Here is a 72,089-nt window from a genome sequence, read left to right as displayed (position 1 = left end):
TTTTGAAGAAAAAAATTTAAGAATAGGAAATATTGGGCCCATTTTAAAATTCTGTTTGATTCAGTTTTTTAAAAATGGTTATTTGAAAACTTAGTTATAAAAAGGATATATTTTCAATGAAAACAGTTTTATATTCTCTTAATTCTTGAGAACGGTTTTTAGAGTTACTAAATAGTGACTATAAAATTGTAAAAAATTCCACTTAGATGTTATTTTTCATAAATTTTCTTATTTATTTTTTTTAGCGGTGTCTTTTTCGTGAGGAGGAGCCGTACTTGTATTCGTGTAGGACACTCACAATCATGAATACTGACACTCCTCGGTCATGTGTTCGACACTTCATATACGTGTCTATGTAACGACCCGAACCCGTAGGTTCAAACCGTTAACCGGGTTCTTACCCGAACCCGAGGTCAATTATAAAAAATAAAAAAAAAAATTTGGTATGACCCCTGCTAAAAAGGAACCTACAACAATCTGTTTAAATGCATAAAAATGCAATGGCCTCTCTTGGACCTTCAAAACTTATCTAACATGTCCCAAAACACTTTGAAATGCATCATATTACTTTCATGGATGAAAAACATCATTAATTATTTACAATCACAACTTCATTAACCCCATTCACATCAAAAATATATATGATCTTTACACTTGTCCAATTTACATCATAATAGAGTCAAGCTCAAAGTTACACTACAAAGCCATGCCAAACAAGTTTAATACATTTTTGTCATTGATGCCCTACAAAAGAATGACTCTAAAACACTAAAGGTTGCAAAACATCCCTTCTATTCCCATCATGTTTGTGGTGGATTGCCATCCGCCATTTCTTTGCCGTGTCCTGAAAAATGTTAATAAAGGGGTGAGCAAATGCTCAGTAGGAAGTGCCTAAGGCACACCTCTTGGGACCCCGTGAATCCAAACAATGAATAGAAACAAAGGCAACAGGATCATGCAATGCCAAGAAAAAATACAATGCAAGTTCAAGTCATAATGAAATAAATTCATGCCATGAGATGCAATGCCATGAATGTCGCTCCCCATTTTTATTTTTTTTCAAAATCCAATCCATCACTTTTCACTGTTAACATAACCCGTCCCTCGATGAATTTTTGGCGACACGAGGGAAGGATTGGCTACTGTCCCTGACCCTTAGTAACCCCGCGACGTCATTTGGGGCCCAGAAGCTCAACCACGCTAGGGTAATTTCCCTAGTTCCCTCTAGGTTACACTAACGTCACGGACCCTCGTTACCTCCTCGACGTCCGGGTTTTTCACAAAAACCTTTCCAAAACTTATTTTCCCAAAAACAACATTTTCCATTTCCTTCAAAACAATTTCCCATTTCTTTCCCAATGCTTATGCATGGATGCCTCATGCTTTACAATCTCATAAATGAATGAACCGTGCCAATGCTCATCATTATACAACTACTTCAAGCTTAAAACACAGAGCATGCTTTACGAGAACTTCAAAATAAATAAAACATACTTACATTTAACAATAATTTGGCAAAGCAAACATGTAAGACATGAATTCTACTTCATACAAGCATACTAGTCCATGTAAAATCAACTAAAACACATAGTCACATACTTTATTTGCAACAATTTCATCATTTTAGAGGAAAATCAATACAATTAGTATACTAAACCAAAAATTAATTGACAAAAATTCAAAAGACTGTAAATTAAACCCCCATACCTCACTTAGATGCAAAAACCCCTAAATGGGTCCAAAAATTCGAAATCCCTAAAGTGCACCAAACAAGGAATTGCTTATATCAACGCGTATATCTCGCTGGGCCGCCACAAACTGCATCCAAAAATTCCAAAAAATGAGGAAGAAATTTGAGATTGAAGTTTTGATTGAAAAAAAAAAAGAAAAAATGAAGAAATGTGAGGGAGAGAGAGATATTACGGGGAGAGAGAAAGGGAGTGAGGCCAAATGGCCTCTTGGCCACTAATTCATTTAGTGGAAAGTAGGTTCCATCACAAAATTTTAAATTTCTATTTTTGATTTTTCTTTTGCACCATTTAAATATATATACACAAACTATATAAAACCCACATAAGACACATTAAATAAAATGCATGAGATGCAAATGGACCCGACTAAAATTCCCGTATGCAACAATTCCGGTAACGGGTCCCACACGGACCGTCCAGCCCGAAAAATGAAAAAATATGCAAAAATGACCACAATTGCATATCTAAGAGTCCTGAACTCAAATAAATGCCCCAACCAACTCTCGGACATAACTGGCACACCCCACGGTATCCAACATGCAAAACGAAAAAAGACGAAAATGCCTTTGCAAAAATAGAAAATTTCAGAAAATGAAAAAATGGTAAAAATTGGAAACATTACAATCTACACTCTTGAAAGAGATTTCGTCCTCGAAATCTACCCTACTTATAGAGAAGGCCTACAGCCACACACTTTCCGAAAACACCTCACAAAACCCCAAAACTATGAACTCACTGACATTATTGCCTTTGTCATCGGACATCACTAGGCAATCACACGCCACTACCACCAAAACCCAATGAGGTTACCCATCTTTCCCTTCATCATAACACAGATTAACTAGACCTTACGCCTGACTTAAAACCGACATCAGTCTACTCTACACTGTCACAAAAGGCTCCAAAGCCCGAGAAAAGAACAGTTACCAGACCACCGAAAAAGACAACATCTAACCTCAACACATCCTTCAAAGGACACACTAAACCCCAAACAAGGAATCATTTCCATTTCTTAATCAATCTCAACTTTAATCTACATATCCCTGACAGACCAAACACTTACTATCTAGTATATAGCTACACCACCATATAATCGTACCAACGACTACTAATCACACTATATGACAATCATTACACTAAACAACTTCAATATGATTAAACAATGAGTCTCCCAATTATTGCATAAACATTAGTCGCCAAATTAGTATATCCTGTACCCAGGGCACAAATCCTCAAAATAAGATCTTTAATAATCAAACGGATTGGACATTTGGTCCCACCTAACACACCTCGTCACTCGAGATAAACCACCTGAATCTACTCCACCACACTGACACACCCAATACCATACTCTCATTATTCGTGTCAACTTAAAACAATCATTGACCTTTGACCCGACATCGTACTAAAGAGGGATTGATTCAGGAGAAATGATTGGCCAGGCCATCCTCATCCTCAATTTGGTCTCAGCACAGACGTCGTTCTTGTTCTCAGGTCCATACCTTAATTACAATCTCACACAGTCCACAAAATAACAATGAGATCCATTCACTATCAATCCATCACTTTACGTAACATCAACAAATATACTGTCATATATCTATTCTCAGAATCCCAATTATATCTCAATCGCATAACCATAACAAACAAAAATGACAAAGCACCAAATGTCTCAATCATCGATCAGCATCAAAGCTTTCTAATCTTCTAATGTAATAACCCGGTCATTTTCCTTCCTTTCATTTTTCCTCAAATTTTACGGATAATTTTTTTTCTGTTATCTTTTCTTTTCTGTGTTTGGTTTCTCGTTACTTAGTGTCATCTCGAGTACTCGGAAATAGTTTCTGAGACTCTTTCCTTTGGATTGACAACTTCCTTTAAAGATTGACTCATTTCCACATCTTTCGTTTTTTGACACTATTCACTTTTCGTCCTTTTCCCTATTTTGTCTTTTCCCTGTTTGTCACTTTTTGGCATAATCTCACCTTTTGTGTTCGGAGTTGGTTTTTGACTTCATGTATCTTCATTCTAAGTGGTTTCTAAGAAATACGTATTTTTACTTTTGTAATAAAGTACTCTGGTTGCTCCCGGTGTCCATAGGGGCATGGATGCATAGTTCTTTGAAATTTTTTTCTTTTCTTGGGATGTTTTTTGTAAATATATTTTGATGATATTTTATTTCAGGGGTTTTTAAGAAAATATTTTTGGAAGATATTTTCATTCTGGGTCATTAGTGCAGTTATTACTTTTTGAAGGGGCCATTGTGCAATTAATGAAAGTTATTGCAAAATGCCTTGTTTTGAGCCTAGATCCTCGTACGGGATTCATTTTCTCTTTTTATCGAGTTGTGTACTCATAGAATTTCCTTCTGGTCGTTTTCCCTCAGTTTCAGGCTTTTTGACCCAGTTACCGCCAAACTTGTTTGGGGCATATCTTTCTACTCGGGATTCAGTTTTTGACGCTGTTTCTTCCATTATTTATATTTTCTCATTTTAGATCTTTTTTGTTCATGGAGTTTTTCCGTTTGAGCGCGTCTGCGCGAATTCCACTTTTTCGGACCCGATTGGGCCTGTTCGGGATACTTTTAGGGTTTTACTATAAATAGAATGTTTTAAAGTGAAAAATCACTTTTTCTCTTCTTCCTCTCTTTGGTCGGCAGCTATGGAAGCCCATGGGACTGCTACATTCTCTATCTTCTTTTGAGCTCCTTCCCTTGGTTAAAACGTTGTAGTGTTTTTGTGTTTTGTGTTTGTCTTGACGACGCGCATCTTTCCCCCTTATTAGAATCCATTTTTGACCATTTTTGAGTTCGGGTTTGAGGTCAAGTTTGGATTTTGGTATGTCCTCTTTGGAGTTTAATGTTCACTGTGTTGTCCCCGACATAACCTAGGAGTATCGTCGAATTCGGAGTATTTTTCTTTCAGTGGGGATTTAAGATTTCATCTCAAATGGAGGTAGGGGATGTTATAGTTTATATTTTTGTTATCCTGCATGCTATTGATGCTTATACAACTTGTATGCATGCTTTTGTTCATAATCTAGAATTTAATTTAATTATTTTATATGTTTAAGATTTAATTCTTATGATGATATTCAACTTAGAATTTAATTGTGGCATGCTAGAAATTTAGGCCTTGGTATGGTTGTTGACATATATTAAATTGGGATTATTTAAATAAGAAGTGCAACTTTTATTTAATATTTTTCTTTTGTAAAAGATTAATTTCCATGGTCGTACCTTGCCTGAAATTAACTTGTGATATGCTTTGAAATTAAATCTTGGCATGTTCTTTAACATACTTTAGTTTGTGAGCATTTAGATGAGTTTAAAAATTTAGAGATTTTAATTAAAAGAATTAATTAAAATCTACTTAATGGTTCCATTGCTTTAATTAAGTTGTTTACTTGATATTTGTAACGACCATGCTATATTGTTTAACATATATTGATTAGGATTTGATTGAGATTTGAAACCTAGGGAAATTAATTAGTTTATTTAATAAATTTTCGTTTCTATTACATTAATGACTTAATCATGTATTTGACGTTGGTTGTATGTTTAAATCATGATTTTGGACTTGCATTAGATTCACGAGTTTACGTTCTCAATATTGAATGCTATTGCCATAGCGTGTAACGAATTGCACACTGAAGACTCGACATTTGTCATGGCATAGTAGTTGTGGACTTAGAGCATATATTGTGTGAGTTTCCAAATTTGGTTGTATGTGGTAGATAATTGATTATCTTGTATATACATGCTGATATATATACGTTGTTGCACAACTTGTTGATTTTGAAAACTTGGGGATGTCGTTGTTTGACTATGACTAGGACATGGTTCTAGTTGGGGGATTATCCCTCTATAGTCTAGTGCGCACATAGGGAAGTTACCCATGGGCTAGTAACCCTAAAGTAACTATGGTGTCGATCTAATTCGGCGTGATGTCCAAGTATCCACCTTGTTTGATTTCGCATTTCATTTCAATTAAGTTGATAATTAGATGCTATCGTAACTTGTTGTTTCTTAATTGATTTCCTATTTTGAGTTTCAAGATGTTAACTTTGAGAAATCATGCTTTATGAATTGTATTGAAAGTTCCAATATTGGTTAAATTGCATCGATATTGTGATTTGTGTTTTGATGTTCAAATGTAGCTTAGGAACGATCCCATAGATTCATTTAGAATATAGACGTTAGGTGCCATGATCCATTTTAGTTGTTTTCATGTTTTAGATTTCAAGTTAAGGACTTTGAGAATCACTATCTTGTTGCTTTGTATAACATGATTCCATGTTGTTAAATTGCATGAATGATGTGATTTATGCTAGAAATGATTTAAGGTAGTTTAGGATGCTCTCCGAGTCTCATCTTGACATAGACGTTAGGTGGCATGAGCCCCTTTAACTTGTTTCACCTTAAGGTGATAATTTTGTAAAATGCTAAGTCAATGCATGCTCATTTCCTACGAGTAGCTTTATATTACTCACCCCGAAGTTACTGGGGATTTGTTTCAGGTATGAAGACTTGGTTCGTGATGCTCATCATACTTTGGATGACTTGTAGCTTTTAAGTTTCCATTTCCTGCAAATGTTAGTATGAAATGTCATTTTTGTAACCTTGTATATCAAAACTTGTATCTTTGATTCCATATATGTAAAGTGTACATAAGTACACTCTTTTCAACGTATTTGACATGTATGAGATGAGGCCATAGGTCAATAACATCAAATTTGTATTCTATGCATTTTCACTTTTAAGGTTTATTATGAAAATATTGAAAAATCGCAAGTCATTACTTCACCATGTTTGCATCGGATGTGAGAATTCCATTTTTATTCTTTTATAGGGTCTCATTAATCATGCATGAAGTGTGGCAAAGGGCCAAACAGTAATTTGAAACCATTTCATAATTTTGAGTTCCAAGTTTTCATTCCAAGGTTCATTTTCGCCTTTTTGGCTGTCCGGGGGGGGGGGGGGGGGGGGTTCGAATTTTGCATCGACGGTATTTTTAAGCCATGGATCATTGTAGCATGTCCTAATAGATAAGTTATGTTTGCGTGCATGATAATTTTCAAGAAAAAACCTCATCCTTGGTGATTTGAGCCTCCTATGGACTCATTTTGCATTTTTATTGCATAATCTGATTTAAGGGCATTTTGGAATTTTCCTTCGAGAAATAAATTCCGGTCTTCACATGGTCACTTAAAAAACGTGATTTTAGGGGGGATTTCTTCTTTGTGTTTTTCTAGATAATGTCATCTTGGTACTGGAAATCCCTTACAAAGTTTAGCTTTCAGTTTTGCATTTTAGCAGCTTTTTAACCCTTATGACCTGATTTCATGGAGGGACATTTTGGGCATTTTACAGCGAGTTTTTTTTTTTTTTTTTGTTCACGTTGTCGAGTAGAAAACTTGATTTTTGGGGGGGGGGAGGGTTCTTCTTTGTGTTTTTCCAAAAAAGTCATCTTGGCCCTCAAAAACCCAGTTTTTTTTTTTTTTTTTTTTTTTTCCAAAAAAACCCCTGCTATTAGCTTTTTGCTAACTTTTAGTTCAAGTGTGCGAGTGGTAGATTCTCGTAATCGGTTACAAGTGTTTGGGCAGAATGCGTGACCTCTGTTTTTGCCTCCTAACCGGTTGGTTAGGAAGGTCTCCTAACCGGTTAGATGTTCTTGGGTTGTCTCTTTTTGACCTTTTTGCCCTTTTTTTTTTCGTTAGCCATATCTTCTTCGACCAGACTCCGATCAAGCAATTTCTGAGTCTAAGTTCATTAATTTTTCGTAGTCTTTCCAATGGTGTGCTCGGTAGCACTCATTTTCATTTTGGAAATTATGATACCCCTCGTTTCTAGAGCCATGGGTGATCAAGTCTGAGCACAGATTTGAGAGATACCAAACAATTAATATGTAATCAAGCAGGAATATAAAATGAAATAAGAATAAACTAATAAGCTGAAAAGAATTCTACATATGAAAATCCTCTAAATAAAAATTTAATAAATTTTAAACCTTCAAATCCGTACAACTCGAGAATCCTTCTAGTGGACCCCTATAAATCCAAAACGATAAATAAATTTACAGAATCAAAATCCAAAACTAAAATAAGAAAGAAAATCCTATATAATCGGAAGAGTGAGTGTCTGTATCTGCATCATCACGATCAAGCTCTAAGCCTGGTACCGACGAAACCTGAAAAATAAGAGTGGGTCAGGCCCACATGCAAGTTCCATCCTACTACAATCCATACATAAACCCGATACGCAGTTACATCCTAGATAGCTCGGCAATATCTAAAATAATTTATAAATATATAGATACACACTATAGGATGCTCATTAGCCTACAATGTAGTTCAGCCTGCATAAAAGGAAACATGTAAACCACACTTTCCAGTGGCCATGTACATCTCCGGTTAGGGAACATCAGTTATATCTAGTTACTCAACCTTTGCGATATACGCACCCTAACCACAGTCCTGAGACTCAAGCTCATATCACGGTACCATAAGTATATATATAATACCCTTCCTAATACAGAAAAATAAAGCAACCATCCATTATGTTGTTCAACTGTTTTAGTTGACAGGACATGCATCCATGTAAGATTTAACTGTTTTAGTTAATCAATTTCATATGTATGAAGAGGTAGGATTTAGCTTTTTGATCTAATCCATCTCTAATATGCCACCGTCCCATACCGGTGCATATAATGCATATGATCCATAAATGATACACACTCAAACCGAATATCAAGTATATCCAGAAACCAGCATAATAGAAATTAGATATAGATAAGCTCCTATCATGCATCCAGTATATGATTATAATCATAAATCCTCCTTTTAAATTGTTAAAGTAGTGATAAACAACTTAAATTATCCACATCCATATAATTGATCGAACATAAGTTATAACAGTTCATCAATTAACATCCATTACACAATATAATGATAATCAGAAGTATACACCGAGCACATTATATGAAATTCCAAAAAATATTCTCATACCATTCCAGTTCATTTAAATTACTACGACAAAACCTAGTAAATTAATCCTCCTCCATCCTTGACAACATGCGAATTAATACTTACATCACATGTCATCTATTTAATCCTCCATCTTATAACCTGTGCATGATATAATGACACTTAGAAGTCCAATGTGCACAGTTTATGAAACCCCAATAGTGTTTTATATTAATCCATTTAAGTTGATTAAAACACAACCCGCAATTAAACCTTATTGACTCCTGACAACATGCAACCTCGTATTTAAAGCTCATGATGTCTATAACTGTAACCTAAACCAATCTTTCTAGCCTTCATTAAATTATATATATCATTCATATAACATCCCATGAATAATTTAATATCAGTCCCTTTAAGTTGCTAACACAAACTTAGCAAAATAAATCTTTCTCCTTCCTTGACAGCATGCCCATTATACATTTGTATTTTATGATGTCTCCGACAAACAGCACCCCAACCTATACTAACTATTTTAAGGGTCTAGCATGTTAATTTTAAACATTTCCAACCTCCCATAACTTTCCAGAAACTCCATTGGAGCCCCTGGAATCAGAAAATTACCCGAAAACACCCCGAAAGGGTTTTTATTCAGGGGAGCCGGCTCTCCCCCCTGAGAGCCCCTCTCTGCTTCACTGCTTCGTCTTTGCTTCGTCCGATTGTTGTCTGCGCTTTCGGCGAAGTTCAACCCTCTGTCCCAAGTCTTTTTAACATTCCTAAGGTTCAATTTTAGTTCATATAGTCCTAGAAACTCCTCATATTCCAGTGTGAATTAATTGACAAAAAACTTAAATCACAACCGAATAATTTATGCAAAAACAACAGTTTAAGTTGCAAGAACGTAAAACAGATTACCGCCTAATTTAACATGCATAAATGTTCGTGTTAAAAGTTTAATTAGATTCTTGGAGTCTATTTAGAATGCACAAAACATAAGTTTACAGGAAGGAGAAAGAATGAAACTTACCTTTAGGTTTCGGTTTGAAACCTAAACCACTGTCTCTGAGTTCTGGCAACCCCAAGACTGTTTCCCTTTCTCTGACCATTGTTCTCTTCCTGTGTTACTTCTTGGTTCAACCAATGAGCAACTCCCCTTTACAAATCCCTTGCCCCTCTGTTTAACTCTCAAGGCAATCTCTGTTTTGCCTCCCAAAACCTTCTGTTTCTCTTTCTGTGTTTTCCCCTCAACCCTCTCTGTGTTACGGGAAAAAAGGGTTCTAAAACCCTTGCAGACATATAGCTTATATATATATAGGCTCCTATAAAACCATAGTCCTAATTCCAGCCTAAGTATATGTCGGCTACTTCATAACCTAACGTGATTACAAAAACATAAAACCCTAACATCATTAATAATAAAGCATATTATAATACACGTCATTTAATACCAATAAATCAAATCATTAAATTAAATCACAATTAAAAAATTAAAGTAACACAAATAAATAAATACAATTAATCACTTAAGTTAAACAACTACACAAATACAATTTAACAATAAATTTCATTGAACACAATTAATCAATTAAGAAAAACACATAAGTCACGTAAGTCACATAATTAAATAAAAATGCAATAAAAATCAAGATTTAAATTCCCATTTTATCCTTTTGAAAACTAGGGGTATTACAGAAATGACCATTTTGACCCTAGGTTCATTCTTGTCCGTTTTTAAAACGTCGTTTCTGTATTTATTTTCCTTGGGTTCCGTGACCTCATTGAGAATCACATTGGTGTCTTAGAGATATGTTGTGTCTCTAAAGACAGTCATTTTTATCGTTTGCTTCCGCATTCTAGATTCGTTATCGGATCTACGTTTGGTTCATCACAGGATGCACTGGTCTAAAAATCAAGGCCATCACATCTCATAATACCCATACCAGGTAAACAACTTCATAACATCATTCGATTCAATTATGACCTCGTCAAAACACATTATACGATAATCTCATGTCTAAAACCTCGAAACCAAAGTCAATCATTCCCATTATTCTTCAATGAAATCCCACATTCACTCTCTAGTTGCATAATGTTCAAATAACACCAACACTTGTCCTCAAGACACTACTCAAATCAAACATCGGTAAAAACACCCGAGTACATGACTCACATTACATCACCTAATCATCCTCGAACGTACAGTTCACGACACATCCCCTAACCATCGCCGCTAGTACCAAATATCAGAAACACAACCCCTATTCGGCAACCCGTCCTTCGCATTCTACCGGTCAAAATCACTCTCAGAATAAACACTACAAAGACCCAAGACTCCACCTCCCTCTGTGGAAGTGAGTCAACCCATTCAACCAAGTCCTCCACTGATAAACTTTAACAACACAACAAACCACACACAGGTCCGTCCAACCACGGACGTGCACAACTCCTAAATAGAGAACAAGACTTATGACAAATGATGCCTTTGCCAGGATTAGAACAAACGGAGAGGGTAACGAACCCGACTTTCACAAGAGACTGACGACTCGCACCTGAATGCCCCTGACACCCCACACACTACTCACCAATCGTCCAACCATGGACACCCGATCTCACCTGAGATGAAATGAACTCATTACACACAAGGAGGAAAACCAACTGGAAACACATACGGGACTACGAACACAAATCTAGGTGACTTCGCCACTAACGAACCGTCAAATACTACTAACACGGAACCTCGCATACGCTACACCGCGATACTCATGCCAACCAAAACCAACCAGACAAGAGTACCAATGCTCACAACACACAAACACTAGAAATAATCAAAGCCCTTCAGACACCGCGTCCCAATCCATTTGGAAACCATCACTCCCAAATGACAACCTCTAAGCCGTAAAATGACACTTTATCACCCATTCCACTTTCACCTTTTAAGGCGACACTACCTCAAACACCGTGCACATAAGACCTTACTCATAACAACTTACTACTCGCCACAAAAAAAGGTGCCTATATGGCAACATCGTCCTTACCGACTCTAAAGATTAAGCCGACCACAATCGTCTCAACTGACATGCAACCCCATCACCTACCTGATAACATACAACAAACAATTCATAATCCCCAAACCACATTTAGGTCATACCTTAAACCGTCCTGCTCATCAACACTAAACATCTCACTATAACACCTCTATTACCATTCTTCCTGAAAGATAACTCGTACCTCTCATCTCACCAGACCATCAAGTAACTACCAAGTGGTTCTAGTTTCCTCAAACATTCTTAGGATAACACCATCGTAACAAGAAAATAAGCATTACTTTCGATACTTCCCATAACGACCACTATTTACCATTAGAAAAGAACCTCCATACGGTAATGTTATGCACACAAACCCTCAAAACAAAATGAGCGCAAATCTCAAAATGCTCAACACCCGATAGTCACCTTAATACCATCAACGATGCCATCAATCATTAACGCTTAACCAATAACATCAAACCACACTTTTTAAGCTATCTATGCATCCAAACAAGAAAACTTCATACCCAAAGTTCAACATCGTTACTTTTCCTCATTTCCGTTCCTTAAAACATCTTTAGCCCAACCAAAAATCAAATGGGGCTGCCAACTAACCTACGAGATCAACCTGGTCCTAATCACTCCAATCATTAGTTTATCTCTTCGAATTCTCAAACAACAAGCACTATCTCCTGATACTCCAGATGCAATCTGAAATACAACCCTAATCCACAGCTTTCAAATTCTAAAACACAATTAATTTGAAAACACAATATTCACTAGCTATCACTTCATCCGCAAACAACCAAACACTCTAATGACCCCATACTACCTGCCTTATTGTGCAATCCTACACTACACAGCTAAAACTAACCACTATACAGCACCTCAAGACTCTCTAGATAGCCGTGCCAATCCAGAACCCCGCTCATTGACCGAGCCATGCAACCGACTCACTGAGAGTAGATTACCCATAGCACACTCCTGTAACTCTTTGAAATGAGAATCACTCCTCGACAATCCAGTCTTTAAAACAAACTCCTACAAGACCATAAAATGATCTACATCCAGCAACCAGTCCTAAATCACCATAGACCTATAGAATCCAACAAGTTTCCACGACAATCAAAACCAACACACTTTCTTAAGCCGTTCCAAAATGCTCAAAATACACATTTATAATCCAAAGACTACATTCGTGACTCAAACAACCCCCGTCACACCTACTACGACCGGTTTGAAAAGAACCTCCACACCAAATCGTGACCTAAGTCATAAACACTGACCTCCTAAGGTCATACCGAAACCCTCACTCATACACTTGACCTCTATAATCAGCAGAACCCATACACCAATACATGAAACTCACACATAACAAGGGCACCTTGCCATGAAATATGAACCCGTTCTAAAGTCGTGTTCTAAGCACTGCATAAAATGCAACTAAGAAGATCAGGATGACTACACGCTAAACAGCTCAATCCATGAGCTAGAAGCCCAAGCCATTAGTTCGACAAGAACTGGCACCCAAACAACCCTGGAGCAACCGAGCTCCTCGCGTTCTCAAGTCAAAACTTATATAACTCTCAATGCCGCGACAAGTACCCCAACATAGTGGCAACCATCCCAATGTTTAACAGTATAACTATATAAGGATATAGACATATACGTATATAAAATAAATGAAGCCCACAATACTTTACGAAACATGTTTGCATATACCATGCTCATTACTTGTCATATTAGCATTTAAATTAAAACTGCACACACTATGCCTACCACTTCTCGTCACCATACTCCTCATGCACAATTAATATGCTTTTCTTTTCTTTCACATTTCACTTACACGGTTAGATCATCTAACTATTCCTCGTACATGGCCATATAACAAAAACTTTAGCATATAAACATATAAATTTGCAAACACATAGCAAGGAAGAATGTCTTTCAAAACCGTAAGCACATAAACATGTAAACAAGTACACAGTTAAACATTCTTTTCAAATAACAAAACGCTTTAGCAAATAGTCACATAAATAATGCAAATGACTTCCCACACAACCCTAGGTAGGCCTCTACCCGTCGTCCTAATGGTTTTCGAACCATTACTCTGATACCAAATTTGTAACGACCTGAACCTGTGAGTCCAAACTGTTAACCGGGTCCTTACCCGAACCCGAGGTTAATTATAAAAAAATAATAATAATTTTGGGACCTGGTCCTTACCCGAACTCGAGGTCAATTATAAAAAAATAATAATAATTTTGGCATGACCCCTGCTAAAAAGGAATCTACAACAACCTGCTTAAATGCATAAAAATGCAATGGCCTTTGAACCTTCAAAACTTATCTAACATGTCCCAAAATACTTTGAAATGCATCATACTACTTTCATGGATGAAAAACATCATTAATTATTTACAATTATAACTTTATTAACCCCATTCACATCTAAATATATATGATCTTTACAATTGTCCAATTTACATCATAATAGAGTCAAGCTCAAAGTTACACTACAAGGCCATGCCAAACAAGTTTAATACATTTTGTCATTGATGCTCTACAAAAGAATGACTCTAAAACACTAAAGGTTGCAAAACATCCCTTCTAGTCCTATCATACTTGTGGTGGATTGTCATCTACCACTTCTTTGCCGTGTCCTGAAAAATGTTAATAAAAGGGTGAACAAAAGCTCAGTAGGAAGTGCCTAAGGCACACCTCTTGAAACTCCGTGAGTCCAAACAATGAATAGAAACAAAGGCAACGGGATCATACTATGCCAGGAAAAAATACAGTACAAGTTCAAGTCATAATGAAATAAATTCATGCCATAAGATGTAAAACCATGTATGTCGCTCCCCATTTTTTTTTTTTCAAAATCCAATCTATCACTTTTCAAACCGTTAACATAACCCGTCCCTCGGTGACTCCTCGGCGACACGAGAGAAGGATTGACTACTATTCCTGACCCTTGGTAACCCCGCGGCTTCATTTGGGGCCAGATAGCTTAACCACGCTAGGGTGATTTCCCTAGTTCTCTCTAGGTTACACTAACGCCACGGACCCTCGGTATTTCCTCGGCGTCCGGTTTTTCACAAAAGCCTTTCCAAAACTTATTTTATCAAAAACCCCATATTCTATTTCTTTCAAAACAACTTCACATTTCTTTCCCAATGTTCATGCATGGATGCCTCATGCTTCACAATCTCATACATAAATGAACCATGTCAATGCTCATCATTATACAACTACTTCAAGCTTAAAACACATAGCATGCTTTACAAGAACTTTAAAGTAAATAAAACATACTTACATTCAACAATAATTTGGCAAAGCAAGCATATAAGGCATGAATTCTACTTCATACAAGCATACTAGTCCATATAAAATCAACTAAAGCACATAGTCACAAACTTTATTTGTAACAATTTCATCATTTTAGAGGAAATTCAATACAATTAGCATGCTAAACCACAAATTAAGGGAAATAATTCACAAAAATTCAAGAGATTGTAAATTAAACACCTCTACCTCACTTAATTAGATGCAAAAACCCCCAAATGGGTCCAAAAATTTGAAATCTCTAGAGTGCACCAAATAAGGAATTGCTTATATCAACGTGTAGATCTCACCAGACTCTTCGATTTGCCGCAAATGACATCCAAAAATTCCAAGACATGAGGAAGAAATTTGAGATTGAAGTTTTGATTGAAAAGAAAAAGAAAAAAATGAAGAAATGTGAGGGAGAGAGAGATATTACCGGGAGAGAGAAAGGGAGTGAGGCCAAATGGCCTCTTGGCCACTAATTCATTTAGTGGAAAGTGGGTCCTATCACAAAATTTTAAATTTCTATTTTTGATTTTTCTTTTGCACCACATAAATATATATACACAAAATATATAAAACCCACATAAGACACATTAAGTAAAATGCATGAGATGCAAATGGATTCAATTACAATTTCCGTATTCAACAATTCCTGTAGCGGGTCCCACAGGGGACCGTCCGACCTGAAAAACGAAAAAAAATGCAAAAATGACCACCATTGCATTTTTAAGAGTTCTGAACTCAAAGAAATGCCCCAACCAACTCTTGGGCATAACTGGCATACCCCACGGTGTCTAACACGCAAAACGAGAAAATAAGAAAATGTCCTCGCAAAAACAGAAAATTTCAGAAAATGAAAAATTGGTAAAAATTGAAAACATTACAGTCTACAAATAAAATTTTAATTTTATTATTTTACACACTTAGTTGACACTTTCTAACATTTCTAATATAAGTTTACTCAGTAATATTGCAAATAATATGAACGCATTTTAAATTATACGAAGACAAATATACATATTCATTTAAAATTAAAACACCACACAAACTAGTAGAATATCTTTATATATAATATAATATAAAAATCTTTACCATAATGAAATAAGCAGAGTTTGGCATGTTTTAATCATTTTTTTCATTACTTAGAAAAAGTGAGTTATCCATTCAGACACAAGATTCTATCATTACAGTGTGAACAATTAGACATCCAATCTGTAACCCCTACAACCTAATTGCAAGACCGGAGCTCTACCAAATATCTTTTAAATCATTTTAGAACGAAACTTAGTATAAAAATTATAAATAAATAGAAATTTTATAATACTATTACATAATATATATATATATATATATATATATATAAAATTAATATTTATACTCGTATATAATAGTGTCATAGTGTGTATTCTATTTTTAAATTTTTTTTATATACTCGCCCGTGGGTCCATGCCACTTAACCTAAACCTATAATCCCAAGACATCACCAGCTGCAAATGATACATACAGATATGGAGGAAGAAACAATATTTTTATAAGATTGATGAGAGCAAGCAAAGTAAAGAATGTTTGCTCTTGCTTCATACAGTACCTGAGAGCAAAGTCAAGAATGATTCCTCCTTCATCACTCAGATATTAATAAATATACTCCGTAATTAATTGTTTTGGCAAAAGTAGAGATTAATTCATTCACACAAACACGCCTCTTCAGTTCCAAGTAATTGCTACCATCTCCTTAAATTGGAGAAACCCAGAGGAGAAAGATGAGTTTTGGAATTACTGGTAAACGAAATTTGGAGTTTTACAGAGGAAAGAGTATATATATTATACATTTCAGATATTGTAGAGAGAGAAAGAGGGAGGAGAGAGTGATAGATGGGAATGTGCTTTTCGTACCTAAGAGGAGGGCAACAAGCAGTGGGCGGAGGGGCCGTACTGAAGATGAACGATGTTGGTGGTGGAGCAGCCCACAACGACGCTGTTGACAAATTCTTTAGAACAAAGGGTCCTCAAGCTCTCTTTACACAAATCGAGGTATATGCACATATATATTATACAAACACTCCTAATGTAGTACTTGTGTTTACCTTTATATCATCCCAAAAAACCCTAGTTCTCTGCTGTCAATGATGGGTCAATTTCATCCCATGTGGTCAATGTTCTGTTGAATTATTGTTGTTGAACGTGCTTTGCATCATTTTTGCTTCCTTTTGTCATTAGAATGGGAGAATTTCTTGGATTTACATAAAGAAAATAAAAAATTAAGGGCTCGTTTGGTAACCATTGTTGTTATGCGTTTTTGTTTTCGTCCGAAACAGAAACAATGTTTTTGTTATGGTATGTGTTCATTTGTGATTGGAAGCATGCACATTTGGGGTGCATTTAGTAAAATTTTTTGCAAGATTTTTTGAAGTGAAAATATGAGAACATGTTTGGTAGCGTCAAAGTGTTGCATAATTGAGAAACAAAATGGCTAGTTAAAGGGGGCATGCTACAATTTTTTTATTTTTTATGTGGTACTGTTCACTGCAATGCCACCATGCGAAAACATTAGGAAACACCGATTCCTATATGGGCCTCTTTTCAGCAACAAATTGGGTACTATTCAAATGGCAACCGGTTACCAAATGTGTTGTGATGTATTACGCCACCCACAACATGAAACATGCAACAAAAACACTTGTGAAACAGAAAGTATGAAAATAATACTTTCCTTTTCTTCACAAAATGAAAAACATTTTCAACTTTAGAAAAGCAAAAACGTATTACTAGAACATGATTTCGCTTTTTGTTTTTCTTTTTAAGGGTTGACAACAAAAAACAGGAAATATTTTTAGTCATTGAACGCCCCATGGAACTATAGAAGTGCAAGAGATAGTGAATTTGGTGGATGTAAAATGTTTGATTTTTAAACTCAATGACATTGTCAGTTGACGGTGTGACTGAATTTGATCTTTGTCAAGGTCTATCAATTGATATTACCACACTATTATATGGTTTTTTATTTGGGAGAAAAATCCTCTGATTGCATTGGGCTTTCTAAGGCACCGGGGAAGGTGTTAACACCCCACTAGCAGGTTCAGGGGGTTAACTTATTTCACTACCAGTCATTATATCTAAGGTCAATTCACCAAGACATGTGATGCTATAGGAAATGCCAGTGGACCAAATTGCAGTATAGTGGGGTTCTTATTTATTTATTGTTGTGGAGGGAAGGAGAATAATAAATCATAAATTTTATCTAAGTATAGTTTCCTTGTTCTAAGCTTACCTATTTTATTTTCATGGTCTTCACACAATGTCTATTTGAATTCATTCTACATGATGCAATAATGTGTTTCAATTGAAATGCAGTTATCTCTATCAGCTTCAAAATTACGTGATCGTGACATCATTTCAAAGGTATGTTGTCAAATACATAATTTAATATTTTAGGATGCATGCAATAACTATATTTTCATTGAGATGGGTTCACATTGATTTTTATTGTTCCTAGAATCTTTTTATATGTTGCTATATTTGAATATTGTTTTGCCGCGCGTGGGTCTATTTTTGTTCTTGTTGTACAAGTCTTAGTATAAGCGGCTCAGTATGGTTTATCCGTGATCTTGATACCTGGGAAGGACTGCCTCAGCAACTGTTCACTGGTTCTGCTGTTTAATTTTCAGTGACTTCTCGGTATTTATTGACCGGCCTTGAGAATCTGATTTTTGGAGTGAAAGATATTTGTATTAAACAGAATTGTCTACACTAGAATTAAACCCAGAGATATTACAAGAATTAAGAAAATGTAGGTAGATGTACTTTAAGAAGGGTAACCAATAACTCATAAGAGGAGAATCACCTTGGTAAGACTCTTTAAACTACCCATATTGATTCTAAAAGCCTATGCTTGAAGTGCGTGTCACTTATATTGTCTAATTCTGGGTCGTGCATCATATTCCTATATTTGTGTGTTGCAATATGCTATACGTTTTAAATATTTGGAGAGGAGTCATTTTAAAAATAGAGCTTTTAGTGAAATGCTTAAGAAATTGAGAAAAGGAAAGAATAGTTTTTACAAAAAATTACAATTTGAGGAAAATTCCGCATGCGATATACTGACCTTTGCTCAATATATGATGATGATTCAGCTATAACAAACTACAACTGATCCACTGTGCAATTCCTAAATGCTATCTATCTCACTCAGTTATGATAAATTCATTTCAAAAGGCAGCATTGGGATGGCAACGGGGCGAATTTGGATTAGATGACCTCTGTGGCTCATCTTCAATCTAAGACAAAACATGATGAGGCGTGTGAGGAATGAAATGCCCCTAGGAGTGCTTGGGGAGAAGAGAAGGGATATGGGATTGAGGTTGGTAAAAATATAAACCATTTTCATCTGATTTTACAACCATGATGTGTTACAGTATGTGCTGCCTTTTTCACGATAATTAGTTTTTACAACCATCAACAGTACCACAGGGAAATTAATTTATGATGGATAGGCTCCCTATGTGGACCATGGTCCATGTACTATAGTAGCAGTTTCCATAATAACTTGGCAGTAGAAGTTGTGGCCTTTCTGGTGATATTGAATTTTTTAGATGTCATAATATATTAATCATAAAATGGGCAAGAATAATAACCCATGTGGTCTAATTTTCTTGTTTTATCCTTGACCCTGTACCGCTCTCTAGCGTACATCCTGTTATTATAGGACAGGGTGGCGTCGGTGGGGGTACTTGTTTAATGCTGCACATTGCCATCCTTGGGAAATATTACTAGGATGATTAGCAGTGACAATTTTCGTAACACAAGAACATAAGGGTAGGGAGGGATACAAATTAAATTAGTACCTTAAATGGTTCTTTTTTGGAAAGTAGTACGTTAAATGGTTCATTATTCGTCCCTTGCACATTTATATAAAATGATAATTATGTTTCATCTTCAATTTTAAAGTTGGTACAGTGAATCTCAATTTAGGAATGTTGAACAAGTCTATTATCATTCCACCATATTCATATCAGTTTGTGATAATGTATTTAAAAGCTTGTTATTATATTTTAGGAAAGTAAATCTCATACAAAAAGATAACGTCCTAATAAAATCCCGTGTCACTTGTAAAGGGTTTTTATTTTATTTATAAAGAAATGGTTGGTCGGTTAGGTGTTGCCTCCATTCTGCTCTCTCTTTAGAAATTTCATGTGTACTAAATGGACCATATTACATATGTGAATAGCCATTATCAACTCTCAGGAAATTTGAACCCGAAGGGTTGGTTCAAGTGGGTAAGTCACTTAGCCTTAGTGCCTCTGGAAGCATCAGGATTCAGGTCTAAAGTTTGATTGTTCTTGGGTGCAAACAATTTTTTTTTATACGACATATGAGTTAAACACATTAAAAGAAGAATTAAATGTAGTAGAACATAGAGAAGGAAAAGAACTAGAAAGATCCGTTTCTCAGTCAGTTGACCAAACGATGACTAACGCCACAGGTAGTACTAATACCATAAACGATGACTATACCACTGGACAACGGTTAAATCCCACACAAGAAACCTATGTAGAAAATAGAAATAAACCAGATATATATACATGGACACAAAATCGTAGACGTTATGATAATATACCATCACAACAAGCAGGAACAATATTAGACATATCACGACACAATCCCCAAGACTGGGCAAAAGTAATTAAAAATTGGGAACAGGACTGTATTAGGCAATCCATTCTAACCAATTTTGATAATAAAACACCAGCCCTAACTTATTGGGAAACTTTATTAAGGGGAACAATCCATGATTGGTGGCAGTCTTACAAGGTAACCTTTCCCAATGATTATGCCCTCTTATGTAATAATACAATTCAAGGTTTTACCAGCCGAATAGAAAAGGTGCTAGTTGGCGAAGATAGATTATTAGACGAAACCCTAATAAAGCAAAATGAAGTTTTACGAAATTTAGAATTATTACAGATTTGTGATTTTAGATATATAAGAGATTATACTAATAAATTTTTCGAGTATTTCGCAGCCACTAGTAAAACAGGAGACTGAACATTACTTGATAGGTATCTTTAGAAATTACCAAGAAGTGTAGGAACTAAGATATGGGAAAAATGGTTAGAAAATTACAGAAGAGATAGGTTAACCATATGAGACAGAGTAAATCATGTTTATAATATGTTAAAAGCAGAATGTAGGCAACGTAAAGAATCTAAACAAATCAAAAAAATAATTTTATTATACTTGTGGGCAAATAGACTTTCCACCACAGTATACTTGTATGCCTCAGAAAAATTATAATTATAAGCGTAATAAACCAAAAAAATATAATCTACATAAAAGTAAGACCTACAAAAATTACTGCAATAAAAAACCTTATTTCAAAAATAACCCTAGGCAATTCAGAAAGCGGCCTTGGTATAAAAGGCAAAAAATAAATAAAGATAATAATAAAAAGGAAAATAAAGATAACAAAGATAATAAAGTAAACACATTACCCATAAAAGAAAGAAATTGCAGATATTTTATTTGTGAAGATCTAGGTTATATAAGACCAAATTGTCCTTATAGATACAAACAAAATCCGATGAAAATGATACAAGAAAATATTAATATACTTGAAGATATTGAAGAACAGATAGAAGAATTATATGAATTAGAAAGTATTTATAATTCCGAAGATGACAATGAAAGTATATATAGTATCGAAAGCATGGATAGCGATTTCGATAATGATGAAGACTTTGAGCAAGGCCTTCATTCAATGGAAGATTTCGTTTACACTATAAGCAATCCATCATGCCAATATACTTTACTTAATTTTCATTTTTCATCTTACAATTGTAAACAGTATAATATATCTATTAAAGAAGGTCATTACTGTACAGACCACTGTAAAACTCTATTATGTCAAGACTGTTACTCAAAATATGAAGATGAGCAAGAAGATACTGTAGTTGAATCTATAAATTCAATATATAAACCATCTAGTCTAACAAAATTCCCGGTAACTTTAGAATTTAAAGAAAAAATAGTTCAAATCTCAGCTATGTTAGATATTGAAGCATCTAAAAGTATAATTCAAAAGCATTTAGTACCTGAAAAATCCTTGATAAAGTTAAATTATAATGTTAATATGAGTCAATATAATAATAAAAAATTCCCAATAACTCATTGTGTTCAAAATATTCCTATATTAATTAACAACGAAAAGTTTATTTTACCATAGATTTATGTAATTAATAATATTTCTAGTACTTATGATTTTATTTTAGGTTTAAATTTTATAAATTCACTCACTGGAGGATTTATATATACCCCTACGGGTTTACAGTTCTTTACAAAATGAACCTTTATTCCATCCAACCCTCCTTATATTCCTCAGAAAGAAAAATGAGCTATTACTTATGTCAATACTTTATCTATGACAGAGAAAACTACAGAAAACTTATTTGATGTAACCAAATTTTTAGAAAATGTCTCTAAAGCATTAATATTTCTTAGTCATCTAGGTGAACCAAAGATTTTCCTTAATAATAAAGTTATATTAAAAAATCCTAAATTAAACATAGATAATCTTTTAAAACTAGCTGAAACCACTGAGATTTTAGGAAAAGATTCCCAGAAACACTGGTATAAAAATAAAATCGAAACAAAATTGAATATGATCAATCCTTTCATAATTATAAAAAATCAAGATAATCCTCATACCCTAGATGATCAAGAAAAATTCCAAAAACAAATCAAAGAACTTCTATTACTAAAGGTAATACGAAAAAGTAATAATAGACATAGGAGTTGTGATACCCCTCAATTCTAGAGTCACGAGTGATTAAGTCCGAGCACAGAACCGAGGGATACCAAACAATTAATATATAAACAAGTAAGAGTACAAAAAGAATTAAGTATAAAAATAATAAGCTGAAAAGAATTCTAAATACGAAAATCCTCCAAGACAAAATATTATTTATTTAATTTAATTTTTTAATCCGTACAACTCGAGAATCCATCCAGTGGACCTCTAATAATCCCAAATGAACAATAATTACAAAACAAAAATTTCAAAACTAAAATAAGAAATGAAATCCTATGTAGTCGGAAGAGTGAGTGACTGTATCTGCTTTATCACGATCAAACTCTACGCCTGGTACTGACGGACACCTGAAAAATAAGAGTGGGTCAGGCCCATATGCAAGTTCCATTCTACTACAATCCATACATAAACCCGATACGCAGATACATCCTAGATAGCTCGGCAATATCTAAAATAGCCCATAAATATATAGATACACACTATAGGATGCTCACTAGCCTATAGTGTAGTTCAGACTGCATAGAAAGAAACATGTAAACCACACTTTCCAGTGGCCATGTACATCCCCGGTTAGGGAACATCAACTATATCTAGTTACTCAACCTTTGCGATATACGCACCCTAACCATGATCCTGAGACTTAAGCTCATATCACAGTACCATAAGTATATCTATAATATCCTTCCCAATACATAAAAATAAAGCAACCATCTGTTATGTCGTTCAACTGTTTTAGTTGACAGGACATGCATCCATCTAGGATTTAACTGTTTTAGTTAATCCATTCCGTATGTATGAAGAGGTATGATTTAGCTTTTTGATCTAATTCATCTCCAATATGCCATCGACCTTGTAACGACTCGGTCATTTACCTCCCTTTCATTTTTCCTGAAATTTTATGGATAAATTTTTTTCCGTTTAATTTTCTTTTTTGAGTTCTGTTTCTTGTCGCTTAGTGTCTTCTCGAGTGCTCGAAAATGGTTTTTGAGACTCTTTCATGCGGATTGACAACTTCCTTTGAGGACCAAGTCATTTTCGCATTTTCACTTTTCGAACACTATGCACTATTTCGTCCTTTTCCCTATTTTGTCTTATCTCCGTTTGTCATTTTTTGGCACAACCTCACTTTTCATGCTCGGAGTTAGTTTTTGACTTCATGTGCCTTCATCTTCAGTGGTTTTCTCAAAATACGTATCTTTACTTTTTCAAGAAAGTACTCTAGTTACTCCCGGTGTCCATAGTGGCATGAATGCACTAGGGGTGCACACGGTTCCTGTTCTAACGGTTCCGGTCGGAACTGAAACTGTTCACAACGGTTCCTAAAAAACGGAACCGGAATCGGAACTGTATAAATTAGAACCAAACCGGAACCGAACCGTAGAACCGGTACGGTTCCATGAGAATCGTTAAAGTGCTTAAGTATCATCACCTGTATTTAATTATTGTCACTGACAGTACCAAACAAAGGATAGGAAGTTTCGTGGAAATCGCAACATAAGCAAATTGCCCATCTATATGTATAGTGCCAGGAAATTGCTAAGAATTGAACAGCTATCTAATTATATTAGAATACATACACACTCTTGTTGCTCTCCAGATAAATCTCTAGCTCTTTCATAATTAAGCTAGGTTCCATGGTGGCTTCATCATTATCATCATCATCATCATCATCATCATCACTGCGTGGATTTGAACATGACGTGTTCTTAAGTTTTAGAGGGGAAGACACTCGCAAAACCATGGCTTTTTCATCAGCATCGTCGTCGTCATCATCACTGCTAACCCAAATTGGAACAGCAGGCGATGGAATGGGTTTTGATTTTTTGAACAATCTGAAATGGTATGCCGATATGGGTTTCGAACTTCTGATTCTTGTAGATTTTGTAGTTTGCAATTGCACAGAGAGAGAGAGAGAGGGGCAAATTCAGATCTGAGAACAGTAATAGAGAGAAGGCAAGTTCAGTGTCGAGAGAATAGAGATGGAGGCAATTGGTTTAGATGATTAGATGAGGACCTGAGGTTTCAGATTTGGGTTTTGTTTGTTGGAGACGTGGCTACTTGTAGGCCTGTAATTTAGACTAATTAAATATATATATATATATATATATATATATATATATATATATATATATATATATATATATACGGTTCCGGTTCTTACCGATTCCCACAGGCTGGAACCAGAACCGGAACCGTACACTCACGGTTCCGAAATTAAGAACCGAGACCTGGACCGGAACCGGAACCGTGAGAACCGGTAAAAACGGTTTCGGTTCTCACGGTTCCGGTTCTTTTGTGCACCCCTATGATGCACAGTTCTACAGAATCTTTTTCTTTTCTTGGGGTGTTTTTCATAAATATATTTTGAAGATATTTTATTTCAGGGGTATCTAAGAAAATATCTTTTGGAAGATATTTTCATTCTGGGGCAGTTTCGCAGTTAACCCTTTTTGTAGGGGCCATTGTGTAATTAACGAAAGTTATTGCAAAATGTCTCGTGTGGAGCCTGGATCCTCGTACAGGATTCATTTTCACATTTCGTCGAGTCATGGACTCTTAGAATTCCGTTCTGGTCATTTTTCTCCAGTTTTAGAGTTTGTAGACCCGGTTGCTGCTGAACTTGTTCGGAGCATATTTCTCTGCTCGGGACTTAGTTTTTTACGTCATTTCTTCTATTGTTCATATTTTCTTATTTTGAATATTTTTCGTTCACGGAGTTTTGCCGTTTGAGCACGTCTGCTCAAAATCCACTTTTCCGGACCTGGCAGGGCCCTTTCGGGGCACTTTTTGAGACTTACTATAAATAAGGGATTTAAGAACAAAAAATCACTTTTCCTCTCATCTCCCCCACTCCATGGCCGGCAGCCATGGCACCCCCTTGGGCTGCCACCTTCTCTCTCCTCCTTTGGTCCACTTTTCTTTGATGAAAAGTTTTCGGCCTTCACATTTATTGTTCGCCTTGACGCCGCGCACCTTTACCACTTATTAGAATTCATTTCTGACCATTTCTTGAGTTTGGGTTTGAAGTCAAGTTGTGATTTTCATGTGGCTTCTTTCGGATTCATGTAGATCGTGTTGTCCCCGACAAAACCCTTCGGTATCGTTGAATTCGGAGCACTTTTCTGTCGGTGGGTAAAACGACCCTGACCCGGAGGCCCGGACCGCTACAAGGGTCCTTACTTGAACCCGAGGTGATCTAGGTCCAACACGACATTTCCAAAGTCAAAGTACCATTATAACGCTTGAATAACACTCTCAGTACACCCCATGATCCAAACCGACATGAACCAAACAAACACCAGAAGAAAGAATGAAAGATGACCAAGCTGCCTCATTTCGGTCGACCGAAGTGGAGCTTCGGTGGTCCGAAATGGAGGTCCCGAGAGCAAGAGAGAGAAGAGAGAAGCTTGAACCTAAAGCTTCATTTCGGTCGACCGAAGTGGAGCTTTGGTCGTCCGAAATAAAGATCCCGAGAGTGAAGAGTCCTGTTTCGGTTGACCGATGCATCATTTCGGTCGACCGAAATGACAATCCCGAGCCTGAAAAACTTGCATCCCAGGAGCTGCACTTGTGAAATAATAAAAAGGCTTAAATGGAACTTTAAAATGGCTAATTTTGGTTAAAACTCTGCGAAAATGCATCGTACACTAATCATGGACGAAACACCAACTCTTGATCCCATAAACCAATATTTAATTACAATTCGTTTACAAGGAGATATATATCATAGTTGCATGTCCAAAAATCTATAAATCTACAAGAGAATGCCCTATTACAAAAGGAACAAAGGTAGTCTTCTAACAACTTTCAAGCTTGAGGTGGATTGTAGTCCACCGGATCCTTTCTAAAACCTGAAAAAAATAATATAAATAGTAGGGTGAGCATAAAGCTCAGCAGGTGACACTTAAGACACACATCTTGTGTCCTTATGAATCCAAACAAAGCATAGGCCAATGGGAAATAGGGATCATGCTATGTGAGGGTAAAACAACATACACTTCAACTCCAAGCAAAAACAATGCAATGCAATGTGATGCAATGCATGCCATGGTCACTCCCCATTTTCATTTCTCAAAACATCATTTCCAAACTGTTAATACAGCCCGCCCTTTGGTGACCCCGCCGCGGCACGAGAAGAGGATTGGTTAGTGTCCCGACCCTTGGTAACCCCGCAGCGTCATTATGGGGCCCAGCTAGCTCAACCAAGTTAGGGCGACTCCTAGTCCTCTTTAGGCTATATTAACCTTCGGCCCGTTGGTAACCCCGCAGCGACCGGGTTTTTCCAAAATCATTTCACAAAAACTTTTCTCCCAAAATTCCCCTTTTTGTTTTCGAAACAATTTCTCCCATTTCATACAAACCCAATGGTATGTGCATGAAACTATATGTGTCATACCTTCAATATCATGGCATTTAAAATTCTACACTATAAAATTAAACATACAACGTGTTCAACATCTTCAAAGTAATTATTCACACATTAAGATACAACAAAATACATTTAAGCATACTTTTCACATAAAACAACTCACATTCATACACATGGATTTCTCTAGACAACATTTAAAATAATCATTGATACAATTAACTTCTAATTAAGCATGGTTGGCACAACAAAGGAGTATAACTCACAATGGAACAAGAAAGAAGTGGATTAAGATGTCCCTACCTCAAGATTGCACCAAAACCCTTAAAATGGGTCTTGAAATTTCGAAAGCCAAGGGGTGACCAAAATTGAAATTGATGGTACTAATGCGTAGAGCTCGTCGTGCTCTTCGTTTTTCCTCAAACGGCACCCAAATCCGCCAAGTAACGAAGAAGAAATCAAGTCTCAAAGATTGGCTTGAAAAAAAGAAAAGAAAAAGCAAGATGAGAATTGAGAGAAAGAGAAATACGGGGAAAGAGAGAATGAGAGTGAAAATGTGGTCTCCTGACCACTTTGTGCATAGTGGTGGGTCCCACCACTCATTTTCTTTTTTTTTTCACTTGAAAATTCATCTCACACATATAAATGCACCACCAAGCATATACTACATGATTCCATGAATTAAAATGTACCAATTGCAAATGGACCCAACCACAATCCCGAACGCAACATGCGAAATGACCAAAATGCCCTTGCATCAACAAAATTCCGAAAAAATTAAGAAATGCTGAAATTTGGAAACATCATAGTGGGTATTTGAGATTTCCATCTCAAATTGAGGTAGGGGGTATTATAATTTATTTTCTTGCTATATTACATGCTTATGATGCTTATACAACTTGATTACATGCTTGGATATAAAATTTAGAGATTTTATTATTTATTTTTCTTGTGAAGGATTTAATTTTCCCGGTTGTCTATAACTTTGTTTAAACATGTGGCATGATAGAATATTACCCTTTGATATGTTGTTGACTATATTAAATCTAGATCATTTGGATAAGTAATGAAGTTTTTATTTAATATTTATCTTGAATAAAATATTTAATCATATGGCCTTAACTAGCTTGAAATCGATATGTGTTAGCATATTAAATTATACCCTAACATGCTCTTTAACATAGGTGAATTTGAGAGCAAACGGAGGTATTTTGAAATCTAGTAATATTTAATTAATTAGATTAATTAATTTGCTCCAAGTGCACTATTCATCTCGTTGGATTTCTAACTTGATATTCTTGATATGCATGTCATATAGTTTCACATATATTAAATCTAGAATATTTGATTAGGTTTTGAAACCTTTCAATTATTATTTTTCTAGTATTAGAGTTTAATACTCATGGCCGTACATTGCATGGAAATCACTTGTATCATGCTAGTAAATCAAGTCTTGACATGTTGCATAACATATATTAATTTGAGACCATTTGGGTGAGTTTCAAAATCTAGAGATTTTAATTAAATGAATTAATTAAAATCTATTCAATGGTTCCATGAGCTAGATTAAGTTTCTAACCTTGTATTCATGATTTCCTTAACATATTCCTTCACGTGTATTAAATTAAGAATAATCGGATAAGTTTGAGACTTACACTTACTTGTTTTCATAGTATGGAACTTAGTTTACTTAGTTGTAACTTGTATTCCATGGAGCTTTCAGCTTTTCATCTTGTAACTAAACCCCGTGTATCTTGGTTTCATTAATGTACTTAATTAACTTGCATCAATGTCTTGGGATGATTTAATTACTCATGTGTTGCTTAGTAAGTAATTAAATCATGTATCTTATACTTGTGGTATATTTACTTCAATGGATTTCTTGTACTATATATCTTGGTTCTAGTCTATAGATGCACACTATGATTTCTTGACATTTCACATGCCATTATAGTTGAGAACTTAGGGCATGCCTTGTGTGTTCCAAAATTTTGGTTGTGCATAAAATGTGGTTAATGCATTTCTTGTATTTTGATATAATCTTAACTTGCACAACTTGTTGATTTTGAGACTTGGGATATCAATCAAGAAATGACACGGTTAGGACTTGGTTCTAGTACGGGAGATAGAGAGCTCCCTATTAGTAGCCCTAAAGTGATCCCAAAAGAACGGTTTTTTATAGTGCGCAGTAGGGGAAGGTACCCATAGGTTAGTAGCCCTAAAGTGATCCCAAGAGTACGGTCTTAATCCGGGCGATATCCAAGTCTCTACATTGGTTGATTTCACTCTTTAAATTTCAAGTTGCCATTCCTTGAAGATTTAAACTTGTCGTGTATGTGAAATGTTCCAATCTTGTTTCATTGTATAGATTTTATGCTTCATTCGTGATTTCATTCCTTAAATTTCAAGTGTTGTATTCCTTGAAGATTTAAGACTCTTTTCGTGTTTTATGGAATTTTCCATCCTTGTCTAATTGCATTGATATTATGCCTTGTTCTTGATTTCAAGTATACTTCATGTCCTGTTTACTATCCTTGTTTAATTGTATAGATATTATGTCTTGTTCTTGATTTCGTGTGTTACTCTTATCATGTTAATTGGAATGCTCCAATCATGTTAACTGCATTGATAATGTAATTCTTGTTAACTTACATCCATGTATGCTCTTGTCTTGCTAATTGGAATGCTCCAATCTTGCTTACTTGCATAGATATTATACCTTGTTCTTGATTCCAAGTATGCTTCTTTTCATGTTAATTGGTATGTCCCAATCATGTAAATTGCATTGATAATATGATTCTTGTATGCTAGTACCTTCATATCGTGTTCTTTGGATTATCCCAACTTGACTTGTTTCATATATGTATATATCGTGATTCTTGTTATTAGTACTCCATGGTAGTTTAGGATGCTCCCTGAGTCTAACCTTTGACATAGATATTAGGTGGCATGACCCTTTTGAACTATTGCATGTCAGTGTAAAAATCTCTAAAGAAATCGAGTCGATGCATGCTCATTCTTTACGAGTAAACTTGTTTACTCACCCCGAACTTACTGGGGGTTTTGTCAGGTACGGATGCCTTGGCGTACGATGCACAATATCCCGGGATTGTTTCGATGGATTGGAATTCATTTGAATATATTCTTATTCACATGCAAGTGTTGGCATGCTTGAGTTCATTTTCTGAGTTGTATTATGTAATTAGGCCAAAATGTCATTTTTTGCCTTTGACTTGTAATATATGCTTAAGCACACTTTTTGATACTCATTTTATGTGTATGATATGTGGCCAAGAGCCAAACTTCATTTGTAATCCATGTATATTGAAAAATGTAGAATTTTTCTTTTAATGAGAAAAACATGAAAACTTGAGTTTCAATATGTCATTGTCGCACCGGTGTGTGCATTGTGTATGTAATTCATCCTTTAGCATTCATTCGCCATATGCGAGGTGTGGCCAAGGGCCAAACACCATTTGGTTTTCATTTTTACATTTTAGTTCACATATTTCATTTTTGGGCTAAAATAGTAGAAACTGAGCCTTTAAGGGTTCATTTTCAAATCGGGTGGTATAAAGTATGTTCTGGCACCTCTACTAAGTCTCACTAATCTTGTATGAAGTGTGGCCAAGGGCCAAACTATCATTTGAAAGCATTTTATAAATTTTAGTTTTCAAATTTCCCTTTTCTTGTTTATTTTTGCATTTTTTGGCCGTTGGGGGGTCGGATTTTGCATCGGCGGTATTTTTAAGCCATGGATCATTGTAGCGCATCCTAATAGGTAAGTTACGCCTGCGTGCATGATCGTTTTCAAGAAAAACCCTTTCGTTTGTATTTTGGGCCTTATATGGACTCATTTCACCTTTTTGTTGAAAAATCTTGCTTAAGGGCATTTTGGGAATTTTCTTTGGGAAATAAATTCCGTTCTCAACTCTGTCACATAGAAAATGTGATTTTGAGAGGAGTTTCTTCACGACATTTTTCTGAAAAATGTCGTCTTGGTGTTGGAAATCGCGTTGCAAACCCATTTTCTGTAATTTCTACTATTTTTACATTTTTATGAGGTTCCAGTCCATGCCATTGCCCCATTTGGCGGGCTCCCGTAGCCATGTGGCGGGCGCCCGCGGCTTTCTGCAGCATTTGGCGGTCCCTCGCAGGTTTTTGGCGGGCCCCCGAGGGAACAGTTCCTGCTCTAGACATCTTTCTTCAACGGGTCATATCTCACTCGTTTTAACTTCGAATTGGTCCGTTCTTGAGTCTAAACTAACCGCGTCGAAATAAGCTTTCCAATGGTACTAATTAGAGCTTTATATTCCATTTGTGACTCAAGTTATTCAGATTTTAGTAAGGTAGTGTTAGAATTTAGTTCGAACCGGGATAAGGTTTTCCTTCATTCGACTTCAAGACTTCATATCTTTGCCATTAGGACTCTGAATCATGCGATTCTTGAGTCCATCTTTGTTAATTTTTTATTCTCTATCCAATTGTGTACACGGGGGTACTCATTTTGGTTTGGAATTACCAATTTACCCCTTTAGCCTTAAGTGTTTGTTTTTTTTCGTCTTGTCGTTTCTCCTTCGTACGGACTCCAAATCATACGATTCTTGAGTCCATCTTGATTAATTTTTCATTGTCTTTCCAGCGGTGTGCTTGGTAGTACCCGAATCTATATTCTCAGAAATGACTATTTTGCCCCTGGGGGCTTAATTGTTATTTTTTCGATCTTTTGCTTCCGTACTTATTCCTTTGGGTTCCGTGACCTCATGGAAGGTCATCTTAGGGTCTTAAAGGTGTGTTGTGCCTTGGGAGACCGTTGTATTATTTCTAGCTTCCGCATCTTGGATCCAGTTCAGGTCATCACAGGACACTGGGTTGAAAAAAAATCCAAGGTCGTTACAAGTGGTATCATAGCGTTTGGGTTCGAATACCTTGGGCGATGGGTTTTGGGTGCATATCATGCTTGTGTTACCATACTCTAAGTGTTTAAATGCTTCTTGATAACATGTCTTGTATGATAACATGTTCACATGCTTAGGTGTTTTGAGATATCTATTATTTGTTAAGCATGCTTTATGTATATATATGCTTCTTGATAACATGGGACCTAGATCATGTCTGAGTTTCTATCATGTCTATGTGCTTATGTTAGCATGATTGTATGCGACGTATGTCGGCATACCTTACGTTTTTCATTCGCGTGTGTTATCAGACCATGCCTTACGTGCTTCTTGATAACATGCCTTGATCTGATAACATGTTTGTTTGCTTATGTGGCAATTTGTTTAGAAGCTTATCTTGACTGTCTGGTTTTGGCATTGTCACTTGGGGTTTGTCGTATCCCTTGGATGCGTTCTTGTTTTATGAGTTTCTTCCTTGTATAGGAGAAATTCATTCCGTAAGGACCCATGTAGGGAACCTTCTTATTTGTTCTGTCGATTGATGCGAGTAAGGCTCATGTGAGCGTAGAGGACTGCAATTCATTTCTTTTACTTGTGGTGGGTCGCGTTACCATAAGCTTAGAAGAATGCAATTTAGGTGAGGGCCAAATTTTACATTTATAAAAGCCACTACTACCATTCACTAGAAATATAATTAGGGTGAGTAGGGATCGTCCCAAGGGATTGGAGTCGAATTTGGTTGTGGAATCACTATTAGGGTTAGTAGGTTGAGTGATCAAACAAATAGTTGGTTGGTTGATTAAACTAGAGAATAATGAAAACTAAGTAAAACAATTGAATGCAATAAATAGTAAGTAAGAGAGAGAGATCTTGAAGTTTAGAGGTCACCACCAAACAATACTTTTCTACACCCTTAACAAGTGACTAATGAGGGAAATGTGTGTTGAAATATTGATGTGTGTGTGTGTTTAGTTGATTCAATTAGCAAGGATGACCAATTAAGTATACATTGTCTAAGCAACATGTGAAAAGCAGAATATATCTAACAATTAAGTATATATTGTCTAAGCAGCATGTGAAAAGCACAATATATCTAGCAAGTCAATAATCCCTTCATTAAGCTCACAAGTCAAATACACCACAAGATTAGAGACATATGCTACTTGTAGTCAAAAATATGGAACATCAAACAACAAGCATGGATTGTCCTCACATCTAACAACTATAGTACCACTATACTACAATTATGCTAATGACATGAAATTAAACTAATTAAACTAAGGGAGAGGCACAATCCATCAAGCAATGAGCATGAACCATCAAGAAAATTACAAGAACATTCCATTAAGCACTATGTTTTGACAATCTCTAGATCTATGGCATTAATACACATAGACATGCATCAATGAAACAAGAAATAGAGACAAACATATGAACATCTATTCTAGCATACATAGACATATGGATAGAATGAAATGATCAATTGGAAGCATTAAACCACATAAATCATTGAATAAACAAGATCTATATATATAAAAGTGCCAAAACATGTATTACAACGCTAATCCCTCAATAATACACAAAATCAAGATGTAGAAAACATGCTTGGGGCTACCTCTAGCCCCAAGAGGATGTCTAGCCACTCATGGTGATGCTTCTCCAACCCTCAACGGCAAACTCCATGAAAGAAATCTACTCCTTGGTTGATGAAGATTTCCCAAGCTTGTGTCTTTAGCCTTTTCCTCATTTCTTCCTCCCTAAGAATAGCCTCTCTTGTGATAGATGGTCATCCCCTTCAAAAAGTGTATTATATTCTATATATAGGTAGGTCAAGTGACACACAAAATGAGCTAGGGTCATACACAAAATATTCCCCAATGATTGGATAAGGACAGCTTTCAATGAACTGGAAATTTAACTTTTTCGCACTAGAGGAAGTTCGATCGATCGAACCTTGGACTTGGATCGATCAAACATAGTTGAGATCTATCGAATTGAAGTTGGATCGATCCTCAATGGCGGTGCCTTTTTCGATAAAAACAAATCTGAGATATTTTGAAGATATTTTTGGAAAAATGACAAAAGTGGTTAGTAGGGTGGTATAACTGGATAAGATCAATCATTTGGATAAGGATAAGGTAGTTCGATCGATCGAAGAATGATGTTGGATCGATCGAACTTTTGAGATCTCTAAAAATGACATCATGGCTCAGATCCATCTTGAAGTGCTGAGATCGATCATGTTGGATTGATCGAACTTTGATCTGAGATCGATCGAAGATGTTAAATTCCACCTTTTTGCTTCCACTTGGCTCATTTTTTTGATTCATCCCAGAATTGCTTCATTTCTGCTCTTATTTGGCTGAGTTAGCTTATTTTCGGGATAAGTGCCTGAAAATGGAAATAACACGAAATCAATCTAAAACGGTAAAGTAAGATAGATAAAGGTACTAGGATGCCTAAGTTTAAGGGGTTTAAATATGCACTTTTCAGCGCTCATCACACCTCCAAACTTAAAAATTGCTAGTCCCTAGCAATAAACTAGAAAGTAAAGGAATGAAATGAACAACTATACAACTATGATTCTAAAAAGCAGTAAATGGATAACGCCACTTTCGTAGGGAACACGATTACACTTAGCATATGCAACAAGCCTTTTAAACCCCTAGGTTATCCCTAGTGGATGAGTGAAGTCTCATGAGGGTTTCCAGAAATGATACCCACAAACATTAAGCTCATTTTTTCTAAAGAGGCACCAATATTGCAAACAAACATTGGGAGAAAATTACCTTAAGTATGCAATTTTTCAAACATTTCTAAGCAATCTCCCAAAATCTCAACATTAAGTAAACAAGTATGGTCCTCTACACATCAAGAAAATGATCATGCAAATTAAAACAACTCTAGAATCCTTTTTGAGTGGACCGGCATCAAATATATTGCTAACTAAGCCAACTAAAGAATTAATCACATCCTTACCCTCAAACTAGCACACAAATCTAGTACCGATCATCAAGACAAAAAGTGGACCTTTTATTAAAGCTTTATTATTCTATGTGCGCTTATTTTTTTCACTTGAATTATTTATTTATTTATTTATTTTTAATAGGATCAAATATGGAAGCATGGTGCAATGTGTTAATCTATTAAGCTTTCTAGCTACTCATGAGGTCGAGCGTTAAGTCAATGACTCCCAAACCAGACGGCTTTAGGGCATTAGGCGTTCAAACGCCCCTACGAATTTACGAGCTCAAATTAACTAGGCTACAAATCAAGACAACCTCCATCTAATCATTTCCCACTTCTCACCATTTGGGAGAAGTCCTCACTTTTTTATTACTTTTGCAACTTCTTCTTCTTCTTTTTTTTTTTTTTTTTTTTTTTTCAAATTATTAACTTAGAGTTTGGGCCCTCCACGTTTCGGCGTGAGAAGTTTAGTACTTGATGAGGCTAGAATCCCGGCTACTTAGTGAAAAGGGGTTGTTATCCACCTTTATCAAGAATGAAAGCTTTCAATGCACTACTAGCCCAATCAGGATATAACCAATTCAATAATCAAAAAAGCATGTACCCCACAAATGAATGCTAGTGTGCGCCTGTGCTAGTGTAGAATACTAGAGTGAATCTCAAAACAATCACAAAATCAGGATGATGTGGACCATAAATGTAAGCATGATATCAATCTTTCAAAAAATTTACTCCTAAATGGCATCCACATGGCATACAAGGAGTATTGGACTCTCAAGTCAAACAATTTTTAAATTCTAAGCAATATAGCCCTCAAAAGATCAAAATCATAAGTAGATATGGACCAATCATGGAAAATCTCTCAAATACACAAGTCATGCTCAAAATTTTGAATTTAAAAGCAAACACTATAAAGCACACCTTTACCCCCAAACTTAAACAGCACAATGTCCTCAATGTGCAAAGAGAACAAATGAAAGAGTATACCGGTGTAATTAAAGCAAAGAATAGCTGTGACTGAAGTATCCAAAGTGGGTGGCATGGCCCCCCCAAAGTTAGGATTAATTGTGGTCCTAAAATTTGGCACTTGGATAAACTCATTAGAAAACAAAAGGGATAATTAGTGCATAGTGGATATGCAAGTGTAAATGAAATAAAGCAGTGAAAGAGGTATAAGGGTGGTCCTGAAAATTGGGTAGCACTCTTTCACACTGAAGTCACTATGATGCACCTGTTAGAGTCAAACAGACAGATATGAGAATATATAAATGACATCCACAACAAAAATATATATAAAGAAAATAAAGTGCATAGAGTATATCAAAAGATCAAAGCCAACATATCCGGCTGCAAATAATATACAGTGATGAAAATGAAGTATGAATGACAGAGATGTAGTATGAAAAGATAGAAGAAATTGGGAATCTCATGTGGACGAGGCAGGACGGGCAAGGTAAGCTCCGCGGATATCGTGAGATAAGTCTCGGAGTGCAGTCATGACATCCGTGCTGAATGTAGCAAAATCAGTTCGGTGGGCCACAACATCGGCTCGAATGGCAGCAGTATCAGCTCTGATAGCAACCACTGCATCCTCCAAAGCCTGAAGACGCTCTCCAAAGCCATGGGTCTGACTGGGAGCCTCAGGTACATAAGAATCTGAAGAATGAGAATCCCGAGTCTGCTCCTCCTCGTGTATTGGCGATCCAGCTGGAGAGTGCTGCTCTACTTCATCTACAGGTCGCTCTAAATCAATGTCCATGCGCTCAGAAACAGGATTAACTGGTGCGTCATCCGCTGCCTGGTCTGCTGCTGCTGCTGGGGCCTCAGCCTTTAAATCGTCTAAATCTAAGTCCTCTGCTGCCTGAACTGCATCCTTCTGTAATCGGGCAATAATAGCATTATAGCTCTTGTCCCAGTCCTTCTTCAAAAAATGACAGGAACCTCTCTCAGGGTGCTCCCGTGGATGGAAAGGATAGCGCTGATCAAGCAGGATCTGGGTGATGAGGTGGCCAAATGGGAGAGACTTAGCCCTTTTGGGCCTCTCTTTGCTGATATACTCATCGTAGAGCTTCCTCATCACGCTCCAGATGAGCGTAGGGATAGACACCCAGTGCCTTGTATAGAATGCGTAAAGGGCTGTCAGATAGTCTCCTCACCGCTGAACTTGTGCCCGGCCATATATATATTCCGAAAGAGAACGGAATCAAAGAACCATAGGTTATCTAGAAGATAAGTGCGGGTGGTGAAAGTCTCGTCATCGGCATAGTGACCTGTCAAAAACACTGCCATGTCGGCATAAGAAGGCCTGTATAGCTTGGGATAAAGCTCCTGTAGCTCCAGAGGTCATTGGTGTGGACAATGGCATGATCTGGCTAGTGTGTCCACAGTAATAGAAATCTGGTGGCCATCTATGGTAATGACCAGCTCTGCCGTGGTACGCGGGGACGGTCGGAGGTTCTGGAAAAATACCCGAACTTGCCGTGTGTAGACTGGCTCAGTAATTGGGGCAAGAATAGCTGCAAGTCCCCTCCGGATAATGTCATCATAAGCTGATTGGGTCAGTACCGATCTTGAGAAGAAAGCTGTGTCAAAAACTGACTCATGGGCTACTAACATCTGTGCATATCTGGATGCGGGCCTGTCAAACTCCTGGGCTGGCTGAGCTGGTGGAGGAGATGGAGATGGTGTAAACGCAGCCTGAGCCTGAGAAGGAGATGGAGAATGCTCAGCCTCAGTTGCATGAGAAGGTGACTGAGGTGGAGTAGGCTGTAATGGCGCCTCCTGTGCAAGGTCCTGTACATGAGAAGGACCAGCCGCGGCATCGAAAGTGTGCCTGCCCTGGCGGTGATAATGTCTGCGAGTAACAGTCTTGAGCTTAGTCATGGCCTGAAAAACAATTTAAAACTTGTAAGGGGAGTCAGTGCCAGAATAAAGAATTAAAAGTACAAAATAGAAACATGCATGTCAAATAAGATAGACAAAACATATATGACATGAATCTATACAAGTGATAGGATGTGAAACATGCTAAACTGTATAAGTTAATGCATCCAATGTGGAATGTCATAGGCATTGGGCATAGATAAGATAGCATGAAACAAAAGATATGATGAATGAAGTGTGATTTGGAATATGTGAATTTCGATCGATCATAAAAAATGTGAGATCGATCTCATAACTTCGATCAATCTGAGAAACTGAAAAACTGAGTTCGATCGATCTCATTAGATCGATCTGAGAAAGAAGTTCGATCGATCGAACTATGCGATGGGAAAAACAAAAAGTCATAGATATGTGATGCGGATGACATGGGGCCTTCACGAACAAGGTCGTGGGCCTATCAACACATCATACAATCAATCATACTCATATAGCATGGCCCATACTCCCATAAATTGAATCAAAACACAAATATATACACAACATGTAACAACCCGGTCATTTGCCTTCTTTTCCTTTTTCCTGAAATTTTACGAATGAATTTTTTTCATTTAATTTTCTTTTCTAAGCTTTGTTTCGTGTCACTTAGTGTCATCTCAAGTGCTCAGAATTGGTTTTTGAGACTCTTTCATGTGAATTGACAACTTCCTTTGAGGACCGAGTCATTTTTGCATTTTTCATTTTCGAACACTATGCGCTATTTCGTCTTTTCCCTATTATGTCATTTTCCCTATTTCGTCTTATCTCCGTTTGTCAGTTTTTAGCACAACCTCACTTCTCATGCTCGGAGTTGGTTGTTGACTTCACGTGCCTTCATCTTGAGTGGTTTTCTCGAAATACGTATCTTTACTTTTGCAAGAAAGTACTCTAGTTGCGCCCGGTGTCCACAGGGGCATAGATGCACAATTCTTCAGAATCTTTTTCATTTCTTGGGGTGTTTTTTGTAAATATCTTTTGAAGATATTTTATTTTAAGGGCATCTAAGAAAATATCTTTTGGAAGATATTTTCATTATGGGATAATTTCGCAGTTAACCATTTTTGTAGGGGCCATTGTGTAATTAACGAAAGTTATTGCAAAAATGTCTCGTTTGGAGCCTAGATCCTTGTACGGGATTCATTTTCACATTTCGTCGAGTCATAGACTCTTAGAATTTCCTTCTGGTCGTTTTCCCCAGTTTTAGGGATTTTTGGCCCTAGTTGCCGCCGAACTTGTTAGGGGCATAACTTTCTGTTCGGGACTCAGTTTTTAACCCTGTTTCTTTTGTTATTCATATTTTCTCATTTTAAATCTTTTTTGTTCACAGAGTTTTGCCGTTTGAGCGCGTTTTCTCAAAATCCACTTTTCCTGACCCGGCGGGGCCCTTTCGGGGCACTTTTTGAGACTTACTATAAATATGGGACTTAAGAAAAAAAAAATCAGATTTCTTCTTCTTCTTCCTCTCCCATGGCCGGCCAAGCTCCCTCCCGTGGCTGCCACTTTCTCTCTCCTCCTTTGATCCACTTTTCTTTGATGAAAAGTCTTCGGCCTTAACATTTGTTGTTCGTCTCGTCGTGCTCTATCATTACTCCTTATTAGAAACCATTTCTGACCAAATTTTGAGTTCGGGATTAAGGTCAAGTTTAGATTTTCATAGGGCTTCTTGGGGATTCATATAGATCGTGTTGTCCCCAACAAAACTTAGGAGCTTCGTCGGATTCGGAGCCGTTTCAATTCGGTGGGGATTTGGGATTTTCATCTCAAATTGAGGTAGGAGGTGTTATAGGTTTAATTCTTGTTATATAACATGCTATTGATGCTTATATAACTTGATTGCATGCTTAAATATGAAATCTAGAGATTTTATTATTTAATTTTCTTGTATTGGATTTGATTTTCCCGGTTGCTTATGACTTGTTTTAAACATAGCATGGTAATATAATACTCTATAATATGGTCATTGACATATATTAAATTGAGGGAATTTGAACAAGTATTAAAGATTTTATTTAATATTTATCTTGAATAAAATATTAAATCATATGGCCTTAACTAGCTTAAAATCAATATGCGTTAGCATATTAAATTAGGCCTTAGCATGCTTTCCAACATAGTTGAATTTGAAAGTGATTAGAGGTGTTTTGAAAATTAGTAATTATTAATTAATTTGCCCCGAATGCATTATTCACTCTATTTGAATTCCGACTTGATATTCTTGATTTACATGCCATATAGCTTCACATATATTTGATTTAGAATATTCAGCTAGGTTTTGAAACCTTTTATTTAATTAAAGTTCATGTTTAAGATTTAATCCTCATGGTGATATACAACTTGGAATTGTATTGTGGCATGCTAGAAAATTAAGCTTAGGTATAGTTGTTCACATATATTAAATTGGGATTAATTGCATGAGAATTGCAACTTTTAATTTATATTTAACTTTAGTGAAAGTTTAATTCACATAATCTTAAATTGAATGAAATAAACTTGTAATGTGATATTACATTAGTTCTTGGCATGCTTTCCAACATAGGTTAATTTGAGAGCATTTGGTTAAGTATGAAAATCAAGAGATTTTAATTAAAAGAATTAATTAAAATCTATTTTGTGGTCCCATTAGCTTAATTAAGGTTTTAACTTGATATTTGTATTGGCCATAACTTGTTTACTAGTATATATTAATTTGGGACTATTTGGAGTTATTTTAAAACCTTGGGATTTAAATTAGCATGATTTAATTAAAGTTCTACCTTATTGTTGTATTTAAACTTATGAGCTTATGTTTTCAATATTGAATTTATTGTTATCTTCCGTAATGATTTGCACACTTCATATTTAATATCATTCATGCATAGCGTGTAACGAATCACACACTGAAGATTCGACATTCATCATATCATATAAGTTGTGGATTTAGAGCATGTATTGTATAGGTTTCCAAAATTGGTTGTGCTTGGTAGATAGTTGATTATCTTGCATATTTCTGTTGATATGCGTTATTGCACAACTTGTTGATTTTGGAAACTTGGGGATGTCGTTGTTTGACTATGGCTAGGACTTGGTTCTAGTACGGGGGATAGTCCCTCTGTATAGTCTAGTGCACACATAGGGTGGTTACCCATGGGCTAGTAACCCTAAAGTAACTATGTTGTCGGTCTGATCCGGCGTGACGTCCGAGTATCCACTTTTTTTGACTTCACATTTCATTTTCAAGTTGATAACTAGATGATTTTGTAACTTGTTGTTCCTTATTTGTCGTTCCATTTTAAGTTACATGATGTTAACTTTGCGAAATTGTGCTTTATGCGTTGTATTGGAAGTTTCAATGTTGGTTAAATTGCATCGATACTGAAAGTTGTGTTTTGACGTTCTAACAAAGCTTATGATTGATCCTATTGATTCATTTAGAACTTAGACGTTCGGTGGCATGAACCACCACTGTTATTTTGTGCTTTAGATTCTAAGTTGATGGCTTTGAGAACTTATACCTTGTTGCATTGTATAACATGCTCTTTTGTTGTTGAATTGCATGGATATGTGATTCTTGTTCACTTATATTCAAATATGCTTTTGTCATGTTATATGGATTACTCTAGACCTAGTTCAATTGTATTGAAAGTGCAATTCATGTTAATTTATGCTCAAGCATTCTTCTTGTCGTGTTCTTTAGATTATCCCAACCATGATTCGTTTCATAAACGTATGTATATCATGATTCTTGTTGGTTAGACTCTAAGGTAGCTTAGGATGCTCCCCGAGTCTCACTTGGACAAAGACGTTAGGTGGTATGAACCCCTTTAACATGTTTCACCTTAAGGTGATAAATTTGTAAAATGCTAGGTCGATGCATGCTCATCTCCAACAAGTAGCTTTATGTTACTCACCCTTACGATACTTGGATGGTTTGTGGACTTGGAGACTTCCATTTCTGTGAAGGTTGGCTCGGAATGCCAATTGCAGTCTTATATGTCAAAATATGTATATCTGATTCCATGTATGTAATGTGTACTTAAGTACACTTCTTTTAATGTATTTGATATGTATAAGATGAGGCCAGAGGCCAATGACATGTATATTGTATTCTATGCAACTTTTAAACTTCATGAAATGTTATGAAAACCTTGAAAAATCGCAAGTCATTGCTTCACCATAGTTGCATCGGGTGTGAGAATTCCATTCTCATTCTTTCATAGGGTCTCATTAATCTTGTATGAAGTGTGGCCAAGGGCCAAACGGTCAATTGACTCCATTTTGTATTTTTGGATTCTATGTTTTCCATTCCAAGTCCATTTTTGCCTTTTTGCCCGTTGGGTGGTCGAATTTTGCATCGGCTATATTTTTAAGCCATGGACCATTGTAACACATCTAAATAGGTAGGTTACGTTTACGTGCATGGTCGTTTCTGGGCAAAACCTCATTGTTTGTGTTTTGAGCCTTCTACGGACTCATTTTGCACTTTTGTTGCAAATTCTGATCTAGGGGCATTCGAGACTTTTCAATTCAGTTTTATTTCCTTTTTTCAACATGGTTGAATAGAAAATTTGATTTTAGGTGGGGTTTCTTTTTCGTTTTTTCCCAGAAAATGTCGTCTTGGTATCGGAAATAGCATACGAAGTTCAGCTCTCAGTTTTTAAATTTAGCAGCTTTTTGGACCCTCTGGACCAGTTTTCTTGGGAGGGGATTTTGGGCATTTCACAGCGAGTTTTGTTCAATTTTTCTCACATGTCATGTAGAAAACTCGATTTTGAGGGGGGTTTCTTCTTTGAGTTTTTCCAAAAAATGTCATCTAGGCCCTCAAATTTCCATTTTTTTTCGGAAAAACCCCTGCTGCCAGGTTTTTGGGTCGCACCCTTACTGCCCCTTCACATCTAAAAGTTTAGATGGGGCTTCGTAACCGGTTAGATGAGTGTGGGCAGCGTTTTTGTCATTGTTTTTGGCCTCCTAACCGGTTAGGAAGGTCTCCTAACCGGTTAGATGTTCACGGGTTGCCTCTTTTGGACCGTTTTGCCCCTTCTTCTTCCGTTCACCATAACTTCTTCATCCGGACTCCGAATTATGCGATTTTTGAGTCTAAGTTCATTAATTTTTCATTGTCTTTCCAATGGTGTGCTCGGTGGCACCCACTTTTAAGCTGGAAATGATAATTTTGCCCCTAGGTTCAATCTTGTTTGTTTTTGAAACGTTGCTTCCCCATTTGATTCTTTTGGGTTCCGTGACCTCGTTGAGGGTCATAATGGTGTCTTAGTGCTATGTTGTATCTCTAGAGACCATTGTTTTGTCTTTTGATTCCGCACTTCGGATCCGTTATCGGGTCATCTTTCGGTTCATCACTGAAGTACCGGGTTGAAAAACTTGGGCCATCACAGGTGGTATCAGAGCGTCCGGGTTCGAATACCTTGGACGACGGGTTTCGGGTTCATATCATGCTCATGTTGTTTTGCTTTGATATGTCATTTGTATCTTGATAACATGCCTTGTTTGATAACATGTCTTGTATGATAACATGTTAATATGCTTACATGTTGTGAGACGCCTATTATTATTGTTACACATGCTTTCGGTGTATATGTGCTTCCTGATAACATGGTTTAGGTTAGTATCATGTCTTGGTGTGACATCATGTTTGTATGCTTGTGTTAGCATGACTGTATGCGATGTATGTCAGCATACCTTACGTTTTATTCACGTTAATTATCGTACCATTTACTTACATGCTTCTTGATAACATGTTTTGAGTTGACAACATATTTGTTTGCTTATGTGGCAATTTGTTTGGAAGCATACTTTGACTGTCTTAGTATATGATATATGCTTGTTTACCTTAGCACATGGTACCTGTTTGTCATCTTAACATGTGTTATATGTTTGTCTACCTAAGTATATTGTATACGCTTGTTCATCTTGACATGATTATATGCAGCATATCATCATACTTTACGTCCTTCTCCTGTATACTTTGATATGTTTTATGTGATCTTACTACTTATGTGAGTAGATAGTCTGTTGCTATGTTGTATGCCAGCTGTCTCCTTTTATGTCTGGTTTTGGCATTGTATCTTAGGATCTGTCGTATCCCTTGGATGCATTCTTGTTTCACGGGTTTCTTCTTTAGATAGGAGAAATTCATTCTGTAAGGACCTATGTCGGGAACCTTCTTGTCTGCTCTGTCGATTGATGCGAGTAAGGCTCATGTGAGCGTAGAGGACTACGATTCACTTTTTTTTTTTTTTCCTTATCTGGTGGATTGAGACGTGGGCCAGGGAGGCACCGTTTCATTTCTTTTTCCTTCGTGCCTTCTAGATCTAAGGCCTTAAGCATAATGGTGCCAGTGTCATTGTTGTCAGAGTTTTGGGATTAGCAACCCCAACTCTCGCAGATGCCTTGTTTCCATAGTGCCTTTGGTAATGACCATTTTCGACATTGATGTCATTTGTATCGAAAAGTTCCCTTCTGGAGCATGTTACGAACTAGTGCCTTATACTGTCATGCTACCTTATAGACAAGTAAGTGTGGGCGAGTTTTGGTCACTGCTCGTATTGCCTTGTCACTCTCTTCTTCTATCATGTTTCAACGTTTTGTTGTCTTTGGATTCTGTCGGTAGTTGACGTTGAGTTAACGTGCCGATTCGTATGAGGTGTTGTCTCAGTTTATGGTTTCGCATTCCTTCAGTTGATCTTTAGACTTCAGGATTTGTCCTTCAGTGCGTTGTGAGTTGTCTTTTGATTTGACATTTTGTTCGGTCATTATTCTGTTCTCTCTGGTATGTTCCTAATTTCGGGGATGAAATTCCTTTAAGAAGGGTAGGTTGTAACGACCCGGTCATTTGCCTTCCTTTCCTTTTTCCTGAAATTTTACGAATGAATTTTTTTTTGTTTAATTTTCTATTCTGAGCTCTGTTTCATGTCGTTTAGTGTCATCTCGAGTGCTCAGAATTGGTTTCTGAGACTCTTTCATGTGAATTGAAAACTTCCTTTGAGTACCGAGTCATTTTCGCGTTTTTCGTTTTCGGACACTATACGCTATTTCATCTTTTCCCTATTATGTCATTTTCCCTATTTCGTTTCTTCCCTATTATGTCATTTTCCCTATTTCGTCTTATCTCCGTTTGTCAGTTTTTGGCACAACCTCACTTCTCATGCTCGGAGTTAGTTGTTGACTTCACGTGCCTTCATCTTGATTGGTTTCCTCGAAATACGTATCTTTACTTTTGCAAGAAAGTACTCTGGTTGCTCCTGGTGTCCACAGGGGCATAGATGCACAATTCTTCAGAATCTTTTTCATTTCTTGGGGTATTTTTTGTAAATATCTTTTGAAGATATTTTATTTTAAGGGCATCTAAGAAAATATCTTTTGGAAGATATTTTCATTATGGGATAATTTCGCAGTTAACCATTTTTGTAGGGGCCATTGTGCAATTAACGAAAGTTATTGCAAAAATGTCTCGTTTGGAGCCTAGATCCTCATACGGGATTCATTTTCACATTTCGTCTAGTCATAGACTCTTAGAATTTCCTTCTGGTCGTTTTCCCCAGTTTTAGGGATTTCTGGCCCTAGTTGCCGTCGAACTTGTTCGGGGCATAACTTTCTGTTTGGGACACAGTTTTTGATGCTGTTTCTTTCGTTATTCATATTTTCTCATTTTAAATCTTTTTTGTTCACAGAGTTTTGCCGTTTGAGAGCGTTTTCTCAAAATCCACTTTTCCGGACCCGGCTGGGCCCTTTCGGGGCACTTTTTGAGACTTACTATAAATATGGGACTTAAGAACAAAAAAATCAGATTTCTTCTTCTTCTTCCTCTCCCATGGCCGGCCAAGCTCCCTCCCATGGCTGCCACTTTCTCTCTCCTCCTTTGATCCACTTTTCTTTGATGAAAAGTCTTCGGCCTTAACATTTGTTGTTCGTCTCGTCGTGCTCTACCATTACCCCTTATTAAAAACCATTTTTGACCAAATTTCGAGTTCAGGATTGAGGTCAAGTTTGGATTTTCATGGGGCTTCTTGGGGATTCATATAGATCGTGTTGTCCCCGACAAAACTTAGGAGTTTTGTCTGATTCGGAGCCGTTTCAATTCGGTGGGGATTTGGGACTTTCATCTCAAATTGAGGTAGGAGGTATTATAGGTTTAATTCTTGTTATATAACATGCTATTGATGCTTATATAACTTGATTGCATGCTTAAATATGAAATCTAGAGATTTTATTATTTAATTTTCTTGTATTGGATTTGATTTTCCCAGTTGCTTATGACTTGTTTTAAACATGTAGCATGGTAATATAATGCTCTATAATATGGTCATTGACATATATTTGAGGGAATTTGAACAAGTATTAAAGATTTTATTTAATATTTATCTTGAATAAAATATTAAATCATATGGCCTTAACTAGCTTAAAATCAATATGCATTAGTATATTAAATTAGGCCTTAGCATGCTCTCTAACGTAGTTGAATTTGAAAGTAATTGGAGGTGTTTTGAAAATTAGTAATTATTAATTAATTTACCCCGAGTGCACTATTCACTCTATTTGAATTCCGACTTGATATTCTTGATTTACATGCCATATAGCTTCACATATATTTGATTTAGAATATTCGGTTAGGTTTTGAAACCTTTTATTTAATTAAATTCCATGTTTAAGATTTAATCCTCATGGTGATATACAACTTGGAATTGTATTGTGGCATGCTAAAAAACTATGCTTAGGTATAGTTGTTCACATATATTAAATTGGGATTAATTGCATGAGAATTACAACTTTTAATTTATATTTAACTTTAGTGAAAGTTTATTTCACATGGTCTTAAATTGAATGAAATAAACTTGTAATGTGATATTACATTAGTTCTTGGCATGCTTTCCAACATAGGTTAATTTGAGAGCATTTGATTAAATTTGAAAATCAAGAGATTTTAATTAAAAGAATGAATTAAAATCTATTTTGTGGTCCCATTAGCTTAATTAAGGTTTTAACTTGATATTTGTATTGACAATGACTTGTTTACTAGTATATATTAATTTGGGACTATTTGAAGTTTTTTTAAAACCTTTGGATTTAAATTAGCATGATTTAATTAAAGTTCTACCGTGTTGTTGTATTTAAACTCATGAGCTTATGTTTTCAATATTGAATATATTGTTATTTTGCGTAATGATTTGCACACTTCATATTTAATATCATTCATTCATAGCGTGTAACGAATTGCACACTGAAGATTCAACATTCATCATATCATATTAGTTATTGATTTAGAGCATGTATTGTATAGGTTTCCAAAATTGGTTGTGCTTGGTAGATAATTGATTATCTTGCATATTCCTGTTGATATATGCGTTGTTGCACAACTTGTTGATTTTGGAAACTTGAGGATGTCGTTGTTTGACTATGGCTAGGACGTGGTTCTAGTACGGGAGATAGTCCCGCTATATAGTCTAGTGCGCACATAGGGAGGTTACCCATGGGCTAGTAACCCTAAAGTAACTATGTTGTCAGTCTGATCCGGTGTGACGTCCGAGTATCCACTTTCTTTGACTTCGCATTTCATTTTTAAGTTGATAACTAGATGATGTTGTAACTTATTGTTCCTTATTTGTCGTTCCATTTTAAGTTACATGATGTTAACTTTGCGAAATTGTGTTTTATGCGTTGTATTGGAAGTTCCAATGTTGGTTAAATTGCATCGATATTGAAAATTGTGTTTTGACGTTCTAACAAAGCTTATGATTGATCCTATTGATTCATTTAGAACTTAGACGTTAGGTGGCATGAACCACCACTGTTATTTTATGCTTTAGATTCTAAGTTGATGGCTTTGAGAACTTATACCTTGTTACATTGTATAACATGCTCTTTTGTTGTTGAATTGCATGGATAATATGATTCTTGTTAACTTGTATTCAAATATGCTTTTGTCATGTTATATGGATTACTCTAGATATAGTTCAATTGTATTGAAAGTGCAATTCATGTTAATCTATGCTTAAGCATTCTTCTTGTCGTGTTCTTTAGATTATCCCAACCATGATTCGTTTTATACACGTATGTATATCATGATTCTTGTTGCTTAGACTCTAAGGTAGCTTAGGATGCACCCCGAGTCTCACTTGGACATAGACGTTAGGTGGCATGAACCCCTTTAACATGTTTCACCTTAAGGTGATAAATTTGTAAAATGTTAGATCGATGCATGCTCATCTCCTACGAGTAGCTTTATGTTACTCACCCTTACAATACTGGGGCATATTTCAGGTACAAGAATCAAAGTTGAGGTCTTCATTATGCTTGGATGGTTTGTGGACTTGGAGACTTCCATTTTTGTGAAGGTTGACTCAGAATGCCTATTGTAGTCTTATGTGTCAAAATATGTATATTTGATTCCATGTATGTAATTTGTACTTAAGTACACTTCTATCAATATATTTGATATGTATGAGATGAGGCCGGAGGCCAATGACATGTATATTGTATTCTATGCAACTTTTAAACTTCATGAAATGTTATGAAAACTTTGAAAAATCGCAAGTCATTGTTTCACCATGGTTGTATCGGGTGTGAGAATTCCATTCTCATTCTTTCATAGGGTCTCATTAATCTTGTATGAAGTGTGGCCAAGGGCCAAACGGTCAATTGACTCCATTTTGTATTTTTGGATTCTATGTTTTCCATTCCAAGTCCATTTTTGCCTTTTTGCCCGTTGGGTGGTCGAATTTTGCATCGGCTATATTTTTAAGCCATGGACCATTGTAACACATCTAAATAGGTAGGTTACGTTTACGTGCATGGTCGTTTCCGGACAAAACTTCATCGTTTGTGTTTTGAGCCTTCTACGTACTCATTTTGCACTTTTGTTGCAAATTCTGATCTAGGGGCATTCGAGACTTTTCAATTTAGTTTTATTTCCTTTTTTCAACATGGTTGAATAGAAAATATGATTTTAGGTGGGGTTTCTTTTTTGTTTTTTCCCAGAAAATGTCGTCTTGGTATCGGAAATCGCATACGAAGTTCAGCTCTCAGTTTTTAAATTTAGCAGCTTTTTGGACCCTCTGGACCAGTTTTCTTGGGAGGGGATTTTGGGCATTTCATAGCGAGTTTTGTTCAATTTTTCTCACATGTCATGTAGAAAACTCGATTTTGAGGGGGGTTTCTTCTTTGAGTTTTTTCAGAAAACGTCATCTAGGCCCTCAAATTTTCATTTTTTTCGAAAAAACCCCTGCTGCCAGGTTTTTGGGTCGCACCCTTACTACCCCTTCACATCTAAACGTTTAGATGGGCCTTCGTAACCGGTTAGATGAGTGTGGGCAGCGTTTTTGTCACTGTTTTTGGCCTCCTAACCGGTTAGATGTTCATGGGTTGCCTCTTTTGGACCATTTTGTCCCTTCTTCTTCCGTTAGCCATATCTTCTTCATCCGGTCTCCGAATCAAGCTATTTTTGAGTCTAAGTTCATTGATTTTTCATTGTCTTTCCAATGGTGTGCTCGGTGGCACCCAATTTTAAGCTGGAAATGACGATTTTTCCCCTAGGTTCAATCTTGTTCGTTTTTGAAACGCTGCTTCCCCATTTGATTCCTTTGGGTTTCGTGACCTCGTTGAGGGTCATAATGGTGTCTTAGAGCTATATTGTATCTCTAGAAACCGTTGTTTTATCTTTTGCTTCCGCATTTCGGATGCGTTATCGGGTCATCTTTCGGTTCATCACTAACGCATCGGGTTGAAAAACTTGGTCCGTCACACAACATATATACATATATATACACATATAAACACAGTGCTTCAAGCTTCATCAATGGCAAATTTCATCATTAAAACATCATGGATTCAACATTTAAAATATGTATTTAACAACTTGAAGCTTGAAATCAAAGACGGAGCTTACCCAAAATCGAGGAGAGAAGATGAGATGCGAAGGAGGTGATGGAATCCGAGAGAAGAAAGAAAAGAGAGGGAGTCGAAGCTCACTGGATCTCGCCGGAGGTTCGCCGGAGATGGAGATGAAAATGGGTGCACAATGGCGAAGGGAATGAGGGACTGAGGGTTTGCTAATGAATCGATCTTGAGACCCTCGGGTTCTATTTTTTTAAAAAACTTTTCCCGTCCAGTTCGATTGATCGAACTGAGATTTCAAATCGATCAAACTGTGATGATCTCTCTTTAAAGTATTTTTGGAATTTTTCAAATTTTTGAAAAATTAAAAACTAAAATTAAAAATTAAAATTAAAAAATAGAAAATATTTTTGGATTTTTGAAAAATAAGAATAAGAATAAAATAAAATAAAATCTTTTTGGACTTTTGAAATAAATAAAGTAAAATCTCTCTCTCTTTTTTTTTTTTTTGGGAATAAACAAAGTAAATAAAAGAAAATCTTTTTGGTATTTTTGGAAAATAAAATAAAATAAAAATATTTTTGAATTTTTAAAAATTAAAAAGTCAACCAAAGTCAAAGATGGTGAGATGGAGAACTGAGATCGATCTGAACAAAATGTTCGATCGATCAGACAGAGAGCAAAAATATGCAGGTTTTTGGTTCAAAATTTTTTCTAAGTATTGGGACTCAAGATCAATCCAATGATGAAGTTGGATCGATTGAAGAACTTCAGATCGATCTTAAAATGTTTTTGATCGATGAGACAGATAGCTGAAATATGCAGGTTGATGCAGGCTCAAAAATTTTCTAAGTGTTGGAGCTCAAGATCGATCGAACTTTAAAGTTGGATCGATCTAAGGTCTTCTGATCGATCTTAGAACAAGTTCGAACGATGGGACAAAGAGGTGATTTGGATGCAGGTCGAAAATTTTTCCAAATGTTGGATGTAGGTAAAAGTTTGATTGATCGAACTCTCATTTGAGATCGATCAAACTTATGCAAAATGCTCAACTTCAACATGAAAGTGCATGCAATCATAATCACAGTCCCTAGCCATGTGTATGAACCAAAAACAAGTATCTAAACTTCGCAAGAAATGAAATTAAAGATAGAAATGGGGGAGGAATATGGTTTTGACACCCTACGAATACTTTTGCTAGTTTTTAATGTCTCTAGCAAGACATTGGGCTCTTTTAGCCTAGATCAAAGATCTTGCAATGCATCCCCTCCTTGTTGGGGTGATAGATGCTTTGAACTCTACCCAACAAATGGTTCTTTGAAGAACTTGTTGGATTTAGCTCAAAAGAAACTTTTGATCCCTTGTCAATGCAATCACAATCTTTGGGCTTCCATGCCCTTTCAAAGCAAGAATTTGAAACAATACTTTGAGAATGCAAGGTTGAAGGTGATCCCTTTGAAGTTTTGGTCTTACACAAAAGCTCACTTCCTTGACATTGAAGATTATAGCATTTATCTACAACATTAACTTCTCTTTCATATTTGTCAAATAAGTTGGGTGTGGGATTGAAGATGTTCAACTTCACCTTCATGTGGCCAAATGAGATCTTCATTATCCTCGTCCTACAAATGATGTTGGCATTAGCGATTGCCAAGAAAGGACGGCCAAGGATAACGGGAATTTGGCTTTTAGGATTGGGGATCGGTTCTGTATCAATGACAACGAAATCAACGGGGAAGAAAAATTTGTCAATCTTTATCAAAACATCCTCAATGATACCCCTAGGCTTCTTAATGGATTGGTCGGCAAGTTGTAAAACTACCGACGTCGGTTTCAATTCACCTAGGCCCAATTTGACATAAATCGAGTATGGAAGAAGGTTAACACTTGCTCCTAAGTCAAAAAGCGCCCGATTAATGATATGATCACTAATAATGCATGATGTGGTAGGTGAACCGAGGTCCTTAAACTTTGGAAGAGTGTTATGTTGCAAAATTGAGCTCACTTGCTCGGTTAAAACCACTTTTCTTGGTGCTTGGCTCTTGTTCTTCCGCTTTTGGATGCAAAGATCTTTTAAGAATTTGGCATAAGCCGGAATTTGCTTGATTGCATCCAAAAGTGGAAGATTGACTTTCACTTGCCTAAACATTTCTATGATTTCATTGGTTTTTACCTTTTGCTTGTCTTTTGAAATGGATCCTTTTAAGACATCTGGAAATAGAGCTTTTGGCTCAAACACTTTTTCAGCATTTTCTTTTGAAAACTATTCAACATAAGAATTTTTCAAATCACTTTGTTTCAAATCATTTTTCAACAAAACTTTTTCAAATTCATTTTTTGGCAAATCTTTCTTCAAATCATTTTCAAAGTCATTCTTCAAATCACATTTTGAAGCTTTCTCATTCACAAGATCATGTATATACAATGAAGGAGGAATGGTATGTGAAACAGGACGGGTGACAACTTGAGGTTGTACTGGTTCACTCTCTTCATTGAACATGTTAACTTGATTGTCCACAATCCTACCACTCCGTAAGGTAGTTGATAAGCGCCGAATATTGCATATTCAAGCACCCTTAATTCATTATTTAAGTCCATTGTTTGCCTATTTTATGTAGATTATCCCCATTTGTGTGTTTGTATATATTTTCAGGTCCTTTTGCCAAAAAGGAGTACAAATAAGACTTTGTGGATTTTAGACCATCAAAAGGCACAAGGCTGAATTTCTGGCAGCAGTGGAGTAAGGACTTTGCTCGCCATTTCAACCTAGAAAACTCAAGAACTGGACTTCCCTCATAACATTAAATATTTAGAGCTCTGAATTAGCTTTCCAAATCTTCAAACGGTTTGTCATTCAGAGCTCGGAGCAGAGAGTTATGGCCTTGTTACCAGAGGTGCGCAGAACTGCCTGGCAGCAATGAAATTCTGCCTTGATCTTCATTTTCGACCAACCATCCTTGAGAATTGGATCTCCACCAAAACATAAAGTATTTAAATCTCTGCATTAGCTTTCCAAATCTTCAAACAGTTTGTCATTCGGAGTTTGGAGCGCAAAGTTATGACCATTTTACCAAAGTAGGTCCAGGCGGAGCAAACCAAGCATAGGGCATTCTGGCCAATTTTCGAGTGCTCGAGGCCTTATTTCGAGTGCTCAAAATTAGGGCAGATTGCTTCACGAGATCAGCAGTGGAGTCATGACTTTGCTCACCATTTTGACCCAGAAAGCTTGAGAACTGGACTTCCATCATAGCATGAAAGATTTAGAGCTCTGAATTAGCTTTCTAAATCTTCAAACGGTTTGTCATTCGGAGCTCGGAGCAGAGAGTTATGGCCTTTTTACCAGAGGTGCGCAGAACTGCCTGGCAGCAATGAAATTCTGCCTTGATCTTTATTTTCAACCAACCATCCTTGGGATTTGGATCTCCACCAAAACATGAAGTTTTTAGAGCTCTGAATCAGCTTTCTAAATCTTCAAACGGTTCATCATTCGGAGTTTGGAGCGCAAAATTATGGCCATTTTACCAAAGTAGGTCCGGGCGGAGCAAACCAAGCATAGGGCATTTTGCCCAATTTTCGAGTGCTCGAGGCCCTATTTCGAGCACTCGAAATTAGGGCAGAATTCTACACGACTCAGCCCACTTGTGCTCAGATTTTACCTACTTTGGAAGCCCTCCTTTATGAGTTGGTTGGGGATGTTTCTTGGAGGAGAGAGAGGGCTTTTTGGGTGGATTTCTTATCTAGATAAAGAGGGGAGAGCCACACATTTACATTAAGCTTCATTTTTTAAATATAAGAGGAGAGAGAGGAGAGAGAAGAAAGGGGTTCTTCAAGCTCCAAAGAGGGTGCACGAAAGTGAAGATGAGGATGATGTTTTTTCCTTCTTCTAGCTCACCAATGGGCAACTAAACCTCATCTAGGGAGGTGATGAAACCCCTCCCTTGTAAGCATGTGTTAGTATAGTTTATTTTTGGGGATTACAATGTATTTTTGATAGTCTTTCCATGATCAAGAGCCTCATTTTTGTTGTAATGAATGTTGAATGTTTATAAATGATTATTGTGAGTTATTCAACTTGTCTTGGATGGTTACTTTTCTTAATCATATTGCTTGCACTTCCATGGTGACAATGGAAGTTAGATCATGGAATGGTTTTAATGGCATGGAGTTGGAGAACCTAGATAGTTCATGGCTTAGGGTTTCCCTTTGATGGTCTATACTTGATTCTTTGCTTTATGTGCATTCACCATTTAAATTAGGGCTTGATAATCCTTGACTTAGTAAGCATGTTCTAAGCTATATTTTAGTTTAGGTAGTTGATCATGTGAACCTTTGATGGTTTATTCTTGCCTTCCTATTTAAATGAACTTCTTGAGGATATTATAGCAACCTAGTATTGTTATGTATCATGACTATCATATATGTTGTTTTTCCCTTAAATTAATCTTAACCTAGCATGTGTATAGGGATGGAGGTGGATTCATTTCCCTAGCCTTCTTTACTTGTACTTCACTCCCTTGAATTCTTGCAATTTATTGTTTTATGCACTTTTAATTTCCTAGCTTAAGTGACATCCAACAAAACCTTTATAAACCCCTTATCATTCTAAGAACAATTCTAGACACTTAGGTTGCCATAGACTAGCGCAGTCCCAGTGGTTCGACTTACCCGACCAATAGCCCTATTTTACAATGATTCGTGCTATTGCGAAGGTTGATGTTTAATTGACCAACCGATCAATTTTTGGCGCCGTTGCCGGGGACTGCAAACGGTTTAGCGACCAAAGTTCTAGGGTTAATTTTAGTTTGATTGTGAATACTGTGTTTTGTGAATATTTCTTGTGTGGTTTAACCATTTTTGTGTTGAAAGTAAGATTCTAGGGACTCGAAGCTCGCCGTGGGAATGATAGCAAATTGTAAGTCTAGAGGACCCCAGGTAAGTCTCGTGACATCTAGTTTCAAGTTGTGAATATTGTGCATGTGTTAAATCTAGTTTTAGTTTAGTTGTGAAGCCTTTGTTGAGGCTCTTATCCTGTTTTAATTTCGTGTTCAAGCATCGGTCCTTGTCGTGGCCAATTTAATTTTTGTCTTGATAATTGAGGAGAAAGGGAATATCATATGTGGAGGTTATGGTGATGAAGTGTTGTGTTGATTGCTTTGTGTGTTGTTGAATTACTCCTAGATGGAGAATAATTATCTCCCAACTCAATTCTACATACCATATGCGTTTTGTGCTTTTTGCTCTAGTAATACACATCATACAAGAGATTGTCTTCCAACGAGACAATTCTCGGATTTTTATCTAGAGCAACCAAATGCAAATTTCTCTGAACCGGGTAGTGATCCATACTTCAATGGTTATAACTCGGGTTCAGGAGATCATCAAAACTTCTTGTGGCATGACATAGGAAATTCAGTCCCACAATCTCTTGGGCAACATTTTTACTCCAATTTTCAACCCAATGATCATTATTTCCAGCCCTCTTCTTCTCCTTTTCTACCGTCTCCATTGGATGAGTTAATAGCTGCCGACGAACAAATGATAGAGTCTATGCATACACAAATAATGGAGTCTAATAAGCAAATGTTAGATGACATTGTTAGCATGCAATCCACCGCCTATTCTCATTCCCAATCTAGAGTTGATTTAGATTACCAGATAGCCCAAATTCAACAAATAGTTGATGTTCTAAATCAGGAAAAGGAAGAAGAATTTCCAATTGAACTTGTGGTCAATCCAAAAGAGAATTCTATGAATGATGAGTTTACTTCTAGTAATTTTCATCACGAGAATGTTCAAGTGGTTACCGCATGTGAAAATGAAGAAATAGTGGGTGAAGATCAAATTGTCACCACACAAAAAATTGAAGAATTTGTGGTTCAAAATGAGGAAATTAATGATGATGAGATTGTATCCTATAAAAATCCAGCACAGCCCCTACATAATCCCTTGCTTGATGCACCTCCTTTAATAGAGGATCCTCTAAAAACATGCTTAGCTCATTTTAATTATGAGGATTTTGATGTTGCCAATTCTGTTTGCGAGGTCAATTCTTTGCTTGATATTCCTCCTATTCATTCTCTTCCTTTTGTCAACATCAAATGTATCCCTCTCTTGGGAGCTTGCACTTCCTCTCATTCCTTCTCCTGAGTTATCTCAAGCTATTGAGCCCGAACCGCCGGATAAGTGTGAGGAGGATGTTGAAAGTCTGAAGGATAACTTCTTGAGCATTCCCGTGCTCAATATGACCCTTCATAAGTCGTTGCTTGGTGCACCTTCACCTAATCCATCTTCCCATAATCCAAATAAGCCCCATAATCCAAAGTTCTTCATTGAGGATGAAGAGTGGGTTGGGGTCTTTCCGCTACCTCTTTTCCACTTTTGTCTTCAAGCTCTTCCTCCTTCGCTTTTAAAAGAATCATCCTATTTGGGGAAGCTTGAATCTCTTGAGAGACATGGTATAGCATAAGGAGGACTAACCTGATCTCGGTGTATCTAGCTATCGAGATTTTTGAGGATTAGTACCTGCTCTAACTTCGTCTAGCTATCGACATTAAATTTAGCAAAGCAATGGAAGCAATTCTTTCAATTTCCAAGCTTCCTTCTTTTTGAAATTGCTCGTGCCTTGCAAAATTTTCTGGGAAACGGTTTAGAAAAGCCAAAAATTTGATTTTTCTTAGACCTTCTCAACTCTAATTTTCATTCCCGAAAATTTCCATCGCTTCCTAACAATTTCATCGGATCTTGGGAATGCTACTCATGTGCATAATGTCTCATTTGTAATACATTCTTGAAAATTTTCGCAAAATCATCCATGCATTGAAATTCTTGCACTGTTTAAAATTTTTCCATGCATTTGCAATGTTTGAAAATTTTTCAAAATTCCCCATGCATTGTCCCATGCAAAATTTCAATTTCTTTCCATGCATACAAAGCTTCAAAAATCCATCCATGCATTAGATTGGAATAATGTGCAAAGTTTTAAAATTTTCCATGCATGGCTTGAATTGAAGCTGCTGCTTGCAATGATTTTTCAATGCATGGGAATGACATGAAAAATTTTCGATGCATGGAATGGCATGCAAAGTTTTCAAATATTTTTCCAACTGCCATGCAAAGCTTTAAAAATCTTTCCATACATGGGAATGGCATGCCAAGTTTAAAAATTTTCCATTCATGCATTGGAATGGAATGAATTTGCAAAGTTTAAAATTCATCCATACATTGGAAATGTGTTACATTTTGAAAATTTTTCCAATTATATTCATGCATTAGCAAGATGTTGCAAAGTTTGACACATTTGTTTCAGCAATTGCATCCACTCAAAATGCTCACTGGGCCAAGATTCTAATGCTCGAATGATCTAACCAAAATTCCATGAGCTACTACCCATTTTGGAGCACTCTAAATTCCATTTGGATTGCTCCAAATGTCTTCACCATCAATCCCAAGCTCACTGCCCATTTTTGGAGCACTCTAATGCTCGAATGATCTAACCAAAATTCCATGAGCTACTACCTATTTTAGAGCGCTCTAAATTCCATTTGGATTGCTCTAAATTTTCAGCCCAACATCATGCAGCCACTGTCTCCAATTCGAGCACTCGAAGGCTAAGCTTTGAGTGCTCGCAGCTGCTAGCCCACTCTTACCATGCATGCCGAGTGCTCTCAAAACTTGAACTCCACCATCCTAACACCATGCAAACCAACACCATCCCACAACAGCCGAGCCCTCTGCTTATTTTTCGAGCACTCGTCGCTCCTAGCTCGAATGCTCGAACCACTCTCTTCAACCTACACAAACCACAACCCACTTCCCTCTCGCAACTAACCAACCTCCTCAACTTCTCCAAACCTCTCTCTATCTCGGCATCCAACCCTCATCCCTCCCCAACCATGCCAAACACCACCCTCACCACCTCCACGCATGCACACCATGCATGCCAAACCAACCTCACCCCATGCCCATGCCAACCCCTCGGCATCTCTCTCCACACATCAACCAACCAACACCATTCCCCCAACCCCCATTTCCTGCAACCTACCCAAACCATCCCTCTCAAACCAACCAACCTCACCCGTTACTCCTCTTGGCAGCCATCAACTTCTCCTCCATGCAACCAATCCAAACTCACCCTCCCTCTAACCATACATGCATGCCAAAAAAAAAAAAAAAAAAAAAAAATTGTATAGATTTTTGTCTTTCTTTAACATTCATGTTTATATTCTTATTTATGTTTTGATTTTTCTTAAAAGACCTGTGCTTTTACCTGTGTACATTAGTTGTGTTTGGATAGGTCTTCATGTCCAAGTTTGGGGGACGCTTCTGCGCATTCACATCGATGGATATCTTTTGTCTTCGTCACTCCACTTGGTATTATTGTTCTTTTACCTTCTTTGCTCTTATTTTGTTTCTCTTGTCTTCACACATTGAGGACAATGTGACATTCAAGTTTGGGGGTGCATTAGGACATTTTTGGTTTTGCATTTTTGCTAAGCAATGATAGTATAACTTGACACTTGTCGGAGACAAAGCATATGTTTAATACCTTGTGTATAGAAGTAATTGAGAAATTTTTGAAAATAAAGAAATTTGAATTTGAAGTGATCATACAAATACAATGTAGTCTGTATAAATGCCTCAATTAGATTCTTGCTGAATTTACACTCTTATAAGCTTCACAATGCACAGATGCACATTGGAAACTTAACTGTGAGGCATGCAACTTGATTGACCTTGACCTTGGCCTAGTTAATCTGATTTGATGAACCTGATAGATGGATACCTTTGGCATGTATCTATTAAAAAAAAAATTAAAAAAAAAATGAGAAAGAAAGAAAAAAATGACCAGTTGACGTTCGTAGCCTTTCCAACTCGAGCTATTAAGCCCTAGGAGTGTCTCTACACTTAGCACCCTAAAGTCGTCTGGTTTGGGAGTTGTTGGCCTAACGCTTGCTACAAGGGTTGGTTAGAAAGCTTAAGGGACTTAAACATTGCACGGTTATTCAAAAAAATAAACTAGCAATAAACATGGTTCGTTGGAGTTCGTAGCCTTTCCAACTTGAGCTATTAAGCTCTATGGAGTGTCTCTACACTTAGCACCCTAAAGCCATCTGGTTTGGGAGTTGTTGGCCTAACGCTTGCTACATAAGTTGGTTAGAAAGCTTAAGGGACTTCAGCATTGCACAACCATTCTATATTTCGCTTATGAGTTGTAATAAATTGTCAACAAGCAACAAAAGTTGTCTTATAAGTAAAATCATGCCTTAGGGACCTCATTTAAAGGGGAATTCAATGATTTGAAAACTTATGCTTGGAAATTGGAAAAGAAAGTAAAAGCCGCATGTTGAGAATCCAATCCACTTTCACTGAAGTTAGAGTTGATTTCCATTTAAGAGATGACAATTGAGTTATTTATATGGACTATGATGTTGATGCATGCATGTTGAAATTTGTTTAGTATCAATGCTTCATATATGCAAGGTAGTCTTCCCAATGACCCCATCTCTAGCTCTTTTCTGTTTCAAGTTATTTTTGAGCTATATATATATCTCATTTTACCATGGATGATATTTTTGTAGTAGCATGCCCATGGTTCTCTTTTTATTAAGTTTTTCATTCTAGTTTTGCTAAGGGACTAGCAAAATGTAAGCTTAGGGGTGTGATAAGTGCCGAATATTGCATATTCAAGCTCCCTTAATTGCATTATTTAAGTCCATTGTTTGCTTGTTTTATGTAGATTATCCCCATTTGTGTGTTTGTATATATTTTCAGGTCCTTTTGCCAAAAAGGAGTACAAATAAGACTTTGTGGATTTTAGACCATCAAAAGGCACAAGGCTGAATTTCTGGCAGCAGTGGAGTCAGGACTTTGCTCGCCATTTCAACCTAGCAAACTCAATAACTGGACTTCCCTCATAACATGAAAGATTTAGAGCTCTAAATCAGCTTTCCAAATCTTCAAACAGTTTGTCATTCAGAGCTCGGAGCAGAGAGTTATGGCCTTGTTACCAGAGGTGCACAGAACTGCCTGGCAGCAATGAAATTCTGCCTTGATCTTCATTTTCAACCAACCATCCTTGAGAATTGGATCTCCACCAAAACATAAAGTATTTAAATCTGTGAATTAGCTTTCCAAATCTTCAAACGGTTCGTCATTCGGAGTTCGGAGTGCAAAGTTATGTGTGTTTGTATATATTTTCAGGTCCTTTTGCCAAAAAGGAGTACAAATAAGACTTTGTGGATTTTAGACCATCAAAAGGCACAAGGCTGAATTTCTGGCAGCAGTGGAGTCAGGACTTTGCTCGCCATTTCAACCTAGTAAACTCAAGAACTGGACTTCCCTCATAACATGAAAGATTTAGAGCTCTGAATCAGCTTTCCAAATCTTCAAACGGTTTGTCATTCAGAGCTCGGAGTAGAGAGTTATGGCCTTGTTACCAGAGGTGCACAGAACTGCCTGGCAGCAATGAAATTCTGCCTTGATCTTCATTTTCGACCAACCATCCTTGAGAATTGGATCTCCACCAAAACATAAAGTATTTAAATCTCTGAATTAGCTTTCCAAATCTTTAAACGGTTCATCATTCGGAGTTCAGAGCACAAAGTTATGGCCATTTTACCAAAGTAGTTCCGGGCGGAGCAAACCAAGCATAGGGCATTCTGGCCAATTTTCGAGTGCTCGAGGCCTTATTTCGAGTGCTCGAAATTAGGGCAGATTGCTTCACGAGATCAGCAGTGGAGTCAGGACTTTTCTCGCCATTTTGACCCAAAAAGCTCGAGAACTGGACTTCCATCATAACATGAAAGATTTAGAGCTCTGAGTTAGCTTTCTAAATCTTCAAACGGTTTGTCATTCGGAGCTCGGAGTAGAGAGTTATGGCCTTTTTACCAAAGGTGCGCAGAATTGCCTGGCAGCAATGAAATTCTGCCTTGATCTTTATTTTCAACCAACCATCCTTGAGATTTGGATCTCTACTAAAACATGAAGTTTTTAGAGCTCTGAATCAGCTTTCTAAATCTTCAAATGGTTCATCATTTGGAGTTTGGAGCACAAAATTATGGCCATTTTACCAAAGTAGGTTCGGGGGGAGCAAACCAAGCATAGGGCATTCTGCCCAATTTTTGAGTGCTCGAGGCCCTATTTCGAGCACTCGAAATTAAGGCAGAATTCTACACGACTCAGCCCACTTGTGCTCAGATTTTACCTACTTTGGAAGCCCTCTTTTATGAGTTGGTTGGGGATGTTTCTTGGAGGAGAGAGAGGGCTTTTTGGGTGGATTTCTTATCTAGATAAAGAGGGGAGAGCCACACATTTACATTAAGCTTCATTTTTACAAGATAAGAGGAGACAGAGGAGAGAGAAGAAAGGGGTTCTTCAAGCTCCAAAGAGGGTGCACAAAAATGAAGATGAGGATGATGTTTTTTCCTTCTTCTAGCTCACCAATGGGCAACTAAACCTCATCTAGGGAGGTGATGAAACCCCTCCCTTGTAAGCATGTGTTAGTATAGTTTATTTTTGGGGATTACAATGTATTTTTGATAGTCTTTCCATGATCAAGAGCCTCATTTTTGTTGTAATGAATGTTGAATGTTTATAAATGATTATTGTGAGTTATTCATCTTGTCTTGGATGGTTACTTTTCTTAATCATATTGCTTGCACTTCGATGGTGACAATGGAAGTTAGATCATGGAATGGTTTTAATGGCATGGAGTTGGAGAACCTAGATAGTTCATGGCTTAGGGTTTCCCTTTGATGGTCTATACTTGATTCTTTGCTTTATGTGCATTCACCATTTAAATTAGGGCTTGATAATCCTTGACTTAGTAAGCATGTTCTAAGCTACATTTTAGTTTAGGTAGTTGATCATGTGAACCTTTGATGGTTTATTCTTGCCTTCATATTTAAATGAACTTCTTGAGGATATTATAGCAACCTAGTATTATTATGTATCATGACTATCATATATGTTGTTTTTCCCTTAAATTAATCTTAACCTAGCATGTGTATAGGGATGGAGGTGGATTCATTTCCCTAGCCTTCTTTACTTGTACTTCACTCCCTTGAATTCTTGCAATTTATTGTTTTATGCACTTTTAATTTCCTAGCTTAAGTGACATCCAACAAAACCTTTATAAACCCCTTATCATTCTAAGAACAATTCTAGACACTTAGGTTGCCATAGACTAGCGCAGTCCCAGTGGTTCGACTTACCCGACCAATAGCCCTATTTTACAATGATTCGTGCTATTGCGAAGGTTGATGTTTAATTGACCAACCGATCAATTTTTGGCGCCGTTGCCGGGGACTGCAAACGGTTTAGCGACCAAAGTTCTAGGGTTAATTTTAGTTTGATTGTGAATACTGTGTTTTGTGAATATTTCTTGTGTGGTTTAACCATTTTTGTGTTGAAAGTAAGATTCTAGGGACTCGAAGCTCACCGTGGGAATGATAGCAAATTGTAAGTCTAGAGGACCCCAGGTAAGTCTCGTGACTTCTAGTTTCAAGTTGTGAATATTGTGCATGTGTTAAATCTAGTTTTAGTTTAGTTGTGAAGCCCTTGTTGAGGCTCTTATCCTGTTTTAATTTCGTGTTCAAGCATCGGTCCTTGTCGTGGCCAATTTAATTTTTGTCTTGATAATTGAGGAGAAAGGGAATATCATATGTGGAGGTTATGGTGATGAAGTGTTGTGTTGATTGCTTTGTGTGTTGTTGAATTACTCTTAGATGGAGAATAATTATCTCCCAACTCAATTCTACATACCATATGCGTTTTGTGCTTTTTGCTCTAGTAATACACATCATACAAGAGATTGTCTTCCAACGAGACAATTCTCGGATTTTTATCTAGAGCAACCAAATGCAAATTTCTCTGAACCGGGTAGTGATCCATACTTCAATGGTTATAACTCGGGTTCAGGAGATCATCAAAACTTCTTGTGGCATGACATAGAAAACCGCCTTGGAAAGGGTTTGAGCCCTCTCCTTGGTTTTTCCAAGAGAAGTTCGGATGATTTCTCCAACTTAGATTATAATGAGTACCATAAGGATTGTTCCCTTGGTTCACAAAAGCTGCATTGACTTGTTCATTAGGTTCATTTTGCATTTGTCCATGAGGACAATGAGAAGTAGAATGAAGAACACTAGAACAAGTCATACATGATTCATTCGATGAACGATGAGAATGGTTAGGGAAGGAAAATACTTAGTTCGCTGAGTTTTGGTTAATCAAAAATTGATCAAACCTTTGAGATAAAGACTTCATTTCAGCGGCTTCATTTGAGTGGTCGACTTGATGTAAGCCAACACTCTTCCTACCTTGTGAATTTCTACCATTCTTGGATGATAATGTTCTATGCAAAAAATTTTCACTCATGCTCTCATAAAGACGCCACACGTCATCCTCATGCCTATCAATGTAAGAGCCACCCATGGAAGCATCAACCATGCCTTTGTAATTGTTCGATAAGCTCTCAAAGAAATATTGAACTAATTGCCATTTGGGCATGTCATGATGTGGACAGTTCCTAAGCAATTCATTAAAGCGTTCCCATGCCTCATGAAATGTTTCTCCATCCCCATGTGTGAATTCTCTAATGGAAGTTCTCATGGCATTGGTCTTAGAAACCGGATAGTATTTCTTCAAAACTCTTGTTGCATTTCTACCAATAAGTTATTGAAAAAGGCCTAAGATTATTAAACCAATATTTTGCCTTGTCTTTTAAGGTGAATGGAAAAAGTTTGAGTCTTAAGACCTCTTCCGGCATATCCGTATATTTTACGATGGAACACACTTCAAGAAACTAATCCAAATACTTGTAAGGTTCTTTACTTGGAAGTCCATGATAGTTAGGAAGCATTTGAATGGTTTGTGGCTTGGTTTCATAGTGATGTGCTCTAAATGGTGGTAATTGAATGCATGTGGGTGCATTATATTCATTAGGCACATAGTGATCTCGTAAAGCAATGGGAGGATTAGCAATTGGAGGTGCAATATGGGCACCTTGGTTTTGATTGATTGGAGGTGCTAGAGCATACATTGGCCTTGGCATTCCAAATGGAACTTGGCCTTGTTGTTGTGGTGGACGAACATATGGCCTTGGCATGCCTAATGGAACTTGTATGTTATCATGATACACATTGGGGTGGAGGATACCTTGTTGGTCTATGTGACCAAGGTCCTCCATATGGTCTTTATTATGGCCTTCCATTGATGTAATGGATTGACTAAAACTAGAACTTCCTCTTCCCCTAAGATTTCTAACTACGGATTCAAGATGCAAATCAAGAGGGACAAGAGTTGGTTTTAGTGATCTACGACCATGCATGCTTAATCTAAAACACACAAACACAATGAATGAACAAGCTTTTCGACTTCACAATAATTCAATGAAACTTCCTCTACAAACACTTAACCTATACTCCTATGCTTAAACAACAATGATGCAAAGAACAATAAATTGCCTCCACGCGGGCCGACGATTTAACTAAGGGATTGAGTAAAGAAAGTCTCACAAAGGTCCTTTAGCACTTCAACTCCAAATTTAGCTTAGCTTAGCAAATTTTTTTTTAGATTTTTAGCATTTTTTCTTGCTTGCTTAGCTCTATGGCTTGAATGCTCATTTGTTTGCTTCTTAACTCAATGCTCCTTTTCAATCAAGAACAAATATAATAAGTAACAAAAATTGAAAACAAAGCAAAGACACGATCAAAAGAGTACTAATTCCTAATTGATTCCACATATACGACGTTGCCTAATCCCCGGCAACGGCGCCAAAAACTATGGTGGGGTCGCGTTACCATAAGCTTAGAAGAGTGCAATTTAGGTGAGGGCCAAGTTTTACATTTATAAAAGCCACTACTACCTTTCACTAGAAATATAGTTAGGGTGAGTAGGGATCGTCCCAAGGGATTGGAGTCGAATTTGGTTGTGGAATCACTATTAGGGTTAGTAGGTCGAGTGATCAAACAAATAGTTGGTTGGTTGACTAAACTAGAGAGCAATGAAAACTAAGTAAAACAATTGAATGCAATAAAGAGTAAGTAAGAGAGAGAGATCTTGGAGTTTAGAGGTCACCACCAAGCAATACTTTTCTACACCCTTAACAAGTGACTAATGAGGGAAATGTGTGTTGCAATATTGATGTGTGTGTGTGTTTAGTTGATTCAATTAGCAACGATGACCAATTAAGTATACATTGTCTAAGCAACATGTGAAAATCACAATATATCTAATAATTAAGTATATATTGTCTAAGTAGCATGTGAAAGGTATAATATATCTAGCAAGTCATTAATCCCTTCATTAAGCTCACAAACCAAATACACCACAAGATTAGAGACATATGCTACTTGCATTCAAAAGTATGGAACATTAAACAACAAGCATGGATTGTCCTCCCATCTAACAACTATACTACCACTACACTACAATTAAGCTAATGACATAAAATTAAACTAATTAAACTAAGGGAGAGGCACAATCCATCAAGCAATGAGCATGAACCATCAAGAAAATTACAAGAGCATTCCATTAAGCACTATATTTTGACAATCTCTAGATCTATGGCATTAATACACATAGACATGCATCAATAAGACAAGAAATAGAGACAAACACATGAATATCTATTCTAGAATACATAGATATATGGATAGAATGAAATGATCAATTGGAAGCATTAAACCACATAAATCATTGAATAAACAAGATTTATATATATATAAGTGCCAAAACATGTATTACAACACTAATCCCTCAATAATACACAAAATCAAGATGTAGAAAGCATGCTTGGGGCTAACTCTAGCCCCAAGAGGATGTCTAGCCACTCATGGTGATGCTTCTCCAACCCTCAAGGGCAAACTCCATTGAAGAAATCTACTCCTTAGTTGATGAAGAGCTCCCAAGCTTGTGTCTCTAGCCTTCTCCTCCTTTCTTCCTCCCTAAGAATAGCCTCTCTTGTGATAGATGGTCATCCCCCTCAAAAAGTGTATCATATTCTATATATAGGTAGGTCAAGTGACACACAAAAATGAGTTGGGGTCGTGCACAAAATATTCCCCAATGATTGGATAAGGACAGCTTTCAATGAGCTAGAAATTTAACTTTTTCGCACTGGAGGAAGTTCAATTGATCGAACCTTGGACTTGGATCGATCGAACATAGCTGAGATTTATCGAACTGAAGTTGGATCGATCCTCAATGGCGGCGCCCTTTTGGATAAAAACAAATCTGAGATATTTTGAAGATATTTTTGGGAAAAGGACAAAAGTGGTTGGTTGGGTGGTACAACTCGATAAGATCAATCATTTGGATAAGGACAAGGTAGTTTGATCGATCAAAGAATGATGTTGGATCGATTGAACTTTTGAGATCTCTGAAAATGTCATCATGGCTCAGATCCATCTTGAAGTGCTGAGATCGATCATGTTGGATCGATCGAACTTTGATCTGAGATCGATCGAAGATGTTGAATTCCACCTTTTTGCTTCTACTTGGCTCCTTTCTTTTATTCAACCCATAATTGCTTCATTTCTGCTTTTATTTGGTTGAGTTAGCTTATTTTCGGGATAAGTGCCTGAAAATGAAAATAACACGAAATCAATCTAAAACGGTAAAGTAAGATAGATAAAGGTACTAGGATGCCTACACTTAAGGAGTTTAAATACGTACTTTTCAGCGCTCATCACCATGTCTGTAGGAGTGAGACGTGGGCCAGGGAGGCACCGTTTCATTTCCTTTTCCTTCGTGACTTCTGGATCCAAGGCCTTAAGCGTAATGGTGTCAGTGTCATTGTTGTCAGAGTTTTGGGATTAGCTACCCCAACTCTCGCAGATGCCTGGTTCCCATAGTGCTTTTGGTAATGATCATTTCCGACATTGATGTCATCTGTATCGATAGGTTTTTCCAGAGTTGACCTGGTTGGGGCATGTTATGAACTAGTGCCTTATACTGTCATGCTACCTTACTGACGAGTAAGTGTGGGCGGGTTCTGGTCGCTGTTCGTACAGCCTTGTCACTCTCTTCTTTTATCGTGTTTCAACATTTCGTTGTCTTGGGATTCTCCCGGTGGTTGACGTTGAGTTAACGTACCGATTCATATGAGGTGTTGTCTCAGTTCATGGTTTCGCGTTCCTTCAGTTGATCTCGAAACTTTTAGAGTTGTCCTTCAGTGCTTTGTGAGCTATCCTTGGCTTGACCTTTTGTTTGGTCCCTGTTCTGTTCTCTTCCGGTGTGTTCTGAATTTCAGGGACGAAATTCCTTTAAGGAGGGTAGGTTGTGATCCGGTCATTTACCTCCTTTTCATTTTTCCTAAAATTTTACGGAGAAATTTTTTTCCGTTTAATTTTCTTTTCTGAGTTATGTTTCTTGTCGCTTAGTGTCTTCTCGAGTGCTTGGAAACGGTTTCTGAGACTCTTTCATGTGGATTGACAACTTCCTTTGAGGACCGAGTCATTTTCGCATTTTCACTTTTCGGACACTATGCACTATTTCGTCCTTTTCCCTATTCTGTCTTATCTCCGTTTGTCAGTTTTTGGCACAACCTCACTTTTCGTGCTCGGAGTTAGTTTTTGACTTCATGTGCCTTCATCTTCAGTGGTCTCCTCAAAATACATATCTTTACTTTTTTTAAAAAGTACTCTGGTTGCTCTCGGTGTCCATAGGGGCATGGATGCACAGTTCTTCAGAATCTTTTTCTTTTCTTGGGGTATTTTCATAAATATCTTTTGAAGATATTTTATTTTAGGGGAATCTAAGAAAATATCTTTTGGAAGATATTTTCATTCTGGGGCAGTTTCGCAGTTAACCCTTTTTGTAATGGCCATTGTGCAATTAACGACAGTTATTGCAAAATATCTCGTATGGAGCCTGGATCTTCGTACAGGATTCATTTTCACATTTCGTCAAGCCATGGACTCTTAGAATTCCATTTTGGTCGTTTTTCTCTAGTTTCAGAATTTCTGGACCCCGGTTGCCGACAAACTTGTTCGGGGCATATCTCTCTGGTTGGGACTCATTTTTTGACGTTGTTTCTTCCATTATTCATATTTTCCCATTTTGAATCTTTTTCGTTCACGGAGTTTTGCCGTTTGAACGCGTCTGCTCAAAATCCACTTTTCCGGACCCGGCGGGGCCCTTTCAGGGCACTTTTTGAGACTTACTATAAATAGGGGACTTAAGAACAAAAAATCACTTTTCCTCTCAGCTTCCCCACTCCGTGGCCGGCAGCTATGGCAGCCCCTTGGGCTGCCACCTTCTCTCTCCTCCTTTGGTCCACTTTTCTTTGATGAAAAGTTTTCGGTCTTCACGTTTATTGTTCGCATTGACGCCGCGCACCTTTACCTGTTATTAGAATTCATTTCTGACCATTTCTTGAGTTTGAGTTTGAAGTCAAGTTGTGATTTTCATGGGGTTTCCTTCAGATTCATGTAGATCGTGTTGTCCCCGACAAAACCCTTCGGTATAGTCTAATTCGGAGCACTTTTCTGTCGGTGGAGATTTGAGATTTCCATCTCAAATTGAGGTAGGGGGTGTTACAATTTATTTTCTTACTATATTACATGCTTGTTATGCTTATACAACTTGATTACATGCTTGAATATAAAATCTAGAGATTTTATTATTTATTTTTCTTGTGAATGATTTAATTTTCCTGGTTGTCCATAGTTTTGTTTAAACATGTGGCATGATAGAATATTACCCCTTGATATGTTGGTTGACATATATTAAATCTAGATCATTTGGATAAGTAATGAAGATTTTATTTAATATTTATCTTGAATAAAATATTAAATCATATGGCCTTAACTAGCTTGAAATCGATATGTGTTAGCATATTAAATTAGGCCCTAGCATGCTCTTTAACATAGGTGAATTTGAGAGCAAACGGAGGTATTTTGAAATCTAGTAATATTTAATTAATTAGATTAATTAATTTGCTCCAAGTGCACTATTCATCTCATTGGATTTCTGACTTGATATTCTTGATATGTATGTCATATAGTTTCACATATATTAAATCTAGAATATTTGATTAGGTTTTGAAACCTTTCAATTATTATTTTTTTAGTATTAGAGTTTAATACTCATGGTCGTACATTGCATGGAAATCACTTGTATCATGCTAGTAAATCAAGTCTTGATATATTGCATAACATATATTAATTTGAGACCATTTGGGTGAGTTTCAAAATCTAGAGATTTTAATTAAATGAATTAATTGAAATCCATTTAATGGTTTCATGAGCTAGATTAAGTTTCTAACCTTGTATTCATGATTTCCTTGACATGTTCCTTCACGTGTATTAAATTAAGAATAATCGGATTAGTTTGAGAACTATACTTACTTGTTTTCCTTGTATGGAACTTAGTTCACTTAGTTGTAACTTGTATTCCATGGAGCTTTTAGTTTTTCATCTTGTAACTAGACCCCGTGTATCTTGGTTTCATTAATGTACTTAATGAACCTGCATCATTGTCTTGGGATGATTTAATTACTCATGTGTTGCTTAATAAGTAATTGAATCATGTATCTTATACTTGTATTGTATTTACTTTAATGGATTTCTTGTGCTATATATCTTGGTTCTAGTCTATATAGATGCACACTATGATTTCTTGACATTTCACATGCCATTATAGTTGAGAACTTAGGGCATGCCTTGTGTGTTCCAAAATTTTAGTTATGCGTGAAACGTGGTTAATGCATTTTTTATATTTTGATACAATCTTGACTTACATAACTTGTTGATTTTGGGACTTGGGATATAAATCAAGAAATGACATGGCTAGGACTTGGTTCTAGTACGGGAGATAGAGAGCTCCCTATACCACAGTGCGCATTGGGGGAAGGTACCCTTGGGTTAGTAGCCCTAAAGTGATCCCAAAAGAACGGTTTTCTATAGTGCGCAGTAGGGGAAGGTATCTATGGGTTAGTAGCCCTAAAGTGATCCCAAGAGTACAGTTTTAATCCTGGCGATATCTAAGTCTCCACATTGGTTGATTTCACTCTTTAAATTTCAAGTTGCTATTACTTGAAGATTTAAACTTGTCGTGTATGTGAAATGCTCCAATCTTGTTTCATTGCATAGATTTTATGCTTCATTCGTGATTTCATTCCTTAAATTTCAAGTGTTGTATTCCTTGAAGATTTAAGACTCTTTTCGTGTTTTATGGAATGTTCCATCGTTGTCTAATTGCATTGATATTATGCCTTATTCTTGATTTCAAGTATACTTCATGTCATGTTTATTATCCTTGTTTAATTGCATATATATTATGCCTTGTTCTTGATTTCGTGTGCTACTCCTATCGTGTTAATTAGAATGTTCCAATCATGTTAACTGCATTGATAATGTAATTCTTGTTAACTTACATCCATGTATGCTCTTGTCTTGCTAATTGGAATGCTCCAATCTTGCTTAGTTGCATAGATATTATGCCTTGTTCTTGATTCCGAGTATGCTTCTTCTCATGTTAATTGGTATGTCCCAATCATGTAAATTGCATTGATAATTTATTTTCTTACTATGCTAGTACCTTCATATCATGTTCTTTGGATTATCCCAACTTGACTTGTTTCATATATGTATATATCGTGATTCTTGTTGTTAGTACTCCATGGTAGCTTAGGATGGTCCCTGAGTCTAACAATTGCATTGATAATGTGATTCTTGTATGCTAGTACCTTCATATCATGTTCTTTGGATTATCCCAACTTGACTTGTTTCATATATGTATATATCGTGATTCTTGTTGTTAGTACTCCATGGTAGCTTAGGATGGTCCCTGAGTCTAACCTTTGACATAGACATTAGGTGGCATGACCCTTTTGAACTATTGCATGTCGGTCTAAAAATCTCTAAAGAAATCGAGTCGATGCATGTTCATTCTCTACGAGTAAACTTGTTTACTCACCCCGAAGTTACTGGGGGTTTTGTCAGGTACGGATACCTTGGTGTACGATGCACAATATCCCGAGATCGTTTCGATGGATTGGAGTTCATTTGAGTATATTCTTGTTCACATGCAAGTGTTGGCATGCTTGAGTTCACTTTCTGAGTTGTATTGTGTAATTAGGCCAAAATGTCATTTTTCGCCTTTGACTTGTAATATGTGCTTAAGCACACTTTTTGATACTCATTCTATGTGTATGATATGTGGCTAAGGGCCAAACTTCATTTGTAATCCATGTATATTGAAAAATGTAGAATTTTGCCTTTAATGAGAAAAACATGAAAACTTGAGTTTCAATATGTCATTTTCGCACCAGTATGTGCATTGTGTATGTAATTCATCCTTTAGCATTCATTCGCCATATGTGAGGTGTGGCCAAGGGTCAAACACCATTTGGTTTTCATTCTTGCATTTTAGTTCACATATTTCATTTTTGGAGTAAAAATCGAGCCTTTAAGGGTCATTTTCAAATCGGGGTGGTGTAAAGAGTGTTCCGGCACCTCTACTAGGTCTCACTAATCTTGTATGAAGTGTGGCCAAGGGACAAACGGACATTTAAAAGCATTTTATAAATTTTAGTTTTCAAATTTCCTTCTTGTTGTTCATTTTTGCCTTTTTGGCTGTTGGGGGGTCGGATTTTGCATCGGCGGTATTTTTAAGCCGTGGATCATTGTAGCGTGTCCTAATAGGTAAGTTACGCCTGTGTGCATGATCGTTTTAATGAAAAACCCATTCGTTTGTGTTTTGAGCCTCCTATGGACTCATTTCGCCTAAGGACATTTTGGGAATTTCTTGCTTAAGGGCATTTTGGGAATTTATTTTGGGAAATAAATTCAGTTCTCGACTCTATCACATAGAAAATGTGATTTAGAGGGGAGTTTCTTCACGACATTTTTTCAAAAAATGTCGTCTTAGTGTTGGAAATCGCGTTGCAAACCCATTTTCTGCAATTTCTACTATTTCTGCATTTTTCTGGGGTTCCAGTCCATGCCACTGCCCCATTTGGTGGGCCCTCGCAGCCATGTGGTGGACGCCCGCGGCTTTCTGCCACATTTGGCGGGCCCCCTCTAGAACAGTTCTTACTCCAGACATCTTTCTTCAACGAGCCATATCTCACTCGTTTTAACTCCGAATTGGTCTGTTCTTGAGTCTAAACTGAGCGCGTCGAAATAAGCTTTCAAATGGTACCAATTAGAGCTTCAGATTCCATTTACAGCTCAAGTTATTCAGATTTTAGTAAGGTAGTGTCAGAATTTGGTTCGAACTGGGATAGGGTTTTCCTTT

At 36.8% G+C, this 72,089-nt stretch overlaps 1 protein-coding gene and 1 pseudogene across 1 annotated transcript; both read left to right on the top strand.

Annotated features, from left to right (window-relative positions):
* The first annotated feature begins 16,757 nt into the window (after positions 1-16,757).
* On the top strand, positions 16,758-48,492 carry LOC132310115 (protein BONZAI 3-like). The gene is made up of 3 exons (XM_059808339.1): positions 16,758-17,101; positions 18,422-18,469; positions 48,276-48,492. The coding sequence occupies exons 1-3, from the start codon at positions 16,943-16,945 to the stop codon at positions 48,345-48,347; spliced, it is 279 nt and encodes a 92-aa protein (XP_059664322.1). The 5' UTR covers positions 16,758-16,942; the 3' UTR covers positions 48,348-48,492.
* Positions 48,493-63,351: 14,859 nt separating this feature from the next.
* LOC132310896 (small nucleolar RNA R71) lies at positions 63,352-63,449 on the top strand (annotated as a pseudogene).
* Positions 63,450-72,089: the final 8,640 nt, after the last annotated feature.

Source organism: Cornus florida, unplaced genomic scaffold (genome assembly GCF_030987335.1).
Source record: "Cornus florida cultivar Cherokee Brave unplaced genomic scaffold, ASM3098733v1 CherokeeBrave_3.0.0_Hap2_Chr05, whole genome shotgun sequence".
In the NCBI taxonomy this organism is placed as follows: Eukaryota; Viridiplantae; Streptophyta; class Magnoliopsida; order Cornales; family Cornaceae; genus Cornus; species Cornus florida.
Note: the sequence above shows the minus strand (reverse complement) of the source record. Positions and strands in the feature narration are given on the sequence as shown.

What these genes read in the sequence shown, in the direction of transcription:
- LOC132310115 (XM_059808339.1), top strand. Translation starts at nt 16,943, where the DNA reads ATGGGAATGTGCTTTTCGTACCTAAGAGGAGGGCAACAAGCAGTGGGC. An exon ending in CTCTCTTTACACAAATCGAG is followed by an intron (nt 17,102 to 18,421) that starts GTATATGCACAT and finishes ATTGAAATGCAG; the next exon opens with TTATCTCTATCAGCTTCAAA. An exon ending in ATCGTGACATCATTTCAAAG is followed by an intron (nt 18,470 to 48,275) that starts GTATGTTGTCAA and finishes GGCATATTTCAG; the next exon opens with GTACAAGAATCAAAGTTGAG.